General features: G+C 40.0%; 1 protein-coding gene across 1 annotated transcript; it reads left to right on the top strand.

Annotated features, from left to right (window-relative positions):
* The first annotated feature begins 35,121 nt into the window (after positions 1–35,121).
* Positions 35,122–57,573, top strand: LOC148638532 (neurexophilin-1). The gene is made up of 2 exons (XM_088622871.1): positions 35,122–36,171; positions 55,342–57,573. Exons 1-2 carry the CDS (start codon positions 36,118–36,120, stop codon positions 56,089–56,091), a joined length of 804 nt encoding a protein of 267 aa, XP_088478997.1. The 5' UTR covers positions 35,122–36,117; the 3' UTR covers positions 56,092–57,573.
* Positions 57,574–60,948: the final 3,375 nt, after the last annotated feature.

A 60,948-nucleotide genomic window follows, 5' to 3' on the forward strand; every position in this document is an offset into this window, starting at 1 on the left:
TTTTAGGAATCCTAGTCACACGACACTAGTTCGAACCCATTTCCTTTTCTCTCCTCCTTTTACACTTCTCCTTTCTCACAGCTGTATTCTGTCCCTTCTTCCTCTCCTGGTCTTGTGTTTTCGCACAGATGATTCTGCTGCCCCTTTTCTTGTGCCCCACAGAACCCAACAGAATTGTACATGATTTTTTTGCCAAATCCAATCTCTGATCATATTAAGAATTATAGTGAAACCACGCTGGAATGTGAACCGCAGTTAAATCATGAAGGAATACAAAAATGGTAAAGTAAATAATAAAGTATGACACCAGTAGGGTTTAAGCAAAGGTAAACACCATGCAAATGGCTGTGGTGCAGGTTCTTGAGGGCCGCTGTAAACATGGCAAATTCTTAAGTGTCTTCTCACCAGGATAGGTTTATTTATTTAACATAGATTAACAAAATTCGTTTATTTAATTATAAGCAATATTTCTAAAACATTCCACACACTTCTCAGAAATGTCTTTAAGATTTTGTGCTACAGAGTACAACAACAAAAAAAAGAAAACAACAATGAAAAATTAAAAGGAAAAATGTGATAAAACATCAAGACAGTTTGCATATTTTCGCAGCAGCTTCTTAGTCTCTGAAGAGAGTTTACCATATTAAAAACAGAACATCCTCTTCTGACAAGTCAGCATTAACCTTCATCAGACACTGGCACCTGGTGCTTATAAAGAATCAATGAAATAGTATAAAAAAATTATCAGGGAAAAGTCAAATAGAACAAATAAGGTTTAAGAATAGTAACTGATTTTACATTTCTCTGTAGTAATGATCTGATAAGTTATTTTCCAAACTTTGTCACTCGTTATAAACTCACAGTGGGATCACTTTAGGTTTTGGCATGTCTGGAAATGTATCTACATTCTGACACCAAATCAGCCTTTGTGAAACAGAAATCCTTGTGCGACATGACACAAGAAATGGGATAGGATATCGGCCCTCAGAACCCAGCCTCGGTTTTACTTCTCTTGTTCCTGTGGGGAGGGAAGCAGGAATGTTTATTAAAAACACATTGATTTGTCCCCTGATGGGACCCTGGGTTGCAGTTTGATTTGACGCTCCCCTTGAGCAAGAGTGTAAATATCCCCAGTCTGTGTACAAGATTCCCGCCGTAAAGCAAAACACATGTTCTTCCTTGTCCTCCGTGGGTTCTGATGGATACCTCTTGCCATGGCCTCTGGCAGCCAGACAAGAAGGCAGTGTGGGCATGTGCAAAGCTGTAGGATGGCCAGGCAAGATTTATTCAGATGCTGAGCTTAATCTGGCTTGGCAGATCCATGCAATTAAGCAATGGCAGAGTGAGCTGAGGGGAGGCAACCTCTTGACGAGATGTGTCCATCATCAGTTACACCCTGGAGTTCCCAAGCCAGCGGTTCTTTAATATTTTAGTATTGCCTCAACCAGACAGGCTGTCAAATGCTGTGTGTGTAAAAGGAAGAGACAAATAGGGTTTCAGTGGACGTGAATGTCAGATCAGCCGAAGAGCATGAACTTTCTGCCATTTGCAGCCTGGCGGGATGTTTTCCTCCTGCTGGTTTGCTCTGAGCAGGCGAGTAGCTTTGGGGAACGTGCTGAGGGCACAGCTGAGCAAAGGGAAAGGCAACAGCCCTCACATGCATCTCTATTAGCAATGTAAGCAAGCTCACACTTGCAGGACTGAAGTTTCTCAGCAGCCTCATTAATTTGTAATGAGAGAAAGATCCACTGTTGGTGGTATGGGAGACATTAATATAAAATATAATAATCCAAATGGAACAATGCTGGATAGCAGTGAGGCACACACATGCACTGTAATGTCTCCCTAATGGGTAATTTAGACTCAAGTTTAAAAGTTCTAAGGTGAGATTCCCTACACTATTGAACATCACAATGAACTCTCATGAGGTGATATACTGACCAAATACTGACAAGAAAGTGTGCGTGCTGTCAGTCCTTTTTGTCTTCAATGTTAAAGACCTAATAAAGAGGCCTGTTAAAGACCTAATAAAGTGTGTTATTTATGAGTGTATACTGGCAAATGTTTTAATCAATTATTGTTTTGTTCTGAAATATAAAAATAAATAGAATGGATTTAGAGATGCAACATGTCACAAAAAGCATGCAAATAGCACTGTATTTTAAAGAGCACAGGAGAGGCTAAAATTAGAGCAGATATTCTATCTCATTATATTATGTTCTAATATTTTAAGTATCTAAAGTGTTATGTTATTAGATGACACAATGCATTCACATCTCTTTGTGCAAATAAGCACTTATTTGGTCTTTTTAAAATTAAATTATGAACTTTCATTGGGTTGTGTCAGCTTTGTCCATTATGAAAAATTCAGATGTATACTCAATAAAAGAAAACAAAGGCAAAGAGTTTGTGGGTCAAATAAAATGGAGTATTATGAAGGAAAACTCACATAAACAGTGACATGAAGTCAGTTTTAGCAATGCACAGCTGGAGTTATTTCCAGTTGCTATTGTAGTACCCATTAAATCTGTAGAGAGGAGCAATCATTCCGAAGCAAAAAAGCCTTTGAAAAAGCAGCCTGGAAATTTTGTAGCGCTTCATGTACATCCACCAGCTCAGCCTTGATAATCTAGTACAGGAGCAGATCATTCAGAAAACTGCACTGGAATTCTGCATGATCTTGATCTTGTTTGTCATGGCTGGAATTTATAGCCAGAAGTCAGAAATCTGCCCCACATATTCTGCAAGCGTAGAGAAATGCCTGCAATGAATCAGAGAGATTGTGTCATGTCATTTCATCTCTGCTCAGAGAGTGTGTTCTGAATCTTGGTAGCCTCAAAATGTTTTTCTGTGAATGGAATTTTGCAACAATATTAAACATGCAGCATTTATGTCGACAAACACATTGTCTCAGTCGTTGATCGTGCAACAACAGCAAGTACACTTCCAAGCAGAATTGATCATTGATCTTCATTAATATTACCTGTTCCTGCTGATATAAAAATATTGCTTGTGCCAGAGAGTGAGAGTGCATTTTTAGAGCATTTTTAAAATATTACATGACATTATACTGTCACCATTCTGTGTGGAACTTTCTAAGACAGTGGCTTTTTGTGAACTATTTTCATTTTCTTGACTGCACTTTATGAAACAGTGATGTGGTACTCCTTATTATAACGAACATTTTATTATGAACCATGCATGATTCCCTTATAGTAATATCCAGTAAATTACTTTGACAATAAGATTTGTATCTACAGTATGATAATGGTATGATGCTGGGGCCCTGGTATCCATTCCTGGCCTGGGGTGTTATCTTCGCGGGGTTTGTTCATTCTCCCCATGTTTGCTTGGATTTCCTCTGGGTGCTCCAGTTTCCTCTCACAGCGCAAAGACATTTAAAAATAGATGGAGGGCTGGATCTTTTGCTCTGGTTCAGTTGATTACAACCTGGAGCAGAGCAGGAGCTGTTGATAATGAAAACATGACTTTATTACACTGAACATCTTCTGCTTGTGTACAATGTCACTTCTGTCTTACTCTATAGTTCCATTTTAAAATGTATTTAATTTGATCAACTTCTTTATTGGTAATAACACTGATTGGGGGTCATGGGGATTTTTTTCTTTGTTCTGAATTTGGTTTGTTATGTTTTGAAACATTCAGAATTGAATAAAATCAAAAAGAAAAAAAGCTTTTATTCCCTAGATTCAGTCAGCATTGGGTGTGAGATTATATGCGAACAGTGTCTCGTGAGAAATTATAATCACTAAATTCTTCAGGCAAGGCTCATTTATTTATCTTTCCTTGCCTTTAGAACAAATAAATGCACTTACATGCAATGTGTCTTTTCTACAGTATTTACTCTTATTGGACAGAAAGAAACAAACCTCTCAAATAATGAAATTACCAGAGCTCACGGTCCTGACTTCAAACGCCATCTTGTTTGTTTTCAAACTTGACCTCTGACTCTTGACCTCGCAGGGCCTGGTCTCTCTGTCTTGGAGAGGTAGTATAATGTAGCTCTCTGGAAGACAAGAGGTTGATTTAACCCCTGATCTCCCTTTCCTGTCCATTCAGGGTCTACATGGGTTAACTGATTGGGGTCTAGGCCCAGGACAAGATGTGACTACAACTACTGTCCGACATTAAAATTGCCACCTATGGCCATCTTCAAAGAGCAATTTAAATACATATTTTTAAATTACATATACTGTAACTTATATCACTTTTTAATTTATTACAAATCTGTATTAAAATAATGCAGTAATAATGTGATTGTGTATGTGTACATTGTGCCTTGCACTAATTAAACATTTCTATGCAAATGTCAGAATTTCCGTTCAAGAAAAATGCGTTTGCCATGTCTATTTTCAAGATGAATATCTATAATTCAGTGCTTCTGGTGAATTGTAGTCCATGTACGACACTGTGAGAAAACCTTCAACTGATTGTGATTATCATCATCGTCGTCATCAAGATCTTGCCATTGATCTAAAGCACTGATCTTTTGCCTTGTTTTTGGACCTCTCTTTGGACTCGTCCCCGGATTGTCCGCCTCGCTACACCTTCCCCGACAACCAGCACTCCTTGGACACGCCCCCCCCCCCGGTTTTATTCCCGTATCCTGCAGGACTTTTTCCCAGTGTTTCCTCGCCCAACCCCGGATTGTGTCGTCCACATAGGGTCCGGAAAGAATGCTTTCGTGACAAAAGGTCCTTACCACTTCTCTCCACTGGCACACCGCTCCACTCACAGCAACTCAAAAATCCATCTGATGACTGAGAAAAGGGGAATAATGTAGATTAGGGAAAACAATAAAGGCCAAGTATAAAAAGTTTTATGATTTTTACTTTGCAGGTATTGTTGCCTCCTGCTTTTATGCTGAAGTATTAAAGGTATTAAAAATAAGTGAACATTTGAAGTAGTTTGGGGTGTAATAAATCAATTTGTTTTATTGGAAACGCATTTTCCATTCATTAAAAAGTGGAATAATGCCTTCCCCATATGAGGTCTTCTCGCAATAAAAGTAACACGTGTCGAACATAGTTTAGAACTTTTTGAAGCCAAGACCAGCAATTAACAAGTATGATTCACAGAGCGTGTGTCGCTTCCCTGTGCAGTGTGCACAGATTGAAACTACAGAGAGGCCACTGTTAGCAATTGTAACATGTGTGTGCAAGGTTGGAATTTCTCTCTTTTTATCTCACCTTCCTTGAGTGGTGTTGCATTAAAATGTTTTTTTTGTCTGCATCTGCATCCTCAGTTGGCCAGTTGTTACCATCTGCTACAGTCGAAGCACTATGAGATTTTGACTTCTCTGTTTCTTTGTAGTCCGTGCTCTGCCACGTCAACCAACCATAAGAATTGATCAAAAGATTTCTCCAAGGGGAATGAGTGAAAATGGAATGGTGGGACTAGAACTTCATTGCACCCTACCACAACCAGTTAAAAGATGTGGTGAAACCCATACTTACTATTCTTCTTTACTTCATGTTGGAAAAATCTGGCAAAACATTTTGGAAGGTAGTTTTGCTTGAATAGTTAAACAACACTGTAAAAGCAACTTAAACAGAAGACTACAACAACGCATCCTAGTTGGAAATGCACATTGTGTGATCCTTGGAGGTACTGCCAGGTATTTGGCCACTCTAGGCATCAGCACTGCTTTATTTTGGAACCATGTAGCACTATTCTGTGGTCAGAGAACTTCCACAGGGGACATTATCTCCATTTTGGTAAGACTAGTGGCTTTTCAATGGATTTTCCATTTAATCACAATATCCGTTTTCTAACCACTTCATCCAAATCAGGGTCACGGGAGAGCAATGATCTCGGCAAGCAATAGGCACAGAGCATGCTACACTCTGGACTGGACACCATGACAAAAACAACACAGCTGATGTTATTTCACCTTCTTCTACACAGAAAATTGAATCATTTGTTTTTTTCTTTTGTGCTTTTTTTTGTACTGTTTGAGAAGTACAAAAGATTTAGAAGCTGTTCATCAGCTTGGTCTCATTGCTTGAACCCTCCCCTTGTATCGGCACATGAAGGATGAGAACTTTCCATCACTTACCTCTGAAAGCTGGTGGAGCCTCTTGCCACTTTTTTTAAGGTGTGAAAAAGCTGTCAGACATATGATCTGCATTTAGTTTGCATACAAGGAAACAGAGGAAATTAAGAGCACGATGTGTTTGTACAGCCTGTCTGTGATACAGGCCCAGCTCTGGATTGTAATGCACAGATGTTAGAGTCAGGTGGCAATATCGGGGGTGCTTGAGAGATGAGACCAATCATGAATCTTACACGCACACATCTACAGCCCCTTAACTTTTCCATAATTTATCTGAAAATGAAATGTCTTCCCGTTTTTAATTCCCCATCTATCATCACAAATAATTTGATCTAAAGAAGAAAGCAAAGCAGCAACAGGATTTCCAAAATGTAAGGGCCTGTGAGCTTCTAAAATTATTTCACTGGGCTTGTTTCAGAAAACAGTATTTCGAGAAATTATGGTGCATTTTCTCATCTGTTCCAGGAGTTGAAATATTTCCTTTTCTCTCATTTTGTGTTAATTACACTGGACATAACAGATGTCCACCTGGAAGTAATTGGGAGATTTGTTGACAATTTGTTGAAAAGATCAAACCATGACAGATGCAAACAAAGGAGATGAGCCAAAGAAACAGCTCGCAATCGGAAACACTCTGTATGATCTATGATCTGTGAGAATGTGAGAGAGGACAATATAAAAGCAAGGAAAAATATAGCTTTTCCCTGCCAGAGAGTTACTGATTCAGCAGAAGTGCTTTTACAGTGTAGTAGTTTCACTACAACTCTGTCAACTCCCAGCCACCACTTCAGAGCAAACCACATACTGCTTTGTCACCAAGTGCAAATCATCCCTGAGCCACATGACAGATCTCTCAGTCTCAGTCTCATGAAACCCAATGAAGTTACACTTTTCTCCAGTGGGACCAATTGCATCTCAGAATACCCATGTTCCCCTGACAGGTGATTGCCAGCCCTGTGAACCCCAGAGGACTAGGTGGTCCACAGGTACGAGTACAAGACGTCCCCCCACGGTTCCAGCCCCAGTTCAGCCACAGGTATTTCTGCCCAGGTGGGTTAGTAACCCTCTGTGTGCCCCTTTCCTTTCTGAAGAAAGTGAGTGGAAGTAATGGTGCAGCAGGATCCCATCTTTTGACAAACTGCAATTCCAAGACTCTGCCACAGGTTTGGATTGTTTGTGGAGGAGAACCCAATCAGGCCAGGAGACCCAGGGCTTTTGGGTGAAATTAATTCAAGCGGCTGAGATCCAGTTGTTACACTCAGGACCAATCTGGGGAGATGCTCAACATTGTTGTTATTTTTTATGAGAAGTGCAGGGTTGCGGAGAGGAGCTGGTATGAGTTGAAAACAATATAAACCACAGAAATGTAAAAAATGAAAACATTTGTAGTTGATGTGACATTTTGTAAGCAATTTCACAAACTCTCTATTTATACTTTATAAGATTTAAAGGGCCACAACGCAGTCTATCACAAAATGCTGTGTGTAGTTTCCTGAGATTTGATTGACATGGACAACATAGGCTGCCCTCTCCAGGTTTAGGATAACTTTAGATTCCCGAATAATGAAAAACTGAGCTTCAGAAGGCCGTAAAGCCAGCAAAAGGTACTGTATATTAATAGGGCATCAATGCCAATAAGGAAAAGGAGTGGTTATTGTTCACGTTTAAAGCTTTTGAAGTAATAACCCTTTAAGAATATTATAGGTGTAACACTGTGGGAGTGGGAGGAGTAAAGGCGTGTTCACCGTCTGAGGGGGCGGAGGTTAGCGAAAACCACAGAAATGCACTGCTGTGCACCGCGGCGTCCAAGCTGGACTAACCCCATCTAATGGGGACCAGCCTGGAAAAAAGACGCGCTTGGCACAGCGGTATGCAGACTGGGTTTACCCTTCTCCACAGAGTCGCTTCAATCCAGGGCTCCGCCTCCACACTGCACACGCCACCGCGCAATGCCACATGCTGGAGGGTATTCCTCTACATTGAAAATGCCGTAGCAGTTTTAATACAGTTACACTGTATTTATAGTCTCCTCCTAAATCATTTCCTTGAAATATCCTGCACTGGCTTCAGCTCTGGCCTCTGCTTCTTTACTCTTCCTGTGTGAGTAACTCATGTCACCGAATATCATGACGCAGGATGGAAGGTGCATCACTGCCGCAGAGTAAAGATCTTTACAAACAGGCTTCAGCCTCTCCAAGCCTTCAGGGTGTGTTTTATAGGAGTCTGCAATGTTCATCTTGAACGGCGGACAGAAATGTATTAGTTCACTGTATATCAGAACAAAATGAGTCAAGTAAGAAAATGAACAAGCTCTTATAAACTATCCCTTTACGTGGCAATAATTCTAGGGTTATTGCAGGGATGCTAGCTGTCCTTGAAGGTGTGCATCAGCTTTTACATTAAAGCTCTTTTTTTAGCATGAATCCCACAAGATAGACATGCAATAAACGCTACATCAAAGCAGAGTCCAAGGTAAACACTGCATTCCCGGTCAGAGGAGCTGTTTTAATATGGGAGGTCAGCAGCGCCCAGCTTTTAGTGTACCTCTGGCTTTTAATAGCCTTTCCAAAAATGTTACTTTCTAAATGATGGATCCCATTAGTGGATATAATTCAGTGATTCAGTTGTGTGGCATCAGTCTTCCAAAAAAGGGCATGAAAGCTAATTTCCCCAAAAAAAGTAAACAACAAAGTATAAACAGATCCTGTAATTACAAGCAGTTACAGTTTGTTTTTTTTATTCTTGTATTTCAAGATTAAAAATTTCCAGATGCAAAACTGTTCATTAAGTGACTCCAACAGATCACAAAAACTTAAAGGAAACTCATTTTGCCCCCAGCTGTTGATGTATTATTTTTCTTTTTAACCAATATGTAATGAGGTACAAGCAAAGACTTGCTGCTCTGTTGCAAGAATTAAAGAAAAGAAAAGGTCAGCACCTCTAGGTGTGCATGAAAAGGTCACTGTTCTTCCACCATGTTTTGCCATGTGAATTATTACTTTTATTTAATTCCAACTTTGGTCCCGGGGAGCTGTGATTCTTCATGATTTCATCCATATGTCTACACTAGTATTAAGGTGTGCTATCGCCTTTCGCAATTTGCAGAATGCTTCTACTTGCTGGTGGGGTTTTTTTGCATAAGATTTTTCTTGGGCTTTCCTATGGCTGCAATAAATTTGCATCAGAAACACTACTGCCTTTACGTTAAGTGGAACATTTTGAACAGCATCACAATTTTATACTGAGACCCTTCCCCTCTGCCCCCTTCACCTGACATTTAAATGTTCTTTTTCAAAACGATACAAGGAAGTAAAACAGCAGCAGAAATCACGCAGGGGAGCTCAAAGACTGAGGCGGGCAAAAAGGCAAGAGGGTCTAACTGGATGTGTTTTGGATGAAGTATCAAGCCCTGTCAAAGTTTCATATTCATCAGGAACCCTGCCTCTATTTTCTTTTACAGTATCTGTGCACAGATGGAGCCCCGTCCTTTACCTAACCTCATAGATGGATATTTTAGGGCTGCAATTAGAAGAAAATCAAAACAGGACAGAAATGAATGATCACGAGAAGGCCTGGTGCTCTCCAGGGCCAGGGTTGCAGACTCGTACTTGACATTTTCAACTGTAAAACCTTAAACTTTTCTTAAATGTTTTTATAGCATTAAGTGGTTACATATTCTCAACCTGTGAAATGTCTATTAACAGGATGTACTGATTTTTATCCTTCACGTTTTTACCAAAAACTTCTCTGTTTTTGTATATTTTAATAGCTTCAGAGCCTTTTCAAAATGTAGTCTGGGTTATTTATAATCTTGGGCTTTTGGGTAATTTGGATTTTTCTTGTACAGATGAAAGTAGAATTCAACCTAATGTAAGCAGATATTTCATGATAGCATACCCTCTTTAAGAGCGAGGCTTGAAATTTGCATTACAATTTGCATTGGTTGAAGAATGCTGAATCCTGTAAATCTAAATCTCTGGTCTTAGTACTAAAAGCACTGGTTTTAAATGCAGCTTCAGGCAAAATCAGATACAGCAACTTGAGAGCAGAAATAGATTTAAGTTAATTTGTCACACAGCTCTATGTATTTAATGTAGGACAATTTAGCCTGGATCTGAACCCACAGGGCAGTCAGGTTTCATAAGAGATAAGCATTTCCCAGATAGATGAGACATGAAGAAGGCATTATCTAAGTGCTCAATGACTTTTTGAATCTGATTATAAGCTACAATTAAATGAACCCCTGCAAGGAATACTTTAGACTGGACAGTAAGAGATTTTAATATCAAAGAGGTGATTTAGGCACAGGTATGCTTTACATTTTAGTAGCATAGGAAAAAAGAGATCTCTATAGACTTTGTATAAAGATTATATATAAAATGATAGTCTCAAGGATTTACCTGACGCACACTGGCGAAAACATCTGAGTGTTGATTTTTCTGTAGCTGCAGCTTGGTGGGATCTTTCTAGGCCACCGTTGCAGAAGGGGTGGGGGATCTTCAGGAGAGAGTGTTGCATATGATTCTGGCAACTAATTCCTTTCTGTGTATCATTCTGCATGCTTTGACAGTACGTGCTTATTCGGTTTATTCTTCTGTCACATTTGAGAGATTTCTTTTCACAGTCTCTTGATTTGTTCAAGACTGCAGTCTCTCTTCTCTGTTTTGAATGATCTTTTATTGTTTGCCTTTGTAGTTAATGAAACTGTATTTAATTTTGAAGATATATATTCATATACATTTATTAAGTATTATAAGAATAAGATAGAGGGTGTTAAATCTTACATTTTAATTTGATTTTTAAGTGTCTTAAGAATAAGAAAAAACAGACTTTGGCTAATGATGTTGTGGTCATTCTTAAAATGTTAATCTCCTCAAGACTCCATGTTGAATTTGTATTTTATCAATTGAGTCATAAGGTGGATATTTTTCAGAGTGCTTGGGGGTGGGTAGTGTCTTGTGTATCCATAAGGAATGGGAAATTAATCTGTTAATGGTGTTGTGATAACCATTGTACTAAATGTATGTACAATGTATTATGGAATGTAAAAATATATCTATGTCTTTTGTAAATTTTAAATTGTTTGTGTAATGTTTTTACCAATTGTGCAACCATGCTAACATCCAGATCAATACAAAGCCAAGCAACTTGAAAATTTCACAGCCCCCAAAATACTTTCACTTGTTTATTAGTCAGTCAAAGATTAAAGAGTAATTCATATAGTAAAGGATTTACTTATTCAAATTCTTAATTTACAGGTTTAGGATCTTTTACGTGAGCTTATGATGTGATTCTTTCCTTCCTAATGCAACATAGTCTGAAAAAGTTCTGTGATTGTAAGAAAAGTGTTTCCAGAAGGAGTTTTAGGACGACCCTGGCAGAGGTGACTAACATTTCAGCTGAATGAGAACTGCAATAAATGGTTTTGTTGATCCATCAGCACTCTATGTGAAGAAATAATGTTAAAGAAACCAGTTCTCTTGGTGATAAAAGGATATTTGTACAGAACTATGATTGAAGGTGTACCATTGTCCAATAAGAAAATATAAAGGAAATATTTCTGAAAGGTTCCCCAAATAACTAATTTTACGTCGTCCTAATAAACCTGATACGAAAAGGCATTTCACCTAATGATGAAAAATGCTTCCTTTATGCAGGATAATGAAAAGCAAATTGTTGTTATTAGCTTTCTAAAATTTCAATGAGAAATTTTCTTACCGTCATTGTAGCAATTTTGAAAATCCCCTGATTTCACCTGGCTCTAAAGTTCAAGCAAACAAAAATTAATCCCAACTCAAGCAAAGAGCCACTTCTTGAGCTTTCCCAGCAGTGCTAGCTAGATTTTTTTATACTATATCTCCACTTCAGTTTAAGTCGCATGATGATTCTCAAATCAGGCTTATGAAGGTTTAACATGTTTGACAAAAAAGCTAGGATCTCAACAACTCATAATACTTTTTGACCTTAAAAAATTTAAAATATTCATAAACAACTCAAATTTTTCAATATAATGATAGTCCTCTGGCAGAAATCTGCTTTGTTTGAATTATTCTAAGTGCCTTACTTGAGTGATCTTGGAATGTGGAAGAAAAGGGTACTTTGGACACACAAAAGCTAGGTATTATATTGCAAAACTACCATCAAAAACATCAATAAACTCCAATAATATAAATATAATAACAAGCTGCCTCTTTTCTATACTTTTCTATTTTTCTTAGGATTTTTTTTCATCATTTTTTTATCCTTCGGTATCTTGAAATGTCATGTATTTTGTGGTTTGCTTTGTGGAGCCATTACACGTTTTGATTGATGTCTCCGAGACAAACTGGACAGCACTGGTTTGGAAAATATAGAACTGAGAGTACAGAATAGGAAAGGATCCAAAAATATCTTCTGTGCACTGAAATAAACTATTAACTAAGATTTATTTTCATAATACATTTTTTATTAAACATGACCATAATAAAGGAGTAAAGGAATGAAACAAAATGGTCCTCAGAAGGGGTAAGATGCTTAGCTTGTTGGGAATACATCAATTTAATTGTTAGATTATTTACTGTACCAGCAAGTGAAGATCTCAGTTTTGTTGTGTTTCCGGTGAGTTGCATTTTTATTTACAGATATTTTACAGAGAAAGAAAATGATGGATAACCAGAAAAAAACAGAGAATTTAAAATTGTGTGCAGCAGTACCTGCTGAATATCCTATATGGTATTCCTGACCTGTGTCGATTTATTCTCAACTGATCTCTCATACCATTTCTTCTGAACGGTTTATTACCATTCCTAAGCATATTTCCCACAAAAGGGGAAGCACTCAGGCTGTATATAAATACTTTAAGTACAAGAGGCTGCTGATGAGAAGCACATGGAAGATCCATTGGTATTCATTTGCTTCAGCATAGGGTTTCACATGGCCTTCTCGTTTCTCCAAAGGAATGAAAAAGAACGGTAATGCCTCAGAGCTCGAAATAAATAATCCAGCATGTTTCAAGGGCTCTTCTTGCTAAGAGAAAGCCCTCTGAAGTCAAGGCCCATGTCATGAGTCTGTCAGGGGCCCAGTCTCCTGGCGATAATGCACTTCAGACACCAGTGTAGCTGTGATCATTGGTTGACCTTTATTATTTCTTAAATCATCTTGGTGCAAGATGGGAAAAGGTTGAAGGTAAAGAATGTTAAAGATAAAACAATTCCCATAAAAAAGGCGGAATGGGAAAACAGTTACAGACATGGGACGGCACTTTTAACAATGCATGGTACTCAGCTTGCCGGGTGGATTGATGGAAATGGATGAATGTAACTACGTATACCTTTCTTTCTTGTACACAGCATCAGCAGTCAGAACAGAATCTTTTGCTGCTCTCCGTAGTGTTCCAGTCTAATCTGGGGTACCTCTACTGCCACTTGTTTGCCTGCATCATACACTCTTTATATTCATTTCATGTCACAGAGCATATCCTCCACACATTTTCCCTTCAAAACCTTGCCCGTCCGTACTGGCTCAATCAAGCAAAACTGACACGCCAATAGCTCCGGCATTGAAGAAATCCACATCGGTGTTTTGGGGATTCGTTTTGGGGGTTTCAGCAGTCTTTATGGCCAGGACAGTCATTTCTGCAGTCAGGCGAATCAACACTAAACATTAAAATATGATGTGCCCTGTCCCTTATTTATTTTGCTGTGTGGCCTTGACTAATTGTATTTAGAATTTGTGCTGTGAGGCAGTAATGTTAACCACTGCACCACTGTGCTGCCCATGCAAGATATATTTTAAAAAATATTTCAATCATGAAGAAAGTTCACAATTTTTAACCGTGACAAAATCCTAAAAGCATCAACCAAAGATGTGATCAAGATTTATCTCAGCTGTGCTAGAAATGCATAGCTGAGATAAATATGGTTTGAGTGGGACAGAACAACCTTCCCACAATTCCTTAGTGCACACTGAAGGAACACATCCTGTACTGTCCCTTCTGAAAAAAAAAATCACGTGAAGAAATGACTTTGCTACTATTAGTGAATGTATCTATTGCCATGTCACCCAGCTGTGGTAATCTGAATCAACCCAAAAGTAAATTTGTAGACAACACATTCAGTGAACACTGTCCTATTTCCATCATTTATCTGTTTACTCCTGCTAGAAAACTTTAAACATGAATATTAGTTTGCAAACGCAATCAGTGCATTGGAAACTGTAACCCAGCTCCTGCCACCCTAAATCACTACATTTTTAAACAAAATCAGCATGTTTATGAATTCGATAAGGAATGTACTGCAGGATTTTCTTTCTCTTCGGACACAGATTAGAAATTACACAGCTTTATTCTGCCTGCGTGAATTGCAATGGAGCAGAAATCAGACACAGCAGAAGAGAGATTTTAAAACATGTTTTGCTCCGGAGCAGGACTGGCTCATACTGAGCTGAACAGAAATCTAGACATACGCAAATGTCAGTAAAACCGGAGACAAAAGATGGACTCTGGTTGTAGAAAACTGGAGCTACGTTCTCCGGGATCTGTCCTGACCAGAGGTGTTAGTTCTGTACTTCCCTTCCTGTTTGCTATGGCAAACTAGACGATTGTCATAGTCTAGTGTAGCATCATGCAGCGTTAAAATGGAAAAGCTAGGGAAGAGGGTAGAAAAAATAAGGAAAAGTAGTAGAAAATGAATGGCAATGCAACGATAACACAATTACAGAGGCAGACTTTCATGAGTGATTTCAGAAACTTTATCTTCACAGCCTGCACAACACAATGGTGTTGGGACCAATGGTGAGCTGGACTGCAGTAAGAATGAGCAAGGGGGAATCCCCACAGTGCAGAATACGGTCAAGTCTGAACTATCGTATTTATAAAGAACTACATTTCAATAACAGGAAATTGCAAATAATGCAGACAGTTACTTTAAATGGAGCCCCAGGGAGCTGAAACACAAACAAATCCAAACAATCTGGTCTCTCATCTCTGATTTCATCAATAATGACCTTTTAATTAGGCCTCAAGTAAAGGAAGGTGATGACAAACAGGACCCGAAATGAAAAAGTCCTATAAGCTAGAGTGTGCGATGGACTGCAAATACAACGAACTTTGTGCTCAGAAAAATTACACCAGGGGCCTTCATAGGGCTGGAACTATGAGCTTAATTTCAGTAAAGGGGTGAGAGGAAAGGAAATAAAAGGGGAGGGAATCAATAGGGATTCACAAGGCGTTGCCTGGACAGAGCGAGGTCTGCTTGGACCCAAGACCCTGATTCCCATTTCCTCCTTCGATGTCCTATCATCCTTCCCAGTACAGCCTCTGCAACCCTGCTGATCGCCAACAACAACAGTCACACAGGATCAGCACCACAATATAAATACGTAAGGAAATACTCTATCCCCAAGGATCAGTGAAGAGGGAATTCATAACCTGGATCCATTTTCAGAAATTATCATTTTAATATTTTAACCTTCCATTCACATTAAAAAAAACCCTTCCTGACAATTTACCATGGCAGAAAAAAACAGCCAACCTCAGGTCAAAATAACAAGAATGTCTTTTTCCCATGTCAGCAGCTTAGAAACATTATTGTGCAGATCTCTAAATACACCTACTGAGCATGAGGCCTGATACTCTGGGAAGTGAACATGCTAATTTCAAAATTTTAAAAGAAGTATATATATATAACCATTTGTTTGCATTAATTTCCAGCATATCTTCATGTCTGACGTCTTTGGAATTTTACTGAGATTATCGTCCATGCTAGTGTGTCACACACTAGTGTTTGCACTGGGGCTGTGTAAAGAAAACCACAAGGCCTGGTCAAGTTTATCCCAGTGTTACACCCTTAGCTCTGCACAATACTGATAACGTCCACCACAACTTGTGTTCTTATTCTTAACATATGAGGAGAAATTTCTAAAGATGTGTATTTATATAAGCTCTCTTTGATAGAATAGTCATGTATCACCACATACAGTATAACAATCCTACAACAACAGATTGAGAGAGTTTGGTATGAGAGTAGTTTGTAAAACTCTTACTCCAATAAAACATCAGTTAATCTCTCACAGGTTGACCATAATGGATGCTGAAAATCAGAATATTATACCACACAGAGCCTCTAGCTATTACAGCACATACTGAAGCCCATCAAAGACTCTACCCATCTTAAATTCACAGATTCTACCGATATTCATCATATTCTACCATTGTCACACTGACCAAAGTCATTGACTCACACTTTACACATTACAAAGATAAGGAAGGTGCTATTGTTTTAATTTCCTGTGTAAAAGAGATGAGAAAAAGTGCTCTGACAAAGACAAGAAACTCAATATGGGAGCTCGCTTGTTATAATTCTTTGATGGTATGGTCTCTCTAGTTCTCTGTTGATAAAGGTAATTGGATAAAGGCTTTCACGGTGTGTTTAATGTATTACAGGGTTACAGATAATCTTCAAGCCACATCTCCTTCAGGGATTATTAGTTTTCAGAACACATATACAACTACACAACTATTTATAGTTGAAAACATGCTTGGAACTCCTTTGAATCATTTACGGAGTACGTTCATTTGTTTCAAATTTTAAGCAATGTTAGCAGATACACTGTATAAAACAAAAACAAAAACCTATATCGGTCAAAGATATAGCATTCCGTGAATTCAAGAAGGAACTGTTGCATTTGTATTTCGGAGAGGCTGGAGAGCTCTACAAAGCCATAGTATCTGCTTTTATAAGCTTCTTTTCTCTGTTGCACCTACATTCCACACGGGAGAATGCATGAGAACAGTCAGAACAGAAACGGAGGATCCAGCCATTGCAGAAGAGAATCAACGAGGACAGCCTCCAGTCTGACAGAGCAGTAAAACAATCTTGATGTGGTTATCCATGAGGAAGAGTATGGCACCTGCATATGGAATACTGTATATACAGTAGACTATATGTTCTGTTATAAATTCTGTATATGTTTTGGCAGCTGAAATGTTACAGTTCCCGAAAAGATCAATCAAAGGCAGGTTTCCTAGAATATTGCTGCTGATGCAAAATTAGCAGCATCTGTTAAGCACAGAGTGCAAGGCTGATATTTAAAGGATGCTGTGAAAGTTAGTTTGCCCATTTCAACCATACCGTATGGAGAGCCAAGGAGTAACAATACTGTATGCATAAACAGATGGGACCAAGGGGAACATGTTGCCATGCCAGGAGCAGGCCAGGGCACTATTGTGACCTGCTCCCACTAGATGATGCTTTGTTTTGGATACAAAGAGCAGGAACACAGAGATGAAGTAGTTAGTGTTCACCGGTGTGTACTGTTGCATGCTATTGTCATCGTCACAGATCCGCGCGGGGTCGCGCCCTCCGCCACCCATTCCGTCCCACACACCTGGGGCGCGAACCCGGGTCTCCGGCCTAACGCAACAGGGCACCAACTGCATGAGCTAAAGGAGACCTCCCTCAGCCCGGGCACCTGAGGACCCTGCTACTCACAGTGAGGGCGCTGACGTCACCACACCAGCTCCGCTACGCTATTGGGAATCATTTCCTCACTCTCCCACATGTTAGTGCTCCAAGGTGCACTTTGTCATGAAAGAATTGTTTTAGCATACCTGCTAACTTCACAAGCACCCTGTAATTCCCTGTGTACTTTCCTCTTGCTTTCCAGCACTGCAAAGTGAAGCAAACTGGTGAACCTGCTCTAGAAGATGTGCTGATTTCTGACCCAAATGATGCAAAAACAAAACAAAAACATGCTGCAAGTGTGGTCAGATTAAGGGCAAACTACAGAAATAATGTAAGTTTACTACAGTTAACCTTAGTTCCCCTTCACAAGAGTTTGCAGACGTTAGAGCAGAGCAGCTCAGTGCTGCTGTACAATACAAATTAAAAGGGATGCAACAAGAAAGAAATTAAATGCACATGATAAAAGCTCCTTCGTTTAAGCATGTCAGCATGAAAAAGCTTTCACAAAAGCTGGTTAATCTTATTACAGTGACAAAATTGAATGTACCGTTTAAAGTAATGAGAACACGCGTCACTCAGCTCGCCTCTTCCTTTGCTCTCAGGAAGAGAAGATATGCTCCATTTCTGACGTGGTCTGCTGCGCTTTCCGAATAGACTAGCGAGGAGTTGGGGGAGAATAAATGAGCTAGATGAGTCTTAATGGACTGGAAATTAGTAATTCTCTTTCTAAATCATGCTAACATTCCTTGAAATAATTATCATTAGGTCCAAACCTCTAGATCTTGGTTGTAATGCAAGCTTTGAAGTCCCAAAATTCACATGTGAGTGCTATACCAGTTAACAGGCATGGCCCCTTCAGAGCTACGCAGTACAAAGAAGTGCTCTCTGATTAAAGTGTGCTGCATATTTTCCCATTTTAACGCCACACAATTCCCTGTTTAAATGCCATTCCTAACATTGATGCACAAGTCTGTTTCTGCTTTACATTGTGTCTATAAATTTACTTACTGTATATATCACAGAAGCTAATATCTCTCGTGTTATATCATGCTTTTTTTTGCAAATCCGCTTGCTTTGTGTAAATTTTCCTAGCCACAGATCTGTGCTCCTCAGTTAACTCATTAAACATATTACATATTACATACTGTGGGAGGAGCTCTTTTTGTAGCTGCACTTTTCTTTAAAAAATTCTTTAAAAGCACACTTCTTACCCTTGAGCCTGTTTTAACCATAACCATTAATGCAATTGCCTGATTTCCTATAATCTGTGCACGATAACAATGCAGCACAGCCTTAAAAACTATTTGCACAATATCATTTATGACATATTTGGAATGACTCAGCTGAGGGATAGTCTGATGAGTCTATACAATTTCAAGCTTATCTTCCTTAAGAAATAATTGCTTGGCCATTTTTGAAGATGCTTTTAATCTCTTGAAATTAACTTAATCCAAAGTGAGGTTATTTCAAGACAATAAAGAGGTTCAAGTGAAATAGACGTTTAGGAAAAACAAGTTTAAGTTTACCGTTAAACCTACAGAGAAATGCAAACAATCATCTGCCATACTGAGTTAAATTAGGCTATTACAATTTTATACTTAAAAGGAATATAAGTATCACAACATATAAAAACAGAATCTTCCGTAAGTTATTCCTCTCTAAATGTTTTGGACATAATGTATACTGAAATTCGCAGTATTCAGGGGCTTTAATGAAATTGGGGGATGACCCACAGCGTACAGTACTGTATATCAAAAATATATATCTGCATGACATTTCTAAACAAGTGCACACTTACAGCCCAGAGGTTTCTAGAACGTGTAATTAAGCCATCACTAAAGCAAATAGCATGTATTTTGCCAAAGAAATATTTAGACAGTTCATAGGTATAATCAGATTGATATGACTCTTAGAATGCTCAATGAGCAATACACTGTATACTTCAGTTTGACATGAAAATCTCTGTTTTATACTTTTGGCCTCAATGCGCATTCCTTCAAAATCGTTCTCCAAACTTTACTTAATCATTTCATTAATCACGTCATAGGCTACATCTGTAAGCTGTGTGTTAATTACTCAGGAATGTCATGCTAGCACTTAAGTACTGATGGGCAGTCCCTGTATACATTCTGGACAGATACATATTAAATATTGTCTATCATAAATAGGTAATACATTAATTTGAGTAAATCTGACTACTTAGGCCTATATTAGCCATGTGTTAGTCCCTCCTAGCTCTGTACAAGTTGTCTTATACTTATGAAATAGTAATGCTTGTCATATACAGCACTGTAGGTGATCAATGTCGAGGACGCCACCTGTTTCAAACATTTGTCTTGGGGAGACAATAGCAGTTGATCCCAAAAAAACCCTGATCAGCTCCTTTCCCATGGCCGTCACCCTGCTTAACCAGAGCACATGAATGTGGGATGTGCTGTGTACTGTATATAACTATGGACCTGTGCATGTTCTCAGTGTGAAGTGCACAAGTATTATTGATTTGTTTCTATGTTTTTGCACCAAGACATCAGATCAAATTCCTTGTACATTATTTGTTGCTCTATGGCACATAGAGCGATTCTGATTCTGATGTCATTGTTATGCTGTTATACATCTAGAAAATTTGAGTAAATCTAACAATTATAAGGGAATACAAGGAGAAATATATTGATCATATTTACTCTTTTAATATTGGATTCAACAGTCTAACAGATGACCACACTTTTGTGTGAAAGCTGTATAGTGCCTTTCAGATCCTGAAGTCAGGGCAATCACAGAAGGCAATGGCTCCATCAGGGCTCTGATGCTGTGGGGTGGCTTAGCAGCTAATCTTATTCAGTGGGAGGGATGCTAATCAGACCATAAAAATGAAAACCATAAAACCAAAAGGCGTGTTACTAGCTCCATTGCTGGCTTTTCACTTGAAGTGAACAATAAATAATACAAGCCATTTTAACCCAGTTGACACAAGCAAATGTACAGAAGGAATTACGCTAAAAATCCCCTTGGATCATTTTAAATTACATGTGTAAGTATTCCTGTTTCCTACTAGACACCAGTCCCCAAGCTCAACAGATTGTGATCCTTCACTGGAAAATGCAGGCAAGAGATTGAATAACTATTTGGCTGGACTATTCACATGTGTGAGAAACCTGCCCTGTGTACAGTATATTATCTGGATTCCCACTCACTCAAAGAGCACAACTGGTGGATGAAAATTGAAGATAGCATGGAGGATTCTGTTCCCACTGTGTTTCAAGAGCAGCAAAATCCTGAATGCAAACATTTGTGAATGCATCGTTGGTTTTCTGTGCCTACCAACACATACTAATTAATTAGTCCCTGCCCAAGCAAACAGAAGAGATCATCAGGCAAGTGTGTTGCCAGGTTCTCAATTTACATTCAATTTACAACTTTTCCTCTGCTCACTCTTGGTCCATTTTCGAGGTCCATTACCTTTAGACATCATCTGACCTCTTGAGCCCGGGCTAACCCCCGTTTCGCCGCTACGCATTGGGTCTTTATTGCTCTCCTGGCCATTCCATGGCCCTTCCGACATCCGTGACAGAATGCTGAGCCATACTTTGACCCCACGAGTGGCGTGTTTTCTATGTTTTGTTTTCCCGCATCGCTTTGGGCCTTTTTTTTCAGCTCTCCTATTCTAATCGTGGGATGCAACTCCCGACATCCATGCCTGTGAGCGGGTCATTCAGCGGTATGCCTTCTCGACATCCACATACAAATACCTGACTTTCCACAAGAAGTTACTCCCGGCATCCATGACAGAATGTTGAACTTATTTTTTGCCCTGTGTGCGATGTTTTTCTATTTTTTGTTCCCAGGTTTTTTGTTGTTACTTATTTTTATTCTTGGTGTTTGGTTTTCTCACTTCCTGGTTTTCGTGTTTCCCTGGTCTCCCTGACCCCTGATTCCCTGGACTCTTGGTTCCTATCTGTTGTTTCACTTTCATGTGCCCTGGTCTCCCAGTTTTATTTTTGTTGTGCATGCTTTTTTACGTGTTTTGTCTGGGGGGTTGCTCTCAGCTGTGGACTCCCAGAGGTTTCCTTTCAGTTAAATTAGGTTTTTCCTCCCCCCAGTGCTGTGCAGCTCATTTGTTTTTTGGACAACAGGAGCCACCCGTGAAGGCGGGTGGTTACTGTCACACAATGCATCTTGACTCTTTGGACTGATTTACAGTGAAGTTTGATTTTTTTTTCACTTTGGACTGCTTTGATGTCATTCCGCTGAGAAACTTTACCACCAACACACAGATCTGGTCTGTGCTTCTGACCAGAATGTCTAAAAAAATTGTCATATTCGTGACATTGAACCACAAATTTCTGATCATGAGGTTATGTTATTTGATGTCTATATCCCTCTTTCTTCATTAAGATGTAAACGCACAATTTGAAATCTGAAATCTCTGAACCACCCTGATTCTTGAATGCTATCCTTAGTTTTCCCTTTGTTCAAGGCCAATTATCTTTTTTACAGCTGGTTTAGTTAATAATTTTAACACAGCTCTGATTGGTACTTTGGGTAAGCTTGACCACCAAAACCTCACTCCTCTCCATGGTACACACCTGAACGCTCTTTGAAATTAACTGCACAACGGCTGGAGTACTTAAGTAAAAAAAATGACTCCTACTCAGGCATATAAGGAGCACCTGCCAGATTGTCCTTCTGTATATCTCAGATACAATCAGTTCTGAACCAGGAATTCATAAAGTGCTCTTTTTCTGTTTTATACTTGATTAAGTAGCCTGCCAACTCTTCCAGTCTGACCTCTGTCTTTCAGTCCAAGATTGATACTATAGTATAAATATACAATTATCAGAATCAAGCCTATTACTTGATTTGTGAAACTGTTTGAACTCAAGTTGTTCTATTGACATTCCCTCTGTACCAGATTTTTCTGAATTTAGTGCAGTTAATTCAGATCAATTAAAATTAAAATTAACAACAGCTGTAAAACATCTTATTGTTGCCTAGATGCAGCCCCTACAGTACCTCTTTGCTGAAAACCTATCTGCCAGACATCTGCTTTTAATTGTCAATTATCATCAACAGTTCCCTTTCCATGGGTGCAGTCTCTACTGCTTTAAAGACTGCATCAATCACTCCTATAATAAAGAAACCTGGCTTGGATGTCAAATTACAGACCACTTTCTAATATATAATTTCTGTCTATTTTAAAATGTTTGGAATTTTTAGAATCATTTCAAATATGTGGTTGAACATCAGTTACAGGCTCACATGATAGCTAATGATTTGCTTGAACCATTTTGCTCTAATCATAGCACTGAGACTGATCATGCCAGGATTGTGAGTGATCATAGCTTATGATACAATACATCTCAACTATATAGGCCTGCAGTTCACTTTCCTGGGTGATGCTACAGACAAATTTGTTTAGTTTTCATTTCTAAAACAACGAATATCAAATCTGTTGATATTTCTTCAGTTTCTCCTAATATATCTCAGGTCACAGGGGACACAGGGAGCTGTGAATATTGATCTGCACATTTGAACTGCAGGAACCCCTGGGTGATGTCACGCTCCAGAGCTGCAGCTGGGCTTTCAGCCTGTTACTGGGAGCACAGAACAGGGCTGACTTGATATAAAAATCAATGCAAACATGATAGGCTAATTACGGGGCATAAGATACCACGTTAATGATGTTAGTAAGTTATACCTCACTCTGTAGCCAGGCACTGCACAAAATCAACATCTAAAGCAGCATTTTCAGATTTTATTGGGGCACTCCTTTTAGTAAACTAGCTTCCAATATAACACACAATAGAAATTGCTGCTTGAAAGGACAAAATTTAAATTATTGCTGTATTAGCAGAAAGAAAGGGATTTCAGACAACATCAAGATATCCCCAAAATGTTGGTCATTCTGAACACCTGTGAAATGGTTGTGGGAGTCTCCTCTTGGGAAAACTGTATTACCTGCAATTTGCGTTCCCGTAGGAACGGATTTCTGTATTCCTCAAGGTGGTGACTCCATTTTCCTCATTGAGGACCCCACTTTGAAGCCAATGTGTTAATGGGAAGGTAAGCTTGGTCCAGGTGGCTTCCGTAGTGCCTGACTGACAGTGTTAAACAGTGGCATCTCTTGGCCCACTGTTGCCCTGGGATGGTTTCAGAGTATTCTGAAGAGGGCTCATGGTTTCCCATTGCTTACCACTGCAACTGCACCTTCTTTTGGCCTGTCCTCCTAATCAACAGTTAAGACTCCAATCATTCCATCATCCTTAACCCTACATAGCTGTAAAGCGCCTCTGTTGCGGTGCTTCATCAATAGAGGTCACCGGCGGTGCTGCCAACACACCCTTCCGCCCCACCCTCCAGCCATTTCTCTCAGGCTGACGCTTCAGTGTCCTTTTTCCGAGTAGTCTATTCCTGCCCGGAACCTCGGACCTCTACTCCACTGTCTCAACCACGCTACTAACCCAGGTTCATCTCTGAATCTCCGAGCAGCCTCATTCATCCACGATCTCAGAGCTCATCGCAGACTGCCTTCACTCCACTGCCAAAGAAGGCTTCAAACTACGTAGTACACTCCTGCCTTGAACCTAGGACATCTCTCCATTTGCTTCATTTTCACCACCTACCTGACTCCATTCCTGAGCTGCATTCATCACCCAGATTTCCAGAGCTCATCTTGGACTGTGTGTACCCTGCTGCCGACTGCCTTCACTCCAGATGGGCATCCGGATCACCTCAGCCACACATCTAACTCATTTCCATATAATCACTTTACCCTCCTTTTTCTTTTCTATCTGTACTGGGCCACCTTCTTGTTTCCAAGCAGAACCTTCCTTGTTGCTGGGATTCTATTCCCTGGGCTGTCACGATCGCAAACCCCTCCTCTTAAGGGCGCATCAGCCCTTCCTCCTTTGACTCATTCCCCGCACCTGTTCCTTGTTCCTACCCCATTTCAGTTCACCTTTAAAAGCCAGGCACTCACTTCACTCGAGGCTCTGCATCTGATTTCCGCATCGTGAGAGCCCCGGACCTGGTTGCGTCTGGCTCCGTTATGTTTTTAATTTCCTAAGCCTGTTCCTGTTCCCCTCACTGGTTCCGTCCCGGTTCCTGTTTTTAATCCTGTGTTTTGGATGGCCATGGACTTTTGCCCGTTTCTTGGATTCGCCTATGGATTTATTCTTCAGATTGTTTGCTCGGCCACACCTCCCCAGATCACCAGCACTCTATGGACACGCCCCCCTATATTTGTTCCCGTCACCTGCATGACTTTTTCCCTTGTGTTTCCTCACTTTAACCCGGATTGTGTCGTCCGCATAGGGTCCGGAAAGAACTGTACATGACATGGGCTCTGTCTGGGAGCTCTTTTCCCCATGACTGTGCGGTCCAGCCGTGAGAGGAACAGAGATGAGGACCTGGCATTTGGTTCTTCTTCTTCAGCCTGGGGTCAGAATTGGGGACCCATCCTCAGTGGAGGTCTCTGTTAGCCCACTCCACATGACACCTTCCAAATCCAGGTGCTTCCTCGGAGAGTTGACTTCCAGGAGACCACACACGCCTGGCCTGGTCTGTGAGGGGACCTCTCCAAGAAGTTGCACCTTGAATCGGCCAGCTCCTAGAGCCTTCCCAATGAACCGCTATGACGGAGTTTCCTGCATGGTTCTGCAAGAGAAGCACAGTGCTTTTCTAGAACTGACTTTTTCTTACATTTCAGAATTTCTAGCAGAAATATCAGAGAAATGCATTAATCTAAAGGATTTTTCTCTTCCTTCCTTGGCTGTGTGGCTGTGTGCTGTAAATTTCCTCTGTTGTTCATGTGCCAAAGAAATTAAGTAAAATACTAGTCTATATAGCCCCTGCACACATGCATGGTCTCTTCAGTGAGGGTGGGTAGGTGCTTTGTGCTACAGGGCAGCAGAACAAACTCAGCTGGTCGTGCCCTTCCGTATCACAGCAGCGCCATTAACAAGCATTTAAAGTCAAGCTCATTTAGAGAGCCGGACAGCCACTTACAGAGCTTCATAAAAACCTGCCAGAAAATCAATGGGAAATTGAGCGGGAGTGCATTAAAGTCAGGGCTCCACTTTGCTATTGATCCCCTGCAGTCCAGCTGGAAGTGTAACTTCTCTCTGAGGCCATTACCATACTGCACACATGCAGAAAGCAAATCACACGGATTCATCCAGAGGATGTTCTCCATTTTTTCTTCTTCACAATGCTTATCCACTTTATTAGGTTCTGTCTAATGTTACTGGATGTGTTAATCACCTAAGTAGGTCTTTACAGCTGACTGTAAATCAAAAATAATTAAAATGGAATTTAACATGTGTCAAACCTGCAACGTAAGCATGCATGCTCAATCTAACTGATTTTTTTGTTTATTATTGTAAAAAGGGAGAATATGTTACTCTTTAATGAAGTCAATAAAGAACATTTATCCTGAACATCTTTGTTTCCTTTTATCTTCCAGTGTTCCATATTTTAAATTTGCTGTTTGGCTTCTGCTAATTAACAATACATCTCTCACATTTTTACAGACTCTCTTGCATTAAGTAAGTTATATTGATCACTATGCTGCTGCCAACAGAACAGCAACTTCCATAAACACGTGTGGTAAGGTTCAGGTATCAGGGTAGTAAGACAACAGACAACGAGATTACATCTAGGAACTGTTGTAATAAGCTTACAGCTCGCTGTCTTCGTTGAAAAATCCCACACAATATGACATATATGGAAATGGGACCTCTTTTTCAAGCATTTAAAAGAGAAAGGAAAAATTAAATAATAAATCCACATAGATAACATAGTCATCAAACTTATAAAACACTTTATATTAGGACATACAGTAAGAACAGAACATAGCATAGAGCGATAGAGGGAGAATATTATGGCCAGGAGTGTTAAAAAGGCTTATCGCTCTATAATTTTGTTCAGTTTGAAATCTTTCCAATGAAAGAGGGCAGAGGAAACTACATTTCCCAGTGAGCAGTGGTGTTAATTTCCTGGGTTATGAGACACAGCTGTTGTTAATTAAGGCTGTGTCTGACAGTATAAAAAGGCATGTCAAACACAGTTCTAGGTCTTTTGTTTGGGGGGTATTTCTTTATGTGGGAGTTTTACTAACTAGAAAGAAAAGTGAATTAAGATAAAATAACACACTCTAATGTTAGAAAAGTATGTGTGCTCCAAGTTATCTCTGCTCATAACTTAATTGAGCTCATTAACTTAGTCAGACCAGTTTATTTTTTTCAAAGCTGTTCAGCTGTTGATGATTTAGAAAAAAAATAGGAACTCTGTTGACTCCTGTCCCTCAAGGACTGAAGTTCTTCATATACAGTATGTACTAGATGTTAAAAATGGTCTCAGGACCATAAAACTACAACTAGTGTTGCCCCATATGCTGATTTGACTGAAAGGGAGCTCAGTTGCCTTCTTCAACTAGTTCAACTAGGGTTTATTCCCTGCTGGAAAGAGAAGAAAAGAAATGCAACATTTTGGCTGTGGAGCCTTTTTCAGGTACATTCACGTCTGAAGAAGGCTCCACAGCTGAAACGTTGAGATCATTTTGTGTTGAGATTCTGAATAAAACCTACACACCCATGTAAACGCACCAAATGATCAGTTCCTCAATTAGGAGGGGCTGACATGATTTGCATATTTTTGCTTGTTGACCTTTTAAGATGCCTTTAAATACCTATAGGACTGTGGCATCACACACTCCTGGTCCAGAGGCTGATCATGTCTGTGTATTACTATTGCTAGGATTGTGTTGAGACTTTGGAACAATATATAGTACTCCATACAAAATATATTTCCGGTTTCACAGCGTGTCACATTTCAAGATGAAAATTTAACCTGATTATTTAATCTGTTCTGGGAGTTTGTTTAATTTCTGTGGTTTCACTATGTGATTAAATCCATCAGACTTGAGTGTTGCATTTATTTTGTGCATCAGTGTATTTGAATTTAATTAAACTGTTATACTTTCAAAAGTTTAAAAGAATTAAATCCCTTTAGCCTAGAACTGAGCAAGCTTTGTGGAAATAGCAAGAAAAAAAATAAAGTGGTTCAGGAAAAAAAATAAATGGAATATGAGACTTTATAGGACATTTCTGTATTTAGGACAGAACACAGATGACAGCTTATACTGCACACAAGGAGTTACAAATGTATGGGACACAGATTTCAGCTGGTACACTCCAGGGGATCATTCAGAAAGCAGTTTCAGGAGGTTCTTGGATCCATGCCTTGGGTGGATGGCCTCCTCTTATATGTAGCCTTTATGTGCCTTGAGAATCTCTGACCAGGGACACTGTGTAGCTTTCCCGTGGGCTGGGCTCTCTGACTCGCACCCTGGCAATAGGACAGCTGCCAGGTGGGATGTCCCAGCTGGACTGTCTTTGCTGGCAATCGTTTATTGGAAATCAATAGGCAGATTGTCAGGGTCAGTCAAGTGAGCTCTATCTTCAGTTTCACAGTCTGCTTGATCAGATATCAAATTCTGTATTCCAGGAGTTTAAAGAGGGAGGTTTGCTTTGGGCTGGATGATGTATTTTTTTAGGCCATACAAAGATGTGAATACACCCACTTTCTCTTGTCCATTTCTGAATGGATTATTACAGCACATTCTTATTTTTAAACTATTAACTACATTTTTTTTTTCAAATGTAAACCTCAAATAACGGTAGCAATTCTTGTTTGAGTGGTCTTTTTACTTTAATGTGAAAAGGAGAAAAAACTGCATTTTACACCAGTACTTGCACACCTGCATTTGAAATTAACAACATTTTAAACCCTTCTTATGAAACCTTGAATTAAACAGCATTCAGGGACTTACTCTGGACATGGAATTCAAATAAGGAATTAAGCAGTACTTTCACTTGACTTTGAAATGAATACAAACAAACATGGATTGATGTCATAACTGATTTGAACTGAGGAATCCAGAGAGCAAGTTTTAGTTCTGTACAATGTAATGTAACGCTTACGGCTGACAGGTACTGTGTAAGAGCCGGCTTACCAGAGCGGTGACGTCGCTGCCCTTCCCTGTGATAGCAGGACCACAGCCCCTGGACTGTGGAGAGATCTCTCTTTAGCTCACCGGGCTGGGTCCCTGTTGAGTGACGCGGGAGTCCCGGGTTCGAGCCCCCAATGGTGCGGGCCGACCTAATGCGGCCAGGGCGCCCGCCTGAACCCCGTTGCGTTACAGTAATAAGAAACAGTAGGAAGACATATACTGTAGACAGGTGAGTTATACAGGAACTGTTGGAATGGTACATTGATTGTGTTTGTGTGACCTCTTGTGGTCATGATGTAGAACTGCAGCTTTTCGGCACACAGCCGTATTCACGTAAGCAACATGGCACAAGGCAGCATACACCCCGGGTAGGATGCAAGTCCTTCACAGAACAGATACACACACACTCTCACTAGGCCCATTTTCCCAAAAGCCAATTAACCTACCAGTATGTCTTTGGACTGTGGGAGAAAACCCATGCAAACCCGAAGAGAACATGCAAATTCCACACAGACAGCACCTCGGGAATTGAATCCAGGGCCACAGCTCTGTGAGGCAGCAAAGCTAACTACCAAGCCACCCTGCTGGCTCTGCTCCCTTTGTATTCCAGGAAAGAGCTTTGTGTTGCCTTGCTGTCTCCGAGCAGCTGTCGGAGATGTTCAGATGCCGATGCTGTCATGCACACATTTAAAATGCTTTCCTCTGCTGGTGACAGTAAAAAAACCAACACACTGTAGCAACCTTGAGCAGCATGAGAGGGCGACATGTTCCAGACACACGTTACCGTTTGCATATAGAAGTGTTCATTTTCAAACCAAAATGAACATATGTTTAACATGCTTTTGCACACCTGGGTTAAAGTAGATCTTAAGTTCCAGTATCTGTGGATAAAGTTATTTCAGCAGGGTGGATATCCTGTGCCCAGGAATTGATTCTTTCTGCCCTCTTCAGGGAACTATGTCCATTTTCTACCTACTAAATACTAAATACAAATCTGACATGTGTGTTGTATCACCATAGAAAATGAAAGAATGTTAAATTAATTGCTGAAGTGGTACAGTACATACATTTTTAATAACCTGGAGTTTGTTAACCTTCCCACAGCTTCCCTGCACAGAGCATTTCTGTACATTTGTGCCACTCATTTTGTGAACAAGATACACATCATAGATCTGCTTATAAACATGCAATTAATCTTTCTCTTTGTGTTTAGGGTTTAGCATGAGCTAACCTCTGTGCTTTACATAATCCACCTATCTCCTTCTACAGCGTTTACAGCTCTTCCTTGTTTAGTTTCCACATGTGATATCATGTTATGAAACAAGGATAACATCTAGGTATTGGTTTCATTAAAAAATAATCAAACAGCAATAGGTAAAAGAACTGCACTTTTATCAAAAGCCTGTATTTTTGTGCTGAATACCCTAGTCACTACAAGTTGTCAATATGGAAAAATCAATCAAACTTTGTATTTGCTCTAGTGGCCTTTGTGACACTTTCCCACCAGTGTTAATTCTGTCATCGGCTTCTGATATAGTCATAGTCTGAGTCAAGTTGACTGAAACATGCTGTATTGGCATTTCCACAGAGTGGTTTACAGGTTCTTATTCCATTGTCAGTCATTACAACAGCTGACCATTGATCACAGCGGAGAGGAAAACCCTTGTGGAAGAAAACAAACCTCTGGGGATCCCGGACCCCATGCTTGTCCCCTACCAGGGAATAGATATGTGGCACGTTAATCCAAATGGATTGTGAACAGTTTCTGCAAAGTCCCTAGCTGATACCCTGCCCTCCTGAACATGTATACTGTGATCATCCTTGCTGAAGTTTCCTGGGTCTCCCAGCTTGGGTGTGGAGTTCCAGGCTCCAGGTTCACATGTGCATGCTGAGTGGCAGATCCCAACACTGACATCGACCCAGGCAGGCAGAAAGTCTGATACAGTAACTGAATGAAATATGACAGTTTCAGATGAATAACGTTATATAACACCCTCTGACCATTGGTAACCCTATTAGAATTGTAGGTTAAGGAAAACACAGACTAAAGAAATAGGTCTTGAGCCCTGACTTAAAGACTAAGACCCTAGGGGCATCTCCAAATGTAGGGGCCCTGTTCTATAAAGCCCCGGCCGCCAACAGTGATTTTGGAGATGTGTGAGACTACTGCAATAACCTCCGTCCTGGAACCAGCATGCTGTGCTTGGAGTGTATGTTGTTAGTACAGTACCGCACAACGTTCAGATAGTCCGGTCTTCCTCCTCCGTAATCTCCGTCATTGCCAGCAGGTGGAGCCATGTTCCTTAACATCAGCTGACAGGGAGAAGAAAACCAGATGAAACTCTCCTTCCCACACATCCATGTTCTCTGTATGGAAATATACTGTAGATTTATGTTATTTCCATATCTACATATAAAAATCGGTCATCACATTTTTGATGATGTGTATATTTTCCCATACACTTACAGATTTGGTCTAATTGTAAAGTTTGCCTAATTTGTTGATTTTAATAAATGCAAAGTGAAAATAGGAGCAAAGCAACACTGGATATTGTGATTTGGCAGCAGGAGCATCTTAAACAGCTGCAGCAGCAATGGCACTTGTCATCTCCATTATATATACTGTATTATATATGTAGTTTCAATGGTCTTTGCCTTCTCTTCTGAATCCACACCAAAAACACTTTGATGCTTAGTTTCCATTCTCTGGTGCTTAATTTACATTTAGTCCTGAGCTTAAATACTGTGCTTACAACCAAAACATTTGAGTATTCGGACACAAAAGGAAGGCTATCTTTCACGAGTGGAGTGAAAACGAAAATGACAGGCGGATGTCTGCTCTCTGTGTACTGGGGTAGGTGGTCATTAGCTTTATTTTGTGTTACAGTCCGATTCCAGGTTAAGTGTTTCCTGACCTAGACTGGATCAATATGCGCAACTGAAGCCCTGACCTGAGACCCTCCAGGCTACATTGGACACAGGATTCCCTCTCGGTCACTGACCTCTGACCCCACAGGGGAAGGCTTGATTCCAGCAGGGCAGGAGGCACAGCACAGCAATTAGCCTTGGATTCCAACTGAAAGACCTCTGACCTGCCTGCCTAGCTGACTTAAATTGAGCACTTTCTGTGGGAATACCTTGGCTTAATTATTACACTGTCTCTCTGCTAGCCCTCAGCAAATGAAACAGAGAGAAAATAATACAATAGCAAGTCCAGTGGGAGAGAAAGATACACCAGGACAATCTCTTACAATCACTATCCACACAGAGGCTACAGGGAAAAAATCCAACTCTGGGGCTTATCATAAATACGGTCTGGCTGGTATTGATTTATTTCAGCCAATCTGTGAAAGGGGTCTGAGAGTTATTCACGTCTCTGGAAAACGGAGAATGTCAACTGTTTCATTTTGGAAAATGTTTTGGCACCCCCTATTGGAAAACTGAGTGGCAACTAAAAAAGTGTTCAAAACTCAAAATGTGGTTTAAGGTAGCGTATGCATACTGTAACCTAGCATATGTTTACTGCTTCTACAGCTACAGTACTGTATATAATGTATGTTTCACTACCTGTCTCTAACAACCTCATTTTTTATAATTGCACAATAAATAACTGTATTTATTAGTAGATACAGTAGTAAGTCATCAGATTAAACATTAATTTCACAATGAAAATAAAAAATGTTAAAATAATTGCATACTATTATTTCTTCCATCTTGATTCCCATTTCAGAATTTATGCTTCTGTGTCCATTTTTCTTTCGCAGATGCTTGAGTCATTTGTAAATAATGACACACTGAGTGAATAATATCAACATGCCCCATAGCACTGTATTCCATTCCTGACGTGGGCTCCAGATTCAGTGTCTCAGGGAAGGGAATTACTGGGCTACAGAAGACTACAGGATGCATACGCCTTCACTAGTGAGAATATTAAGAACACCATTATCTATAGGACACGGCACATTTTGTGTTTCGAAAAATTTGCTGCTAATCTCATATCGTTCTTTACTAACAAGAGGAGTGTTTCCCCGGCATCCTAAACAAATATCACCCTGGCCTTCACCATCAGTGGGGAGGAGAACAGAGTGATGAAGCCAGTTTGGAGATGGGGATTATTAGGAGGCCATGATTGGTAAGGGCCAATGGAAAATTTGGCCAGTAACACCCCCACTCTTCTCAAGAAACCCCCTGGGACTTTTAATGACCACAGAGAATCAGAAACTCGGTTTTACATCTCATCCGAAGGACGGCGCCTTTTTACAGTATTATTATTATTATTATTGTTGTTGTTGTTAAGAACACCTTTATCTGAGGTTGTGAGGAATGGCAGCAGGGCGTCAGTCTAGGAACGTTCCAGCACATTCCCAGGTGTTCCGTATGTGAGCACTGGAGATCCCTCTGCCCAGAGAAGGCGTGAGAACTGCTGTCTTTTGTCTTGCTTGCTCTGGCCTTTGCTCTGTGAACAGTGGAATGTCAGTCAGCACAATGGAGATTTCTAGTTGTCCAATTAGCCAGTTTCCTTTATAAGCTTCATCACTACTAATGACCCTCCTATCTGTGACATTCTATAGCTGCCTGTAGCACAGAACATTCCCTGTTCTCACAGTTAGAATTAATGTGTTGACCTAAATAGCCTATTTCAATTTCAGGGTCTACTTGATTTAATTTAGATACACAGTTTATTATGTAGCCTAATATTTACTGTGATACTTTTTTCAATACAAAGGAGGGCATAGAGGTGGTTCTTAATGAAACTTTCTCTATACTACTATGAAATCAATCCAGTTTTTAAAGTTCCAAAGACATTCTGTATTTCACATATACAGTAAATTACTCTATTTAGAATGTATCTACATTTTTTTACATTTGTATTTAGTAATGACTTGTTTATGGCAGTAACTGAAGTACATGAAAATGTGTGTATTTAAAAGGAACGCATGCAAGATTTAAAAATAAACAATGTTCTTATTGTAAGCAAATCTTTTATTATAAAAACAGTATTAAACTTGGTGTCTCACATTTCACATTTTTAAATTTAGTCAAACTGCTTGAATTTATATACAATATTAAGTGTAGTTCTTCATAATGTATTATTATATTTGAAATGTCTGATTTGAACAGTTAATCAATAAATATTGTTATGCCTATTGGAAAGGGTTATTGAGCTGTCTCAGAGTCTAGAGACAACAGTCAAGCTAGCTGCTGCCTTGTTTGTAAATAGAGTGCCTTCTCTATTTGTATGTTGTATGTTGTGTTGTTTACTGTGCATGTTTTTCATTTTTAATAAATATTTGCTTAATCCAGTGAGCGTAATTTTTCTTTTGCCAAAACTGTGCCAGAAAATAAAGAATTCAAGTCTCCCTAATTATACCAACCACTTTATCTTTCCGGTTTGGGGGGTTATGATTATTTATTTTACTTATTGATTAACCCACTCTGTCTATTTTCGGCGTTCTCTATTATCATAACCCTCTCTATCTGTAACGATATGCTCGGACTTGTCTCCTTGACACACCATCCCTTTCGCGCTATAAAAGGAGCTTCAGCCATTTGGGAATATGGGTCTCCTGAAAGGGTGGGATATACGGTTTAAAATCTAAGTGGGAGCGATAACCTCGTATAAACGACGTAATCGAGAATGAAAGGTGACGTGAATGTCACATCTAGACTTCTATTATGTTAAATGGACCTGTTTTTTTCCCCCATTATATTAGATTTATGCGCCTCAACACCTGCAGGCGTGCTCGTAAAAAGGACTAAGACTTCAGCTCCACACGGCGGCAGCACGGTGTAACAAATGATGGGGCATTACTTTTCTCATCCACATTCGGGTATTAGTTGTATTAGCCACACGTGTAATACTGTCCAGTCGCAGTAGTGGCAATAGCAGTACTAGCTGGTACGGCAGTAATTTCGTTGTAGCAACAGGAGTAGCAGTAGCCTTGTAGTAGCAAGCGCATCAGTAGTAATAGCTCATCTGGGCTGTCACCCTTGAATTCCTTTTGTACAACGCTTAGCATTTCACAGGATCTCAAAGCGCCTAACACTAACTGTAGGGGGGGTATAGTGGACCGACTGGCAACACCCACCTGTTTGTCCCCGATTCACCCCACAATCCCTGACTTTTTTTAGACTTTTTTTTTCTTGGGGATCGGATGCCTGTGTTCCATAGATACCGCACGATTTTCTTCGTTTTCTCTTTCGTGGGTATGAATAATCATTGTAATTGTCATTAGCAGCTATGGTAAGGTTTTGGCCTCGTAAGTAAAATCGGCTGCTGAGTTCCATTTCCAGGTGAGCCCTTCTGTTGTACCCTCTTGAGTAGAGTACCAAGATTGCTCCGGGGAAATAGCCAGCCTTATAAAGGGGTGTAAAAGTACTGTAAAACTCACTGGACAAAAGCGTCATCCAAATATAAAACTGTAAATGTGGTAGTTTTTCCTGAACTTAACCCTATCCTTTGGGATAAAAGATTAGACATCTTGGAGGTGCTCCGAATGCAAGCGAACACCGTCTTCCCCTCTCTTGAATTTTAACGATATGGACAGTAAGTCAGTGCACACTCGTTCGTCTAAGCAACAGACAGACAGTCACAACAGACTATTTTTCAAAAACCTTTGAAATGTTGCTTTTGATTTTACGCCGGAAAATCTTGAGCAAGACGGTGCGGACCTCTTTCTCGACTTCCACATTGTGGCCGCGCATCAGTACATCACGAAGTTTTTTAAGAGCGAATGGGTCTCGACCTGTCTAGTTTAAAGGATGCTTCACTAGAGCTGGCACTGTGGGAACCCGACCTCTCCAGCGGTTTCTACACAGGCGACGCTCACACAGCGGTGCCGAACCGATTTCACTTTTCACAAGACCCCCCCAAAAAAGGCGACACGATTCTGCAACTCAAGTACTGACGTGGTTCGCATCCACGCCGGCTTGTATTCGAGAATTCGATGTTTGCTCTTTATCCAGGATTTCAAAGCTGGGCTTTTCCCCCCAGTCCTTTTTCTTCCTGTAAATTCGAAATTCTGAAAGACGGGGTTGCTGTTCACGTTAGAACCGGCTTCAGTCTGCATTTCGGGAGTAACAGCAATTATTTTCACAGATGTGAGATGGTGTTGCTCTAATGCGAGCAGTCTGTTTTCCACCAGGTAGCAGCTGCGGTAGTCATTAGGTAGTAACACCGAGATATAGGGGGAGAGAGGGGGAGGTGGGGAGAGAGAGGAGAGAGAAAGAGGGGACGAGAGATCTTAACGGGAATGCCAGTCTCTAGGCTTGTCAGTGTGCTGGCTGTAATGAATGTGTGCGCACTCTAGACTCATCCTGCGAGGACACTGGCGATTCTGCAAGGCTTTTCTTATCGTTGTTTCGTGGGATCTTTTTTTTTTCCTTCTACCTATGGATCCCCAAGATTCGTTTCGGTTCACAGAAAGCAGGAACTGTTAGAGGGCTGCACGTCTGTGTTAACGACATTTCCAACGGCTTTTGGATATGGGACCCTGCTGTAGAATGAGGAGTTATCGTAGAGGAGGATTTCAGTCTTCCTGAATGAAGACTAGGCTTTGAGCACGGGAGCTGAGAGACGACACGCTGTGAAGATGCGCTCTATCCGCTGGCTGGTCTTGCTGCTCATCAATGGGACTGCTTGTTTGGTAAGCAAGGGTTCAGCGCCGTTCAAGTTACAGCTCATACTCTCTTGCCTTCATCATCAGAGTCTGAAAGGCGCTGGTTGTAAAGCGTTAAAGAAATCTATTGTGGGGCTAGAAGACATGCAGTAAAAGGCATTTGCTGCCAGGTTTCAGGTCTCTAAGTTGTGCAGCGCTCTACAGCGAAGCCGCTCTGTGTTACTCGCTAACTTGTGATTCATCGCTGCTGCGCACGTCCTGAGCTGATCGTAGTCCTCATTCAAAAATGCTTCTAAACTGGTAAAACAATGAATAATGGTGAAGTTATCGTGTCTGGCGTTACGTGCGCAAACTTTGTAAGTAATCGGGGGGGAAAAAAAACGCTAAACTGCTCACGGAGGATTAGTTTGCTTTTCACCAATATTTGAGGCTTGATAGTGACTTTCACGCATATCAACCGGTTTAGAGGACTCAGGCTAGTGGATGTTGAAGGGGAAACTCATTAAAAAAATGACTCAGTGAATGTTTTGTTTGCTGTAGAGTTATGAAGGCAAAAGTTTTAGGGCTAACGGAATTTGCATCGTGAAGGCTTGCTCCCTGCCTTTGCAGTTAGAGCGCTTGCAGGTGCCTTCAGTTTGTTTTTAATTAAATGTTGTTGATGCTTTTATTTTCATTTAAACTTTTATCCGCTAAATTATATGTGATAACAGGTGGAGGAGGGGGTGGTTCTGTGCTTCTGAGCTTAAAACAGAAATCCCTTGTTAGTGTATGGACATCTTACATATAGATGAAGTATGCGAGTAATTAAAATTATACATGCATATCTAAGCTGTCGGGTGTTAATAGGCACGCTGTAAAAATCCATGCCCTGTTATTTTATAACCCCCATAACTCTGGCATCGCATTTTCCGCGGCGTGTCTGCTGTGGATTAAGTAACAATAAAACTGATAGACGGAGCTGTTGCAATTCGTACCAGTAATAAACCGCTGGAATTGTATCGGGATTTATCCTCATCTGTACGGCTTTTTATTTTATTTATTTTGTTCACGATACAGCATCTATCAGCTATCCTAGAGGCTGAATTCCTAATAATTACGCAGAGGGCTTTAATTACTGTCAACTTGTTTGGGAACATCTGCGTTCACTTTATTAGGCTAAAGAAACAATCTGAACAATTGTTTGAAATTAATTGCTATAAAGAAATATCCTATACCTCAAAACATCTTTAGCTGGTTCACTGCATTTGGAGTTCTGTACCACCCATTCCGAAATGAATTGAATCCGTTTTTTAATTTAAAAATAAATGTAAGAGTTGTGAGGCCTTCGTTTTCTAAAAATGCAGTTTTCAAAACCCAAACCGATAGTACTGAAATGCTAGAGCACAAACGCATCCGATCGGTACCGCCAATTACACAAGCTTGCACCGATTAGATGGAATATCTGCCATGCACCCGATTAAAAATGATTATATTTTTATTTGTAATGAGCAAACGTAAAAATTAAAAGCTGTGCAATTAGGTTCACAACGTGTTACAGTTAAATTAGCCCACGAGTTACAGTAGGTGACATTGTCCTTGGTAAAATAGCTTCTCACCCACACCCACAATTTTCAAGAACTATAAAAGATGCTATTAACTAGTAATTTAGAGTTTCGCTATTTAAAATGCTAACCCGTTTGGTTTTGTTCCGTCTGATCTTAATGTGCTTTTACTTTTTTCGTCTGTACAACTTGTTCAATAAAACGAGAGACTCAGAAGAAGCATAAAGTACAAAGTTGATCTGCTCATTGAGCTACAGATTTTATTGTTTTTATAACGTGTTGTTTGTGAAATTATATACAACAACGTATTCTACTGCGTAGAAACAATATAAAGAGCCTGTTCCTTTGATCGTGATTTGAATAAAATGAACACATAAACGACAGAATTCATGAATAATGTGCGCTTGTATATTCAAATTGACGCTTCCGTTGTGTTCGTTTAATTCACCTTAATAACGTCAAACCCCATATAAGATAATATCTTATGTTTTCTCAAGTCATTTTTATTTTTCCAAAAATATATGGACTATTTCTGTATCTTTCCTTGGATATGTGCGGAAGAATTGTATCATTTTCCGAGTTAAACATTTTAGTTGGTAACTAATTCCGTTCTTCTGTGGCTCTACTGAAAGACATGCTCATATTCTTATATCTTATGGCTTAATTACTACTTTTCGACGTTTGAAAACTAAACTGACAGTTAACTAAGATGTTGCCATTGATATAACGTCGATTTAAATGACAAATATTTGACTTCAGTTACTTTCCATGGAAAGTAAGCATTAGTAAGGGTCGTTCGCTACCAGTTTATTCACACTGTACAGTATGTGTGCTGTGTGCCCTGGGAAATACCCACCACCACCTCACCCTCTGCGCGGGGCCGGGCTCCACTCTCTCAGCCCCGGGGAGCTGCTGCACCAGACGCGTGAGAATGAGAGGGGAAACGTCGGGCCCTTCAGGGCCAGAGAGGCTACCTGCAAGTGACCACCCGTTGCAAATTCACTCAGCGTGCCTGACGGAACCGGGGGAAAGTACTTTTCAAGTGGGGCTTAGTCGCTATTCTGTACTGACCGTTTTACTTCAACCAGGGTTCCATAGAACGCTAAAGCACACAGTATTTAACTGCAGAACGTTTACTGAAGCTTAACTAAGCTTAACTAAGATTCCGTCTTGCATTGATGATGAAAAAGAATGCCTATTAAACCTGCATGTATTGAACTCGGTCCAAAAACTGGCTGAGATTCTTCCTTAGGGGTTTGAATTTGAGTCTTAAATTAGTTTCAGGGTTATCTGTATATTCAGAAGTTCACCCAGTTGCTAAATCGGCGAATTTAGGAAACTTTATTCTCCAGCTCCAGTAAATTTGTAACGCTTAGGCCGATGCACAACGCTTCTGTGTCGGTGAACGCTCAGGTCTGTCACTGTCACGGGAGTGTCCCTGTGCGACGGGGCACTCCATTTAATACGGTAGGCCTACAGCTATACTGTATACAGGATATATTATAGGTGCCCGGATACTTTGAGGAGAAATCTGCAATTTTCCTTAACTACTACACTATGTAACGCATTTGGTCCTGTGATTTTATTCTTAACAGTTCCACAAGTTATTGTACCGTAAGTGGCTAATTACCAGGCACGAAAGGAATTATTGGCACGTACGTCTTGCTTATCTGAATTACTCATAACTGTGTAAAAACAGATTAATCTGGTAATTATTTATTTAAAGCATGCATGCTCATTAATCCTTTGGTGTATTTACACTGCAGACATGTGTTAAGAAGCTTAACAGTGTGATATGGACTTGATTTTGAAAATTCATGGATAATGCATAAGGCTTCTAACAATGATTAATCTCACAGCAATTAATATGATATTTAAGTATTATTAGTAATGTTAGATTAACAGAAAAGAAAGGATTTTTAATATGCCATTTTTTGCCATCAGATAATATGGACTGTACAAGCAAATTATGACAGAGCAAAAAAGTGCTCATCTTGTGCTGCTCTTAATAACCTTTATGCAGGTCGAGCTCTCCTTTATTGCACCTATGACTTGCTACAGTATTAGACACTCTGCTGATGTACTGTATTTTCCAACTGTCTGACACTACCTATCAATCAACTTTCTGAAGAATATCATAATACTATGTTTGACTTGTCACGCCTTTTTAGTAATTGGCCATGAGAAATTGCTGTAGGGAGGGAAATTAGCATCACATGGCTCTAAAGCCTCTGAGTGCAAAAGGTGAATTTCATGTGCTTCCCAGACACAGGAAGTGTTTTGCATCTACTGTACAGTACGTACTGTAGTTCTGATAAAACAGGCAGCTGAGGCCAAAGCCACAGCATTCCTGGCTAAGAGGCTACTGGTTACTCTTTATAACTTTAAGCCATTCCAATACATAATAGAAAATACAATAAAATGACAAAACAAATAAAGGAAATGCATACAAGATGTGCAATGCCTCTGCTGCACAGAGCAGAGTGCAAATACTGTCCTTTAAGTATTGAGCAATGTCTGGTAAAGAATCATTGATTACGATAAAGGAATGGAGCTGAGCAGGGTTTAGAATTAGTTATATATTTCATAGGTATGTGTTTTGTGGTGTAATGGGCAGATGCGATTGAAAATCAGTTCTATTCAACTTAAAATCCATTCAGTGTTTCATTATTTATATGTAAGCTATTATCGAAACCAATATACAGTATATGAAGATTTAATTTTCTCTGTATGGCCAATATTGAAAATTGTTATTACTTTTTTAACTTGTCTTCAAATTCCTTTAAAATGTGTGTTTGGTCATAAGAATCAGGGCTGGTCTCCTGTCCTGAATGATATTGAGTATATTGAGCACAGCATTATTGGGAGTGGGAATCTGAATTTTTTATTTTAATTAAATTATTCTTCGTCATCAGCCCACGTGGCTTTGGTCACATGGTGAACTCCCTGGGCAGTTGCCAAAATTAGATGAAATGAGACCTGACCAACTGGAATGTGCCCACAACAGCTGGGCATCTCACTAGCTGCCTACACAGATCAGCACGGATCCAGATTCTTTCTATAATCAACTCGCATGTAGAGTGCATAATAGTGAGAGATGTGGATGGGATATACTGTTCCTAACAAACGTAGAGTCTATTGCACAACCAGTGAAAACATTAAGGCAGCAAGTGAGTGAAAAAGAATCATTTTATATATTGTTTCTTCCTGGGTTTCTTAAATCCTTTGTGGTTATTTTTTCAAGAATATGAGGCGGATTTCACTCTGTAGGAATAAGCTTACAAAAATACCTTTGAGAGGAACAACCTTTGGAAGCCTGCTGGTTCTCATTCTCAGCTGTAGCACAGAAATAAATTGACTAAACTACAGGTATTCCATCTGGCCCTGCCACGACATTATGGATTGTGTTTGACTATGTTGGTCATGACTTGTGAACCTTGATAGCAACGCTGTAATCCTACTGTATATTTCCTGACTTGTGAATTGGAGAGTGAGCAAACCCAGAGGAAACCTGTGTGAACACAGGGACAACATACAGACTCCACACAGATGGCAACCCATGTCCAATGTGGAACCCAGGGCCCCAGAAGTGCAAGGCAGCAATGCTAACGACTGCTTCACCACGCCACCCTTAGTTCTTCATGTTGTCAGATGTATTGCAATGTATTGTGGATTGTGTTACCTGTATTTCCTCTACCTGCTAGCATAGCACATTTCCCATGTAAGACTGCAAAGAAAGGAAGCATGGTGGCGGTATGGCAGAAAATATCTGCACCACCCGGTGGAGATTTTTATTAAGTGTGCGTTGGATTCCCATGAATTTATTTTAATGGTTTTGTGCAGATCTCAAGCTATACAAAGATAGATTTATCTTTATGGCTGGTCAAAAATGCCTCATATACTTGTGTGTGATGAACACCCTGGCTGTTGCTGGCCAGGGAGCAGATTAGAGAGGAATCCTGTGTCGCTGCTTCAGTCATAAAGTAGGCTATAAGCATTCTGTCATTTTTTAGATTAAAAAAAAATGTTGTGTCCCTTTCGGTTATTGAGTTAAATACCATTTAAAAACAAAGTTAAAATCCCAAAAATTTTTTTTGCTTCCTTCCGTATACCACACACCTGGGGGATTCAGATTTGGAAAGTTCTTGGAAGTCTGTTGTTCAATCAGGTTGCTCCAGTTAAGTGGGCACAAATGTAATTCTCTTTGGATAAAAGGGTCAGACAAATTTATTAGGCACTACTTCCTAATAACCTCAGTTTTACAGCTCAATGGCACATGTTAACATGGCACACGAGTGTGTTCTTGTGACTTGACTGCAACTACTGCAGTCATTTCTCCAATTGGAGTGGTTTCAGAAAATTAACTGATCAATGTATGAACAGTTTGTCAAAGTTACACTTTATTCCAGTCCAGATTAAAGACAAATTCTGAAAGTGTTCCTGTGTACTTGGAGTCACACGTTCACAACAGTACAAACTAATCTATTCTGTGGGTCAGATGAAAACGTCTTTGCAGGATTAGTATTTTATTTAAAAATGCATTCCTTTTAGAATTGTTTTGTGTATACAGTCCTTATACTGTATGTTGCTGCTTTGATCTCTGCGTTTGTGATAAACAGTGTGTTCAGAACGTTGGTTGTACTCAGGATAAAGACTATGTTCAGTGTAAATTCTGCTCAGCTCATATTGAGCTTATAGATTTTGCTTTTGATTAAGACTGCTTAATATAAACAGGGCTCTCTATAAAGACTGTGCTCGGAGTAGACTGAACTCAGGATTTGTTCCATCATTAAGGGATGTGTTCGTTTCCAGCAGAGTTTGACTGCACATGTTGAAAAGGAAGCTATAGTTATTTCTAAATCAAGAAGATCAGGAAAAGGGTGCAAGAGAAGACTTAAGAAATGAAAGCATCATAAATATGGGCTACCTGACACCTTTACTTTACCTGATTTGACCTTCATTACATTAGTCTCTTTCATACAGTACTGGAACAACAAACCACACCATATCATGCTGTAGTAGTACAGTAAATACAAAGATGACAATTTATGGTCCTTTAGGCACATATAACCAGTGAGACCATTCAGCTAAACCAGGCCATTTGATGGTCAGTCCAAGGTTACAGGACACACAGTGTTTCCTAGTTGTCATTTCAGGTGACCTTTTAATTTCCTAAGTGGTTTAATAATTTCAAAAATTAACTGATTTAATCCTTTTTCTGGTCAAAAGTATTTGATGATTTAAAAAGGGTAAAATATCTATTATCCTATAACCATAAAAACCAGAGTTATCTCACCCCTGCTTTAAAGTGAGATAAACCATAATTAATTTCCCTAGCTTTCCTGATTTCAGTCCACTAATTGATTTTGCTATTCAGTCTGACCACTTAATACAAGCGGAGTGCTGCTACTGCTCTCTGGCCTAACAAGTCTACCATTGTGCATCCATGAGTGATTAAATCATTTATATATACAAACAAGACACAAAATATGCACAAAGTTCACGTCATGCTTTGTGTTAAAGTGATCCTTACACTATTAGCTTGGAGTGACTAAAAAGTCAACTAAATCTTTCATCACTTCCATGGAGGGAGTAAATGATGAGGCTTAAAAATTATTTTAAAATACTTTGTGTTTGCAATACAAATGCGTGTATAATGTTCCATGTTTTTGGAACCTTGTTTTTTAATAGTTTTTCATCTATGTAAATCAGCATCTATCCAGAAGCCACCTGGGAGTTTGTCTGGAGAAGCAGGGAGAATGGTGCTACTGGCGTTCTAGTCAGACTCTCTCGAGATCCCGGAGCGCAAGCTGGGTCTCTAGTTACAGTGTCACAGCGGCGCTCCTCGTGAGGCTGACTGCAGGCTACAGCTTTTCTGAGACTTTTTGGAAGTTGCAGATCGTCCTTTGTCAAGAGTGTTGAGAAAAAAAAAAAAATCTGTTGCAGCACTCTGCACGAGATCTCAAGGGTGTGGTTGAAGCTAATCCGTCCGGGAACAGCAGGATGAAATGCCAAATCAACCACCGAGCAAGCAACCTCCTTTCATTTGGGAGTTTTCTTGCATCCATCATCCCTTGCAAGACTTCCCTTGTATTGGACACTATACAGAGGAAAAATTATGCCTGTAACTTTTTTTCCTCTAAATTCCAATCCAGTTTATTCAAGCTAACTAAATTAATAAAAAGAATGCAAGAAAGGATGTTTGGCTCTTTTCTAAACTTCCACAGCCTCCAGGATAGTGGATCTCCTAGACGTTGATGACATTCCAGCAACTACACTAGGCCTTGTAGTTCTACTAGAAGGTACTTAACCTTAAGGTACTTAGCAAGAATTCTTTCTGATTGTTTTGTTTGACTATTTTAATGAATTAAAGTACACTTAATGGCTCAATCTCAAGACAACTCTTTGCTCTGTAAAGCTAAGAAATATTCTTTATTTGACTGACTCAGTCTTCTAGTCTAATCCAGTTTTCTATATGAACTTTAAAAATTCAGCTCTCCTAACCTACCTACAGTATGTAAAAAATGCACTCTTTCTTGACAACATTATTGTGTGTACCTGTCAATCTAGTCTCTGTAAGAGCATTGACACAGTCCTTACCATTAGACAGCTCAGTAAGGGGCACAGGTGGTGAGCTTTTGAACAGAGAATAACAGGGAATAAAGGAAAAACTTTTAATCCCACTGAATGGTAAAGCACTGTTCGGTGCAACTGTTTGTCAGCCAGGCATCAGATGTGTATAGCGACATACTGTATGTATTAACAGTGAAAGAAAAGTCACTCCTGTATCTAGTCACTCCTGTATTTAGAATATAAATCCATGTTTTAATGTCAAGTGTGAAAAGATCTGTCCTTGTTTTTATTTTTTTAAAGCATATAATATGCATTTTCTGAATATGAGTAGTATCTCAAAGGTTGTGGGACATTGCTGTTGTACCCTTGTGTAAGGTACTTCATTCATATTGCTCAGGCAGAATACCTAGCTGTATAAATAGGCAAAAAGGCTTTGAATAAACCCCTGAACCACATAAATTCAAAATAATAAAGTAGCTTAAGATGAAAAATATAAGATGTAAGAATTTCTCAGGACAGTCAGCATACTACTGAGTGTCTCTTAAGATGAATCTTTCTGGCCTCTTAAAGCTTGAAATATAAGACAAAGATTGAATCAATGCTCCCAGTCACAGGCAGCACAGTGCTGTTGTGATGACAGACCACTATGTGGGTCAAAACACAGCCAGTAAATATTGAATCTTTCATAGTTCAGGCTAAGATGAATATTTTGGGTGTTCAAAAAGGTTAAACCACTGAGTCCAGGATTTCCGTGGAGATAAAGCACTCAGATCACTAGCATCATTATAAGCTCGATATTACAGAGGGAAATACAGAGCACGGAAATCTGCCTGATCAGGAATAAATTTGCTGCTACTTAAAACAAAGAGTGATGGTGAATCACACATTAACGATTTGAAAAGTTCTTGGTGTAATGTGAATGCCATGGGGAGATATTTGATGGGATCATTCAAGAACCTGAGAGATTAAATTAACAAACCTTACTGGATAGATGGAAGGAGATGGACAGCCTTCAGAGGTGAAAAAAACTCCAATTTCTTTATGATCCATAACATTCTAATTTTTAACGCATTGTGCATAACAATCAAGCTGATTTCAAGCGAACATATATTATTAATTAAAAGTCCAATAGCTTGTTTCTTGTGAAATGACTTTTTTTTTCTCCCCTCTCCATTACAGCAATTAGCTAAAGGGCAGCAATTTCCAGTTTTAATTGTGTAATGAAACAAGGAATCATCGACCGTGCGGCCGTTATTCCTAAGAGCAGAAAAAAAAAACGGGAGAACATTTCATAATTTGCAAAGCATTTGAGCTTTTAATTAAAAATTTATGCTGTGTCAAGGTATCCATTTCCAATTTAAAGGTTAGTAGAGAAGTGAAGCTTTATCAAATATTTCTGAATAGAAAATGGTAAGCATAAGCCAGTTTGAGTTGCTGGTCATTTTTTTAGATTTTAGACAAGTCTTCAGTATAAAGTGAGTCAGTTTATGCTGATTGTTTTGGTCTAGTGATTTGTATAAGCAGGATTTAGTTACATACAGTAAATGTTCCTCCTAAATAAAATAAATGTGCAAAGTTATGAAAATTCTGCCCAAGTCACCCACTGATTTCATCCTCCTGTGGTAGAATTTAGTTAGACTTAATTTCTTCATGTTCAGAAGACAAATTGCCTGCCAGCTGTAATGTTAGGTCTCTATTTACACTGACCAGGTTCCCTAAGGAATCTTCATGCTAAGTATGTCCATTATGGAATCGAAGGAGGCAGTTTGTGGCTGTGGTATAAAACACGCTCACAAGTGCCTGCTCTAGAGATGAATGAATGAGACCTCATTGCTGTCTTCCTGCACCGTTCTCCAAAGCACCCTCATAATAAACATATTTCAAAAACTGTCCTGAACTGTGCTGTGACTTTAATCACCAGGCTGTCTTTCTTGATGTGGATGTCTGTGTTGGGGGACTTCCGTGCCTCTTACAGTGATTACAATGATGTCACAGTCTCTTCTTGGTGCTCTAGCCATCCTGCTTTTTTTCTGCTTCTTCCTCCATGTATCGTTGTTAGTTTCAGTGTAATGTAATGTATGCATTCAGCATGCTTACAGTAAATTGAATTTCCAGAGTTTGTTCATAAATGTGCTTCCTTAATCTGGGCAACATGACCACATGCAATGTAAATAATGTTTATTCAGTGGTTAGTTAGTAGGAACCAGTTGAGTGCTGCAACTCGGCATTCTTAAATTCTGTCATTATTGAATATTAACATATTGGTATTCCATCAGTGCTGAAGCATAAGAAGGAGTATAATTTATGCAGGGCAACTTCATGCTTAATTGCTTAATTGATCGATTCCTTACACAAGTATTCCTGATCTTTAAATAACAGGAGATTTAGGGTGACTTATAAGATTAACTGTATTAGAGTTCTGCAGAATCAGAGGATTGAAGACCCCAGCTCTACTCTCTGGTGCTACAATATTCACCTTAATGGTTTGCAGTAGTGTTTTGGTTTTCTTTAAGTCTACTTAAACTGCCAGATGGAGCTGGTGTTAACAGAAGTTGACCGAGATTAGGTTAGGTTCTACAATCCAAATATTGCCAGTTCATATCCAGGCTGTGCCACTAGTGACTAGGATTCCTCAGGTATTGGTGCACATCCGGCTAATTGCCACTGAGGTTATATGGTTTTATGTATCCTCAACTTACAATAGAAGAGTGACCACTTTCTGGGCTCTCAGACGTCTGTGTAGCTTTCTGTTAGAACTAGCTGTTTGTATGTGTATCATAGAGGTGGAGGTCTGAATCCAGTTTTGTACTGTAGGCCCATCACGTAACTGTTTTAGTGGCTAGAATACTTCTCCAAAAACTCATGAGCAATATGAAATGTGATTGACAGTATTTTTTTTTAACAGTCCCATTTTCAAAGCCTCAGAGTCACACATTAGTTCAGTGGTGTGAATGACACATCAAGAAAAAATCATTGTCTTCAGGATCCATCATGTCACTGTGACATGAAAGAGATGTCTGAGATTGTATAATGAGGGGATGTGGGAATCACTGTGTAAAGTTAAAATTCTCAACATTTGTCTCTGTTATATTCAAAGAACAGTACAACACACAGTATTAATACTAATAGGGGAACACATACAATGGCCAACACAGCTCTCTCACTTTCCCCTAATGATGCCTATCAGTGACATCACCCCACTGACGTAGGCTTTAAAGTAACTCTGGATCAATCATCAGGTGCAAGACTCACAGAACAGCTTTTAATACTCACGCAGTAAAGCACCATTGCTGTGTCGTGTCTCTTCCAGCTTCCAGCCATCTAAAAAAAAATGTTAATTGCAAAATGTAAGAAAACATTGGTCCAGATGAGTTGGAGAAAATCTGAACAGCGTTCATGGTCAGGCCCATTATAATAACATCGCCTTTGTTGTTGATTAGACTCTGCTTGCATTCCCTACAGCTTCAGATATCATATTAAGGATTGCTGAAATACTGGGGTAGCTCCTTTGTCCTAATCAATCAAAAATGCTCATTTGGTCTGATGTGTTCTTAGCCACTGGTTGTTTACCAGTATGAGTTCTAGGCTTGCTTTAAGCAAATGAGTTACAATTAATGAGTAGATGAGCCCTGCATTAGCCTTGGCACAGCAGTCCACGCTGATCTAAACACTGATGAGAAATATCATCTCTACACGGACACAACACACATACACAGTATACAGATTCATTCCAAGGTGAGTAATGTGTGTCTGTGTTACATATCAGCACATTCTTTTTGCTAGCTCACTTCACCAAATGTCTCCGGTATTTCATGACTACAGCCACACCTGTCTCTTATGTATCAATAATCGTAGTTTTGCCATTATGAAGCAAAGTGGCTTGGGAAACACAGAAAGAGAAAATTCCCTTTTTTACAGACCAGAATATTCTTTCTGCCATCATCATGTAACCACTCAAGGTAGTGCTGAAGGGCAAATGAATGTGAATAGTTTTATTAGCACATTCAAGGACTGCAATGACTGCTGTTTCATGCCATGTCATGAATCACTTTGTGCTTTTTTCTTAGGAGCTTGTCCTCTTTTTGTAGGAATCACAGGCATAAAATTCTAAATATGATCATCTTGTGTCTGGGCTCACAATAGGTTTAAAAGCTGTTTTCCCCATGTTCTAAAACCTAACCACAGCTGCAATGAATTGGACGTTCTGTGAACTAAGTCTTTTCAGAAACCTAAAGCACTGATTCAAATAAGAGTGCATATTCCAAAGGCACACAGAATTCAACCAAAATAGATGTAAGCTAAGGTCATGGTGATTTTATGGTTCAGTCCTTTCAATCTAGAAAAGGAAAATAATTCATTTTTTGAAAAATCATTAAATTAAGTAAAGCTACCCATCCTATGGACAGACCAATAAGCAATGTGCAAGTTCTACGCATCAGATGCATGGGAGACTAAAAGGTCTGTTTTGTTACAGTGATATCTGCACTTTTAAATAAATGAATGTGTAAAAGCAGAAAGTTGTTGTATTATATGTGCTGGCATGATTCTGCATCGCAGCACCTCTGACTACTTTGGCTCAACATGTTCCAAACAAAGGTAGCTGCCTTAAAAGATTCTTGTGAGGTGAACTGGAAATGAGGTTGAGAATGCATGTCTTTCCCTGGTGGACTTCATGATGACCAGCTGTGCAATGGCTTTTCAGACATTACATTTTACTTATCTTTTGGGTGGCAAATGCAGAAACCTGAAACCCGGGTATAAAGGCTGTCCTGTATCAAACACAGCATAATACTGTACATGAGGCCAGGCTACTGTACTAGGTACTGATGTGTTGGTGCCTGCTCTATTTTGTGCTGAGTGTTGCATTATCTCTGTGTCAAAGCCATTTGTGTGAGCATGACAGGGCTCCCTGGCTGCAAAACAAAATTCACTCTGAGTTCAACAAGTAATCAGAACTATAAGGAAAGCCAGAAAATCAGCACCCCACCTTTAAATTGTTCTTAGCTCTCTCTACAGGCCTGATGACTGAGATCTTGACAGTGTTCTGGATGATTTCTGTCTCTGACTCCAGAAACGAAGAAACAAAACCTTTCCCGCAACCTTTCCCGCACCCAACGTTCTAAAGCAGAAAAATAAGTAATGAAATTGCAAGGTCAAGAACAAATATATTGGCTGTCTGCCACTCTGGTGCCAACACAGTAGGAACATTCAAGGTGGAATGTGGCTGTACTCAGGCATAGGTTACCGCAGCCATGGCAACAACAACAAAGACATCCAATTCAGCATCTTTGGGATGAACAGGAACAGCACATTTGTCATCACAATCCTGACTCATGGCAGATGTATCCTGACCACAAACGTCTGAATAGATTAACATGAGAATTCCCTTTTACTTCCTAGCTCCTGGTATATTATTCATTAAAACAGAAGAAAACATGTTACCAGGAAGCAGTTATATATCTCATTACCAGGACATGTCTTATAGAAACTATACCACATCGTTGCCAAGCTTAGTAGAAGATACTCTTCAGGACTAGGAAGACACTAAGCAAGTGAAAGTTAGTGTACACATGCACAAAATTCCATCAGGAATTATTTAACTGCATCTCCTCAGTTTTGAGCAGAAGGGAAATTAAGAGGTGATCAAAACTCAAAACAGGTGAAATATGGTTTCCTGGAAAAAGCTGTCAACCATGTTTGTGACGAAAAATAGTGTAATTAGATCTTTGGACCAATCAGCAATTAGTAAACAGGATAACAAGACTGGCTGAATGATTCATTTGTAACCTTGCTTCCTTGTGTCATTATGGAGGAGGACAGAGTGTGGTTCCATCTACGTTATGGAGCTTATCCTGATCAGCAGGCCTGGAAGGGTTTCTCAAATTTCTTTGTTCTCAAACAGTTCGTTTTAGTATTCATTAGGCCTTTGTGTTGACACTTATATCTCATAATGACCCACTTTGAAACTAAGGCAATTCAGCTTGTATCAGCAAAAAGAGTTTACGTGCTGATAATTCATTACCAGGCAGCAATTTTCTATTATTCTAGGCCATGTTCATTGAAAAAATCCGTCTTTCTGAATCAGCTCAAACACTTGGCCCCCACCGCACAAGGTGTTGTATTCATTTCCCCCTCTGCTTTAGGATCTAACAGCTTTGTGCCACAATTGGTTGGGATTTTTAATTAAAACATCAAAAGCCTTAATTGTACAAGGAGCTTGGTCGTCTTTCCTTTCTGAAAGTGATAATTAGTTCTCCTCTCAAGCGTGCACATGAAGACTTAAATCATTCCACCCACAAGGAACCTCAGCTGCCTTCCAAACTGATGCATGTTTGGGCTTCACTTTTCCCACTTGGACTTCGCAGTGTTTGAAGGTCAGAGACAAATGCAAAAGGTGCATTTAGGGTATTTTGCATATACCTGTAAGGTGTCAGTGTGGCATACGCTTGAAGAGAAGGCTATTAATATTCTCAGGCATATGATTTTGGGTTATTGCATTGCAGTAAAGAAGACATGGATTTCAAATCAAAGGCAAAATAAGGGAAAGGCTATAAGATAATGCATGAAACCATAACATAACAATCGATAGAGTAACTGTAATTGACAGACATTTTCCCTATTGTCTTCTATTCCATAATGTAAATATATTAATGTAAATATAGGAGATATAAGGAATAGGTTTCCAAGATTCTCCTGTCAGCTGGCAATACATGGTTGACTTAAGGGACATGAGACCACATTCCATCATCTTTCCCGTCCAGTACAATCTAGAGATCTCAATCCTGTTGAAAATATAGAAGTTCTGGAACACACAGTGCAATTCCATACATCTCTATCCAAATCACTGACTTAATACAGGGTTTCCTTACAAGAAGAATGGGATTCAGCAACGAATATTTAAAAGTCCAATGGAAATATGCCACACCTATGTCCCTATGTTCGCATTAGTTTTTGCTCGGTTTTCTGTGTGTCTGTGTGTGCCCTACGATGGATTGGTGTCCCATTCTGGGTGTACACTGCCTTTTGCCTGTTTCTTGTTAGGATAGGCTGTGGCTCCACTGTACTGGATGAAGCTGTTAGAAAATGGGTGCATGTCATACTGTACCTTGTTCAAGGTGTTCTTCTTGCTTGTAGATTTCCAACATTTTAGTCAGAGTGAGAGGCTCTGTTTCAGAAACCTGTACCTGTGGCTGGAAGGTTGCTGGTTCAAATCCTGTGGCTGGCAGAGGAATCCTCCTCCGTTGGACCCTTGAGAAAGGCCCTTAACCCCAACTGCTCCAGGGGCGCTGTACAATGGCTGACCCTGCGCTCTGACCCCAAACGCCTCCCTGTCTGTGTGTTTATGTCTCATGGAGAGCAAGCTGGGGTATGCAAAAAGATGAATTCCTAATACAAGAAATTGTATATGGCTAATAAAAAAAAAAGTGATCTTAAAGTACAGCCCTGAATAAACCAAATCAAATGCTTGCATGGAATCTGATTTCCCAGGTCCTTTAGTAGGTGAATGTGACCCTGTGCCTGGATCACTGTCTAATCTCTGTTAAGTGCTTTGACTTCCTCCGGGAGATGAAAGGTGCTTCATAAAACATTTCTATTATAACAAATGGGTTAATGCCAGAAAAGATCAAGTAAGTGTGTGGGGGGCAATTTTATGCCCTTGATTTCCAGTGTGCGACTGATGTGGGCGTTGTAATAATCATCTCAAGTTCTTACTCAGCTAGCCCTAAAGTCCCATGTGCGATCAGTTCCTGTTGTTTTTCTGGAAGAGCCTATTTCATTTTTCATGCTCCGGTGCATCATACGTCAACTTCCCAAACACCACAGAGGGATGAAGATGTGGAGGCAAACAAATAAAGGTAGAAACGTATAAAAAAATAAACAATCTGATTCTCCCACGATAAGGCAGCTTGGTGCACAAACATCAATTTTAGCATCTGGGCACAGACAGGTCCATTACAAAAGAAAAGGGATGTTGCTTCCTGAGTGTAAATCTGTGATTGCTCTATTTTTCTGTTCATTACATCAGTGTGGACGGTTTCCTCTGAAAGGTTTTGATAATATCTATGAAAAAAACAGTATATGCTATGACAACAGGCTCCTCACACATTTAAAATAAAATAAAATCTTCTTTTGAATATGACCAGAGTCCTACACAAAGATTCAGGGAGAGCAGGAGCAGACACACATGACATGAGCTCGTTAAAGCATTTACCCAGAAATCAGTGGGACAAATCTTAATATGCGCTCCTACAGCGTCATTCACTTTTGACAAATGTTTTGGGGGTCCTCCTGGGGATGTGAGCCAGCACCCCCACCAGGGGGCCCAGTGAGAGAGTGTGAGCAAGCTTCCGCGTCCCCTGGGGATAGAAAGCGCTGGGCTCTCCAGCGCATTGTAATCAGACTGGCCTGCCTTAGGCAAAGCTCTGCAAAGCAACACTTTCAATAATGAACATGCCTGGCGGACAGAATAAGAATCACGCAATTACTGTATTTTATTTTAATTTTTTTTGTCTGAAGGCACATTGTGCCTCACAGAGGATGTTTAGGGAGCACACTGTGTGAACTCATGGAAGATGAAAATAATTAACTTGTTAGCTCCTGGTGTCCCTAATACAGGGCGGGGCCGAGGGGCGTGTCTCTGCAGTTCTGTCCATTGAATGAAAGACCACACCTGCAAAACACTACCAGTTGGTGAAAGCTTTTGTCTTCCTTTTAATCTTCCTGCTTTAGATCTGCCTGCACATTTTTCTCAGTGCTCCATGCTGACTGCTGCTCTCACTGTTCAAAATAATAGGAATCCACCGTGAATAATGTGTTGGGCCTCTGTGTAGAGTACAGCGATCACAGCCTAAACAAGACATGGTTTGTATTCCATTAGATAGATTTTGAAAGATTGTCTGCTAAACCTCACTCCTTTTTTTCTCTGGCAGCCTCACTGCCAGGTGAGGTTGTGATGATGTTGATGTTGTGTGATACTAAGCTGCACCGGCTTCCACAGGCTCAGCCAGTTTTCGGAAGCACTCAGATTTGGGAATTGCTCTGGCCAGTGTCAGCTGACCAAGGTCTGTCTTTCTGCCAACAACATTTCGTCTGGCACTGTGAGGGTCACTTTAAATGTAGATGGGGGTCTGGTGGGTGTACCTTTATAGCTAAATCAGTATTTATTCTAAGCATTGATTTTACCAGTAATTTCATCTGTCGTTCCTGCGTGAAACAAATTTAGGGCATCACTGGTTGACACACAGATTATCTAAGACTAATTTACTAAAATTTAGAATTTGCTGATTCTAAATGCTTCTCCATATTCTTATAGCTCCTGGCTTAGATGGTCCTGGGGTCTAAAGCTATCCTTGAATCCAAAAGAAATGAGCAGTAATAACAACTGATTGAGACCAATATCTTTCAATGTTCCAAATGTGATAATGCTATTCCAAAATGTATTAGCCTACGTGTTGTATTGAGTGCCTGTGATTCCTTGCTAATTTTTCTAAAAGATTCATTTTTGCTGTCCCTTTGCTTCATCCTTTACTTAGTTATAAGCTGTGTCAGTTATGGAGTTAAAGCATTAGGTATCTCTTTTAATTATCAGTTTTAGTCCTAATTCATTTTACTCCAGGCTGGAATCAGATTGAAAACACAGCTGCAGAATTCCAGCAGGAGTAGACTAATTTAAGAACTAAGCAAGTAATGTTTTAAAGGATTTTGTTACAATAACAATAATTTAGCCATGAACAGAGACTTACCACCATTCCTTACAAAAAACAAATTCAGAAAGGATCTGAATCTGACAGTTTGCCTATTTGCCTGGCAGAACTGCTTTTTAAGAGCTGTTTGCTTTCCAGAAACACAGATGAAAGCTCACCAGTTCTCCGAGCATTGACAAATAGTATATGATTTCACAACCTTTTCTCTCAAAGTGATTGTAAACCACGTTCTTTCAATCCAAAATGAAAATTAAAGTATAAAATGAAAAAAATCAGCGATTGCATTAATGCTGCAAAAGTGGAAAGGACTCTAAAGAAGCTTAATTTAATTCTTCTGTTTCAACAGTTTTTAATTGGATTTTTTTTTCACCATTTGGCAGAATGCAGAACGACTCATCTCAACACAAACGCAACATGTTGAGCCCTGATTCATAAAAGCTGTTCACTTTAGATTTGGGAAGGGCCAAGTAAGACACTTAAGACTTTTGCAAAAAGGGAATATCTGGAATCAGTTGGATCACCTCAGCACAATCAGGCTCACACTTTAACTGCATACAGTAGTTGTTAGTCTGTCTCGACAGTCCCAGAGCTCAATAACTGACACATTCTCATGGTGCTGGTTCCAGACTCCCACAACCCTTCGTGAAAGGGGTTCTTCCTGTTCTTGGCTTTAATTGGTTTCCACATAGTTTCCACTTATACCCTCTGGTTCGTGTTTCACTGTTCAATCGGTAGAATCTCTGCTGTGTTGACTTTGTCAATGCCTTGGATTCAAGGATTCTGAATAGTATTAGCAGGTCTCCTCACAGTCTTCTCTGTGCAAGACTAAAAATGATTTAGCTCCTCCAGCCTGTCATAAACATCGAGGCTAATATCATAGGATCATGGAACCCAACCTGCACTCAGGAACATGCCTTTGTCATTTGAGCTGTTCTGGAGCCTCGTCCTCTCATTTCCCCTGTGTTTGTGCTGTCATCATGGGAGCAAAAGTATTTCACCACCAACCAGAGATTCTACAATGCAAATGTGTAAAACTAACTAACTGGGGTCTCAAAATGTAATGCAAGAGAAAAAATATCATAGTGTGTTTATCTGGATTGTCACATTTTAAAGAGTACAACCAGACAGCTTTGTATTTTTGATCACACAATTTCAAGTAATAGAAGTCGGACAATGGATTTACTGCGAGCGCAACAAACTGTTAATGTTAAAATGAGCTCAGAGCAATGCAGGAGACTGCAAGCGCTGTCTCAGATAATTCCCCCTGGATTCTTTCATCCCAGATTGAGAAGCACGAGTCTAGAACACAAAAAAATAATTCAGTAATAGTGTCATCAACACTGTAAGACTGACGTATCTTTATGTTCTCCCTTTTGCAGTTGGCTCTGGGACAACCACACGCCTCCCAGAGTCAGAAAGGTGCAGAGGGCGAACGCCCCAAGTCGGTGGGGATCCTCAGTGGCCAGGGCTTGTCTCCTCTGGGCCGGTGGATGCTGCACACCAAGAGCCGAGCAGCTAACACCACCTCCTTGGAGCTGCCTTACCGCTCACCACTGCCCTTCTCCAAGCAGGAGTTCTGGGAGATGCTGGGCAGCGACCTCCGGCCTGACCCGGTGTCCCGTGTGAAGCGGCGGCCCATCGTGAAGACGGGCAAGTTCAAGAAGATGTTCGGCTGGGGGGACTTCTACTCCAACATCAAGACGGTGCGTCTCAACCTGCTGATCACCGGCAAGATCGTGGACCACGGCAACGGCACCTTCAGCGTCTACTTCCGCCACAACTCCACCGGCCAGGGCAATATCTCGGTGAGCCTGGTGCCCCCCGTCAAGGCAGTGGAGTTCGACCTGGAGCGTCAGAGCGTGGTGCACCCCAAGGACTCCAAGATCTTCAACTGCCGGGTGGACTACGAGAAGGTGGACCGCAACAAGAAGACCTCGCTCTGCAACTACGACCCTTCCAAGACCTGCTTCCAGGAGCAGACACAGAGCCACGTCTCCTGGATCTGCTCCAAGCCGTTCAAAGTCATCTGCATCTATATCTCCTTCTACAGCACAGACTATCGCCTAGTGCAGAAGGTGTGTCCTGACTACAACTACCACAATGAGATGCCATACCTCCCATCAGGATAGGGGAAAGGGCACTACGGAGGTCATGCAGGGGGCAGGGACATTAAAGAACTTGGTTTTGAGATTTACGTTACTTGTTGACCAGTGGCTAAGTAGAAGGATGTACCAGGAGAGGTCTTCAGCATTGGTCAAGGATAAAACTCTTTAAAAGTCTTTTATTATGTGCAGAGCTGCCCTGCACTTTCTGTCCATCCAAGTTATGCCCAGTCCTACCAGTCTCTCTCCTTTACTGATGCTTTTAATGTAACTACACAAAAACAGACTTCAAATTCATGTATTCAGAGATAGAGGGGCCAGGCTGTTCTCCTAAGAAGAAATCAAATTTACAGCATGTTAAAAGATTTTCTGTAGTCATATAAAAACTATAAATTCCAATGAATTCCAAACAAAGGATGCCCAGTTTTAAAGAGAGCTATTTTGAAAGTTGAAAGTGTTGTTTGAGATTCCTTTCTATTTCAATCAATATTAAGGCTAAGGCAAAACGTACAAGATAAGAAGGGTGCTTGAAATGATCCTGAGCAGCTTATAAAAGGGAATTCAAATCCTTAATATGTTTTACCACCACGGATCTCTCAACTCATCCAGTTTAATCCATCCTCTTCATTAGTCTCTTGGATTACCAAAATTAAGAATTCACTTATTTAGCAAGGACTGGAATTTCACACCTATGCACCAAAACTGGGAACAGCATTAATAATTACTCAGATGTGGTTTGCTAGGAGGCGTCAAAAATGATTGATATGTGGTATCATATGCACTGATTTTCTTATGTATTATTTGTCATGTTTTTACAGTTTGCAATCAAGTGAAAATATTTTTTAAGGTTGATTTGGACCAACAAGTCTAAAAAATGCAGTTATATGCAGCTCTGAGCAGCTGAAGCCTCTGTTCCTTTAAAGTGTAGAGTAGTCTAAACGAAGTCTTCCAGTCTTCTTTAATTTTAAACAATAATTACACAGAGAATTGGAATCCCTCTAACTTCTACTTTTGGTCAGCTCGGGAAAAAAAACTAAACAAACTCGAGCTTTCCCTACAGCCTCAGTGCAGTGTGATTTAAAATTGACTCTATGGGATGCTGCTCAAAGTAAAAAAATTGGAGAAGGGTAAATACCTGGAACCAGTACCCGACATCCTTACAGATATGGGATCACGAAGTGAATGATCAAACAGGGACTTCAGCTGCAAGAAGGTGTGACAAAGCTCTGAAACTACAGTGTGTGGCGGTGGGGTCTCTGGGCACAGTAGCACTTTGTAGGTACAGTATGGTCAATATCTATTCATTTCTGTTGCTACTCTATGTGCATCTAAAGCTGTAATTGATCTTCATTAAGCTGCCTCCAACAGCAAGAGGATTTTTTTTTTGCATTTGAAAGATCTGTTTTGTTGTTAGCGTGGCATATGGTTCTTAAAATGTAAAGAAGTACGTGTTGATTCCCACGTGTTAAATGGATAAAACTGAACAAATAAAAACAAATGTAGACATCAGAGGAGTCTGGTAAAACATAAGCAGATTGCACAAATGGTAACACCATTCCAAACATTAAAATTATTTTGTTAAACTCCCCCCAAAATTCTTACTCCAGATTTAATTTTCCTCCATCCATCCCTTTTCTAACCACTTTATCCAATACAGGGTCATGGGGGAGCCAGATCCTATCCCTGCAAGCAGCAGGTGCAAGGCAGGGTACGCTCTGGACAGGACGCCAGTCCAGGGCAGACACACACACACACTCACGCCAGGGCTTATTTTCCCAGAAGCCATTTAACCTACCAGCATGTCTTTGACTGTGGGAGGAAACCAGAGCTCCCAGAAGAAACCCACATGAAGAAAGAAAGGAAATATACACTCCACACAGAAAGTACCCAAGGCAGCAATGGTAACCACTGCACCACAGTACCTCCCGTTAAATTATATGCGTGTTCAAAATACACATGAACTGCAGGGAGAAACAGTGACGGAGCTGATGGAGGCTACCTGTAATCCCAGGGCAAGTGTTTTCATCTTGCAAATGTTTGGATTAACTAGACTGCCTATGAAAATTATAGTATTAAACTCTCCAATGCATCACTTTAACCATCAAATTCACTGTTGTCAAACTGATGGCCATATTCACAAAATCCTTTCTACTGTGCTACTCATTTACTGTACCTTCTGATGCATAAAGAAAATGATGATGTGAAGATAAATTGAGTAACTATTAAATCAAATCTAGTTAGATCCAATCTTGTGTCTTTAGGAGTACACAACTGTTTTGAAGTGTTCTCCTGTGTAATCTTTTCTTAAGAGCAAGTTAAAGGTGTCTTTACTGGTTTCAGCTCTAACAATTTTAATGCTTGCCTACAGAAGAGCATGCTCTCCTCAGGTCCTTGTTCCTGGCAGGAGATCTGAAATGCTCGAGTGTTATAAAGCAGTGGAGTGGCTGATATTGCTAGAGAGAAAGCAGCAAGGTAGGGAGATTTGTATTGAAAACCCTTCAGGTAAAACAAGGTTATTCCATTTAATTCACTTGAATCTGATAACTGCCACTTGTTAGACTGAGTGAGTGGTAAATAAATTAGAAGAAATATAATTAAGAGTTAAGTATTAGTAGCAATCAATATTTATTACGGTCAGTATACTAGTGATTAACCTTGTTGTAGGTACAGGGTGACAATGGTTTTTTCTGTAGTTGGCTGTCGCCTCCGGAATTTACATTCAAGGTGTGTTGTAACCAAGTGTAATGACAACTGTTAAAGGAGAAGAAGGGAACATATTTTGTCCCCATTATTTTGAGTCAGCTTTGTGTAGTGGAAAAATATTTAAACTGAACAGCTAATGTCTCAGTCTACAGTAGTTGTAAAATAAAACTATCATCCTCACTGGTTCTATACCAACAGCATTCGGAACGTCTTTCAATAAAATAAGAGATGAGGCACTTTAATTAAGGAAGGCTGGCTTTGTTCCCTCAACTGTTTGATCAAGTGATAATAAGCCCCGTTTCAATTAAACACTTTTTTAATCAATATGAAATGAAAATCGAAGTGCCTGGCTTTGTGCAAAAGCAGGCTTTTCAGCAAACAACAGGTGCATTGTCTGCTGTCAATGTACATAAATACAACCCTGTGGTGTTCAGTGAGCAGTGCCAAGTCCCCTCCTCTCTTAAAGTTCAGTATTAATTGCAGATACTCAGAGCTCCACTACCATTAGGATGGCAGCCTGTGCTCAATTTAGAGCTTTTGCCTTCCTTTAAACCTATGATGAGCGATGCTCATTAAAAAGCTGCACAATTATTGACCAAGCAAAGAAGTGTGAATGTAAGTTCACTGAGATGCACGTACAAGCAGACCATTAAAAATCAGAATGATGGCAGAGACGAATATTCTTTGTGCAGATCAGACGTGGTGTTCTCAAACCAGGCTCTTCATGATTAATTTAATCTTTTTTCAACATGTATGTACTGTAAAATAACAGCACAACATTTATGTAACAAGACAATCAAGCCAAAAGGAAAGGCTCGGAAAAACACATACTGTGGTGGTGGGGGCTACACAAGCACATCTGAAAGATGGAAGAAAGCTCCATCGATCATGTTGATGCAGTTTTTGCATTAATAAAACATGCTCCTTCCATGACACAAAGGAAATAGTCTTCACCCTACTTTGTTTTTTTGTCACTGTGCACAGAAGAAATTGCTCCTGAAGAGCACCAGGATCATTCAAGGTCTTATTGGCACAGTCATATCAATCACATCCGAAAGCACGTTATTTGCAGGACACTTTCAAAACCCTTGCAGTAAAGTGCTGGGTACACCAGAGTGCATCTGTGGCAGATAAAGAAAAGACTGGGAGCATCCTTCATCTGGGACCACCGTCATGTTTGCAGAACATAATAGAAATAACACTTATTGGTCAATAATTACTTGGTGATTTGTTTAAAATAAGTCAGAGATCACAGTGTTTAGGACTAAAATCTAAGTGCTTATCAGTCATCAAGCACTAGAGTTCTCAGTAGATGACAAGTTTTGCCAGTCATTAGAAACAGGTGACGTTTGAGACTAACTGCATTGGGGTTCCCCGGGACCAGGGCTAGAAACCTGTATTCTAAATCCTGCCTCGCACTCGATGCTTCCAGAATAAGCTGTAGCCTGCCACGACCCTGATTTTGATCTGTGCTCAGTTTCAAATGATGCTGGAAAAAAAAAGAGAAGAAAGCTTTTCTTGTTGTACGCGAACATTAAAAATGAGTTAGAAAAAAGGTCATTCTGAATCTCTTTTTGTCTGGAAAAGCACAAAAAACTTTTTTCTTTTGTCCATATTGTACACTCCAGCTCCTTTAAGTCATCGGTAGGTTTTTTATAATCTGTGCTACATAAAAGAAATGACACGTTCTAACCCTCCATTGCATCACTTAGTCCTTTAAGAAGCCACTGTAATTTAACAGAATGATTCTGCAGTTTGTATTGACAACAGAATCAGTAAACTGGGAAATGAATACTTGAGCACAGACTGATCCTGACTATAAATAGGACCCAAGGCAAGGCAGTTCACTTTCCTTCAGGAACAAATGAGTGCAGCTGGAGAGAATTTCATTATACCACTTTTGTAACTGTTGTTTTTAAAAAAAAACATTTTACTGACAGCCCTAAGGCCACACTGCCCTCTTGCTGAACTCCTGAGACTCTGTACAAGGTCTCATTCTTTAATATGATGTTTTATCAGACTCCTTCTGACTGGGAGCATTAAGAGACAGCCTAAACGTCATGGTTCAGATACAGTGCCTGGTCGTAAATGACAGCGAGAATCTGGATTAGCACAGAAAAGATTTGATCGCCAAAGAAAAATAAAACAGCTGCTGGGAGACATCTCAATTAATACACTTTC

The sequence above is a fragment of the Lepisosteus platostomus genome, chromosome 28, assembly GCF_059453375.1.
Source record: "Lepisosteus platostomus isolate fLepPlt1 chromosome 28, fLepPlt1.hap1, whole genome shotgun sequence".
Classification (NCBI taxonomy): Eukaryota; Metazoa; Chordata; class Actinopteri; order Semionotiformes; family Lepisosteidae; genus Lepisosteus; species Lepisosteus platostomus.

What these genes read in the sequence shown, in the direction of transcription:
- LOC148638532 (XM_088622871.1), top strand. Translation starts at nt 36,118, where the DNA reads ATGCGCTCTATCCGCTGGCTGGTCTTGCTGCTCATCAATGGGACTGCT. An exon ending in TCAATGGGACTGCTTGTTTG is followed by an intron (nt 36,172 to 55,341) that starts GTAAGCAAGGGT and finishes TCCCTTTTGCAG; the next exon opens with TTGGCTCTGGGACAACCACA.